Source organism: Bidens hawaiensis, unplaced genomic scaffold, assembly GCF_021521415.1.
Source record: "Bidens hawaiensis isolate Kalapana, Puna unplaced genomic scaffold, B.hawaiensis_p1.1 tig00016203_1, whole genome shotgun sequence".
NCBI lineage: Eukaryota > Viridiplantae > Streptophyta > Magnoliopsida > Asterales > Asteraceae > Bidens > Bidens hawaiensis.
In genome coordinates, this window is record NW_027492477.1 from 250,505 (window position 1) to 322,593 (window position 72,089).

Genomic DNA, 72,089 nt, shown 5'->3' on the forward strand with positions numbered 1-72,089 from the left:
TATATAAGTAAGTTGTACAAATGCTTAAACAAGTACATTGTTATTTTGTTCAATTAGACTCACTCAAGGGTGTAAACAAGCCAAACCAAGCCCACCCGACTCATTTATTATTTATTAATTAATAATAAAGTTTGAGTCTGACTCGTGAGTCTTTTTTTTCAAGTTAGGGCTCTGCTTGACTTGTTTGTTATTAATTAATTAATTTATATATATATATATATATATATATATTTTTAATTATTTTATATATTTAGAAATAAAACCCTTAAACAAGCCTAAGCTCGGATCAAGCTCGGCTGTACAGTATGAAATAACACATAGAACTATAGGAAGTCCAAAGGAAGAAAAACTTAAAAATCAAGACTGACGAGCCTAAACGATCCGATCTTTTTATCGATTGGCCTTGGCTAGATTCAAGGTTTTTATCGATACGATCTCAAGTAGCTCGCGAGCAGATCGGGTCATTTGCACCCCTAGGGTTCCAATCCGATGAAACTAAAATCGGCATAACCGATTCGGATTACACACACCGAATCGATCGGCCTCATCTAGTTTCAAGTTTTTTATCGATCCGATCTCAAGTAACTCGCGAGCAGATCGGCTCATTTGCACCCCTAGGGTTTCAATCCAATGAAACATAAAATCGGCATAACCAATTCGGATTACACTCACCGACAAAAAACCAAACCAAATTTAAGAACACAAAAAAAAACACAAGGCCTCGGCTAATTTCAAGTTTTTTTGTCGATCCGATCTCAAGTAACTCGTGAGCAGATCGGCTCGTTTGCACCCCTAGGTTTCAATCCAATGAAACATAAAATCGGCATAACCGATTCGGATTACACTCACCGACAAAAAACGAAACCAAATTTAAGAACACGAAAAAAAACGCAAGGCCTCAGCTAATTTCAAATTTTTTATCGATCCGAGTTCAAGTAACTCACATCAGATCTGCTCGTTTGCACCCATAGGTTTCAATTCAATGAAACATAAAATCCACATAATTGATTTAGAATTTCATATTACACTCACCGACAAAAACGAAACAAAATTTAAGAGCACAAAAAAAACGCGAATCAACAAAGAAAACTGAATAATCAATCAATCAATAAATTAGTCAATTGATTCAAATTAAAACGTCAATTCTTAATAATTAAAAACTAACAAGCAGATGATATAATTAATAACTTAATTAAACAAACAAACATTAGAATAATTAAATCCTTACATAAATTAGGATTGAATTGAAAGGTGAATAAAATTGTTTTGAGACAAGTATATATGTGTGTAGAGTGTGATGTAATATGGTGCATGCACTTATATAATGTGTTCACTTAATAATTTACTACTTGCCATGTCATACACGACACTAGGCAGGATATCCAGGTGTTTGATGGATGGCTAAGATTTAAGGTTACTATATGGTCTCTAAATTGACGGTGGATCTTTGACAATTCTCTGGTCAAATGTGGTCAAATGTAATAAAGTCATTATGTAATTAGTTTACTAAAAGTAAAGATGTAATATGGTATAATAGGACGTTATATTAATATCATATGATTTGTTGTGATATGACTTGATATGGTATAATATATAATTTAATACATAGATATAAAAGTAAAAAAAGTTGATTGAAATTAATGCTTATTTATCTCACTCAATCTATTTTTGTGTCAATCTATTTTTGTGTATAATCTTTGTATTAAATGGTTAGGCTAACGGTATCCTCTCATCTACTTGTCATATCATTTCTTTTAAACTTTTATTTTATTTAACAATTGTATTTTTACATATTATTCTCCTGCCACATTTTATTTTATTTTTTGTATTTAATTGTCTCTCTTTAAAATATTAAATCAGAAGCTATAAAGTTTTTGTTTTTATTTTCTAATTTTTTCTCTCTTGTTGTGTTTATTGTCCTTGATCGAGATAATAATACTTGTTATTATCAGTGTTGATACGTTATTATATTTTTAAAACTACATATATATACATATTGATACTATTATAATTTAAAATACATTATAAATATTTACAATATTAATACTAAAATAATAATGATAAAATTAATAATATCTTAATGATTTTTAATTTGATATATTTAGTGAAGACTATTAAGTAAAAACAATGTTGGAGAGATTAATATTTATGCAAATAATGATTAAGGGTTAATAGTATTCGATTTGATAAGTTCAAGAGGTGATATATTTAGTAAAAATAGTATGGATGTGGCATGTTTAGCAACATCATTAATAAAAAGTTACAAGTTTTGTCACTTTCACATTAAACCTCATTATTTTTTTAATATTGTTAATTTAATATTACTTTCTATTTTTCTTTTTTGCAACTATTTGAAATTTATAATCATCTCTTTTTTATAAAAATACGTTGTTCAATATATATTTACATTTACTGAAATTTAAAATTAAAGTTTGAATATTACGTTTGTACGTTCATCAAGTTTTGCTATATATTAAAAATATTCATGATACTGTTTCGTATCTCCCATACCAGCTAATACTAATACTGATAATAATTCAAATTGAAAAGATTTTTATTCTGCAAACAGTTAATATTTAGAGTGTGATATACAAATTCTTGAACTTTCATTGCTACCATTTTGCACAGTTAGATTTTTGATTGTGTAATTAGTGTTTTATAGGTTTATTGTTTATTGTATATCGACTATTTATTAAATATTATATTTTCATGAATTATCCGTGTATAACATGGGTCACAAACTAGTCTAATAGACACACATGCACTAGGTTAGGTGCCCGCGTAGAACAATTTAAATTATATAAATCATAACACTGTATACCGATCTCTTTAGATTCAGTACAATTTTATTTCAATGGTTTAAAACCAGTCTTAAAATCGGGCACATTAATTAAAGGGTCATGATATCTGAAAGAGTTACAATCACATATAACAAAGTACAAGTTCAATAATCAATAACAAAATAGTAAGTTCTATTATTGACCCGTGTATGTGCACGGGTTGTATAAAGAACATATTATCATTGGATTGTGAACTTGGATAGTTAGATCGTCAATCTAAACCTAACTCAAATCTTAAATAATCAAAACAAATGGGATAGAAAAGTTAATATTAGTTCCAGTTAGTGTTTCAGTTGAATTCGATCGAAGATCCGAATCACACATTGTAGGATTTGAACATACGACATCAGATTTTGGAGACCTAACAAATTTCATACACATATTATCTCCTAGAGAGGTGTCGATACTTAGGGGTTTTAGAATCTACGCGTCGATATTTAGATAAAGCCATCATAGATCCTACACCAACACCCAAATCCGTTTATGAATTACGCAACGAAACAAAAAAATTATATAAAGTGATTAAAATCAAAGCAAAACAAATAAGAATTAATTTTTATTTTACTAGGGTGTACAAACGGGCTTTATTTCACATTCTACCATGTAAAAAAAACGAAACGTGTTCTATAAAAGCAAGCATGATTAACGATGCACAACCCTAAACAACTAAGAAATCGGAGTTCGATGATGAACATGAAGATACCGCATACTATTGTTTTTATATTTTAGAAACTGAGAACAATGATCACTTACCAATAAGAGATGATAAAGTACGTACTAATTAACGATTATGGTGATCTCATGCAAACGCGTTACTTAGGGATGATATTCAAAATCTACGCATCGATACTTAGGGGTGATATTCAGAATCTACGCGTTGATACTTAGGGGTGATATTCAGAATCTACGTGTCGCTACTTAGGGGTGATATTCAAAATCTACACGTCGATACTTTGGAGTGGTATTCAGAATCTATGCAATAATTTTTTTATTGATATTTCATAACTAAGTTGAAAAAGTGGTATACGCAACAAGCTAAATTATGCGTTTTAAAAATGAAATCTTCTACAACTATTTCAAGAATGCATTGTATTATAAATTCTAATTAATAACGACTTTTTTATATGACAAATCCGACCCGAACCAATCAACCGACCTGAAATTTTTTTTTGTATCGTTTCATGAAATTATAGTATATAAAAAGTTACTCAACAGGATTTTAGGAGTAAGCATTTTGCGATACACACCTTTATACACGTATATACTTGTATAGTTCAGGTTAGGGATGTTCATCGGATCGGATAATGGATTATTACGTTTAGGTTCGGATTTGAAATTTTTACACAAAGAAAAGTCAAGCTTTAAACAAAAGTAGAATTAAATCCATGATTATCATAATTCTAAAAGTTAAAACAGATATGAATAGACTCAAACTTCAAAATAATTAAAACACATGTTATTTATTCGGATTATTAATTAATAATCCGAATAAATAACATGTGTTTTAATTATTTTAAGTATTATTATAAAAGTTTGAAAACTATTTTAAGTAATAGACTTTTAAGACAACATAAAATGTAATCATTTTTAAATTTGAAGTTACTTCGGTCGTTCAGATTCTGAAATGGGGTAGATTATTCTCTTGGTGTACAGTGAACGACATACACGTTTCTAGCTAGAAACGAAGAACCAAATCCGAAACGTTAAGCAATGTAACAAAAAACGACTAAACATAACATGTTTCTCGCTAGAACCGGAGAACCAAATACATATACTCGTACAACCTTAACGACAAAAAATAAATAACATTTGTAATCGTAACATCTATTTAATCTATGAATTTGTAGTAACATGCTAAAAATACTGTCCCCTGCACGATACAACAATATCATCTACGATCAAGAAATTCTAATGCTTTGGCCGAAGGTGTTAAACCGTGTTGAGAAAGGTACTCGGGATTACAGAACTTGCTTAAGTGCCTCATCCCGCTATCACACAAAATTGTAACGATAGTATGACCCGGGCCTAATAACCGGGCTAATCTTACGGCTCCAACACAGTTCATTGATGAAGAACTTCCAACAAAAAGCCCATCATTCTTTAGAAGGAATCTGATCAATAGAAGAAGCATAAGATTTGTTAAAAAAAATAATAATGACATAGTTTTAGAGTTTTTCAGTGCGGGCAAACGGGTCAGGTGGGCCCACCGAAACTTTTTATCAGAGTTTTATTAGTTTCAAATAACTATGTATCGAGTATGGTCAAAATGACCCAAGACAGGTTGACCCGTAAACTTATAAATGTTTTTTTGCGTTAAATTATGATTGCAAAAACAATATTATTACAATAGTAATGAAAAATTCCAAACCTTTAAACGATAAGATTTAGGAGATGGTATTTATTAAACAAAAACTTTGTTCTACTTTCAATTACGGGTGTAAACGAGCCAAGCCGCTCACGGGCTACTTGATATCAGCTCATGAAAAAGCTCGAATCGAGTCGAGCTTAAATGAGCCCGAGCCCGAGCCTATAAATAATTTAGCGTAACTGAACGAGCCCAAGCTTCACTTATTGAGCTTGAGCCTACTTATTCATAAATAGCCTAAACGAGCCTATTGTTTATATAATTTTTATTTGATGATGTTACTATTATTATTATATAATAATGAGAAAAATAACTAAAGAATATATACTATGTTATATATAAAAACATTAAATGAAAATATATAAAAAAACAATTATAAATATATATATATATATATAAAATAATAATTGATAAATTGTAAACGAGCCGCGCCTGAGCCGAGCTTAAAAGCTACTCAAAAGCTGAGCTTGAACTTTAGAAATAAAACTCGAGCTCTCTATAAGTTAAGCGAGCCTAGCCCTGCTTTCAATCTATTAGACAGTTCCCACATTAGAACTACTTTGACGCATTATAGAGAAAACATGACCTGATCAACCCCTATAAAGTAAATGGGTCAAAAATGTCACTCTACTGCAAACTCATACGAGTAAGACGCAAAAAATGCAGCATGGGATGATTACATAAATATATATTTTCTTGTGAACATAAAGATGGATTTTGTACCTAGACATTTCCACAGCTTCAATATCAGTGCCTTTAAAAGCTCCATCAAGTTGAGCCATTTTAAAATTTTCCGTTAATCTGTTAATCCCGATGCCTTCGGTTATGGTATCAAACGGATTCTTTAATCTCTTTCCTTCAGCCTCTTCTTTAGTGTACATCACTCCCCTTGTAACCTTGTTATACAAACCAGATCCAGGTGGGTCCACCAGATAACACTTTATTCCCGGGTCATTTTCCTTTAGAAGAATGTAAAAGTTGGATTAGTCGTTGCTAGAAATCAGAGTGGTAAAAATTTGACCCGTTTACTTACGTGGGTTGTGTTTTAACTCAAACGAGTCATATAAAAAAGTTAAGTTAAAATGAATAAAACGGTTGGAAGTCGCTTAAAAGTCTATTTTTAATGTATACAGTCGCTAAACCTTTGTACTCAAAACATTCAAATCATCCTGTAGTACTGAACTTAGTGACAAAATCACATTTAATTACCATTAGCAAGTAGCCTTTTTTGCAGATTTATCAAACACTGCTGAAGTGTCATCTTATTTATCATTTTAGTGTATACACTCTGATTTGATATTTGATGATTATTTTCAATGAAAATATTCATAAAAAAATAAGATTGTTTTTTCAAACATGTAAATTAGTCTATGTTTAATGATCACATAAGCCTTTTTCGAATATGTAGCATCTTGAATGCCATCAGCCATTGCCACATCAGCATTATACAGATAAAACCTGTAAAGTTGAGACTGGTTGCAAAAATCGATTATTAAACGTTGGTCGGTTTCTATTTTGCACCTAAATTAATATTAGTTACTAAAAACAAATCTCAAACTATTAAATGGCTGACCTTTAGATAACGAGAAACACCAGCCACTGTGCCACCAGTACCGGCAGCTGCAACAAAAGCATGCAATTTGCCACCGGTCTGCTCCCAAATCTCAGGTCCCGTTCCTTCGTAATGAGCTCTGTAGTTTGCCAAATTCTCAAATTGATCTGCAAAGAATCCGCCTTTATACTCTTTTTCTAACAAATATCCATTTGTATTTGTAACATTTTTGGTTTCTGTTTGATTCATGCTCTGCAATGTGAGTTTATTTGCTTCTAACGCCCTTCTTCTTGCAATATTAACAAAATGATCTTTGTGAGTTATTGACACCGGCCGAACCCTCTCAACTGTTGCTCCAAGGGCCTCTAATATTTCAGACTGAAAATATAAATTAAAATAAAAATAAAACAAAACATATTACTGGTGTCACTGGAAGCTATAAAAAAACTTGAAAAACATATTACTATTATGTAATTGATTCACAAATTAGAAAAAAAGCAGATGATGTTTGTTTAATGCAATGTAATTAGGTTGGTGGTCCTGTTTGGTAATTATACTCGATAATGCACCGACCTGGTACTCGTAAATTTGGAATGAGCTAACTTGATAATTTGATCATTTTTTGTTTATTTAGTATTTTTTTCAGATGTGGTGGCATACATATCACTAAATTACCAAACTAGTCCCTGTCGAATATGTAAAATAACTAATCTAGTCCCTGTCATGTCAAAAAAGTAAAACTACCAAAACAGGACATCAATCTAACCTTGTAATTATACTTTTCTGTTTTTTGCTTATTTAGCATTTTATAGAATATAGACTAGGTAACTTGTCTCAGAATTTCAACCTAGTCCATTTAAGAAAAAGTATAACCCCCAAAGCAGCCTATTTTTAAAAATTATAACCACCAAACTAGTCCATTTTCTAATGAAATGGCTTTGGTGTGCAAACGAATGGAGCCGCTCGCGAGCTACTCAAAATTGGATCGATAAGAAGCTCGAGTCGAGCCTTATCGAGCCTGAGTGAGTGAGTCTCAAATAAAACTCGTTTAGTTATTGAGCCCAAGCTCGAACCTTGTATGGGAAGATCGTTTAGGCTTATTGAGCCTTAACAGGCCTAGTGTATTTTCAAGTTTCTTTTGTACTTCTATCTATTATTTACACACTGCACAGCCGAGCTCGAGCCGAGCTTTGGCTCGTTTAAAGTTTAAACACCAAACACGAGCTCAATCCGAGCTTAGGCTTGTTAAGGTTTTTCTCAAAACATATACAATAATTAAAAATATATATAAATTATTAATAAATAATAAGCGAGCCAAGCTCGAGTTTGAAAAATAAAAACTCACGAGCCGAGCTCGGGCTCGGCTCGTTTACACCCCTGAGCATAAGTAGATGTTATTTATGCATCAGAGCTAAAAGTATTAAGTAACTAAAAACAAACCACGAAAAGATACTTTTTTCATTAAATTAGTGATTACAGTATAATACCAATTGAGCAAGCCTAGCTAGTTAATCAAAACTTGATAACTCAAAAAGATTACATGTGAAGGACTTTAAACACATAATCATCAACTATGGTAGTACATACGATTTGAGTTATCCTAACCAAATACAACAGCAAAAAAGAAATGAAAATATTATAGACAAACACAACTGCAAAGACAAATCATTACATATACAGAGGTTCTAATTTATAAATTTAAACCATCCGTACCTTTTCAATAGCAGCGTCATCTGGGATAACCACATGACATTTGCATCCATAAGCAGGAGCAACTGTTGCAAGACTAATTGCTGTGCTCCCAGCACTACCCTCTGTAACTACACCGCCTTTAAGTAGTTGTCCAGATTCCAAAGCCTATGGATTTGTGAAAGCTCAACATAAACGTCTCATAATATGAATAAAAAGAAACACATGTATGCTCAGCTTCACACATGGACCAACATATCCTCATACTCAGTTTATTGAATACTTTGCTTTTAATTTCAAGGTCTTTACTTATGCTAACTTTATTTATTTGATAAAATATATAAGAAAAACTTATAGTACATTAACTATTATCTTGAAGAATTGAATTTAAAATATATGGACTTATAGAAGTACATTATCTGTTAGAAGTACATTACCTCTTCGATTATTTTAACAGCAACTCTATCTTTAACACTTCCTCCCGGATTCAAAAACTCTGCTTTCGCAAGAATCTGATTAACAATAAGAAAAAAAACAAAGCATTAACCAAAACCACAAATTTATGTACGTGTAATTTAAAAAAAAAATAAAAACACAATAAATCTGCTCGTTTTGACTTCCGAGAGCTCAAACTCGGCTCGTTTCAAGCTCTTTCACTAAAGCGAGCTCGAGAGTTGTTTTTTCAAGCTCAAGCTCGGCTTATTTATTACTTATGAATTAACTTATACAAAGTTTTTAATTATTTTAATATATATTGAGAAAACCAACTCACGAGTCTAAGCTCGGCTCAAGCTCATGTGCAATACCTTAAACGAGCCCAAGCTCGGCTGTGCAGTATGAAACTAACACATACATGTCCAAAAAAGCTCAAATTTAAAAATACACAAGGCTCGACGAGCCAAAACGATTCTCATTCAAGGCTCGGCTCAATAACTAAACAAGCCGCAATTGAGGCCCTGGTTTGGCTCGTACCGAGCATTTTATCGATCCTATCTCGATAAACAAGTGCAAACGAGCCGATCTACTCGCAAGCTAATTGAGCTCGGATCGGAAAAAAGCCTTGTATGGAAGCTCGTTTATGTATTTTTTAAGTTTGACCTCTTTCGGATCGAACCGAGCTTTGGCTCGTTTAAGGTACTAAACAAGATCGAGCCAAGCTTAGGCTCATTAAGGGTTTTCTTAAAATAAATGAAAATAATAAGAACCGTAAATAAATAATAAACTAGACAAGCCCAAGTTTGAAAAAGTGACTCACGAGTCAGCCACTAGTTTTAAAAAAGGAGCTCGAAACGACCGAGCTCAAGCTCTCGTAAATCAAAACCTAAGCTCGAGCTCAGCTTATTTACACGCTACAGCCGACAAAAACCAGCTCGAGCAGAGCTTAACCTACCTACCATTTATACCAAAATATATAAAAATTTAATTAATAACGTATATAAAAAATTTAAATAGAAAACTAGCTAAGCCCGAGCTTATAAAAGCAACTCACGAGTCAACCTCGAGCTTTAAAAAAAGAGTTTCAAACGAACTGAGCTCAAGTTCTCGTAATTAAAAAAAAATTATTAATAATAACAATAATAATAATAATAACAATAATAATAATAATTACTTCACAGCCAGTGGCATCTGAGAGGCTATTGATCCTAATAAGCGGAGTGTTTCCAATGGCGCCAACGACGCCGTTACTCTTTCGTTTGTTGCCCGTTAGGGTTTTGACTTTCGTTGACCGACGGCGGCTGCTTGTTATTATGTATAGAGAACATAAGGATACTGAGATAGAGGCTATGATTGTGATTATATTCGCCGGTGGAAGCATCTTCCGGTGGCCGGAAGTTAACTCCGGTGACGGTTACGGCGGCGTTATAATAATAATGATCGGACGGTTTGTTTGGTAGACTTTGGGCCTAAATAATAATAATAATAATAATAATAATAATATGGTAATGGGTTTGGCCTACCGGGTTTTTTTAAGTAAAAAACCCGACTTAGAGTCGTCGTGGGCTACTTAAGATCAAATTGATAAAAAAAATAGTATGAAAATACAATACAAATTATTTATCTACTGTAGAGTAAACTGCGGTTTCGGCCATTTAGTTTCTCTAAATATACGGTTTGTAGTCCAATAGTTTCAAATTTGCGATTTTCGTCCACACGATGTCATTTCACTTGCAATTAAACCCGACCTCACTAACGCAGTTAGTCTGGTCGTTAAACATTCAGTGTGCCCCTCACGTGAGGGACAATTTTGTTCTTGTTTCCCCCAAATACACCCCAGCCTCTCACGTGATGGGCTTGCGAATTAGGGTTGAGGTTTATTTTTTTTTTGGGGGGGGGTAAAGGACAAAAATGCTCCTTATGTGAGGGGCATGCTTATGGGTTTAACGACCAGACTTAACGGGATTTGTGAGGTCGCGTGCAATTGCAAGTGAAATGAAACCACATGGACAAAAATCATAAATTTGAAACTATTGGACTAAACCGTAAATTTAGACAAACCACCAAGACAAAAACCGCAATTCACTCTTTGATGTAGTAAGCTTAAATCATTCTTATATGCTTTATAAACAAATTAAAAGTTGCATGTTTCATTAAAGAAAAAAAAAAGTTATCTTTTTAGAATGCTTAAATCTTCACGTGACATCTAGAGAATCAATGTTTAGCTGATTGTCACGCATCTTGGCGGTACTTCACCCGATTCTGAAATTGGATAATTTCCAAAATGATCCAAAACAAGAGAGACAGAAAAAAATGATCCTAAATGGGTTTAAGTTCCCAAACTAACCCATCAAATATGCACTGAGGAGACGATTTGGTAAAATAAACGACGGGATTTTAAAACCAATCAAAAGGTGACATGTGTAAAGGATCTGACACACCAAACGGGATTTTTAAAAACCTCGTCTGTTCCGACCATATTTTTAAGTTAAATCACTTTTTAAAAAACAGCCTATCCAGACAGTTTTTTTATGTTTGTTGTCTGGTCAGTTCAAATTATTATTATTATCATAACTTCATCTTCTTTATTTTCTTCATCTTCTTCATCTTCATCTTCATCTTCTTCGGCACCCTCAACCTCACCACCGTCTGACACCACCTCACCGCCACCCGACACCACCTCACCGCCACCCGCTGCCGCCGCATCACCACCGCCAACCACCAATCTTTATCTCACCATGTGAATTCAATGCTTCTTCCATGTTCCAATTATTCAGATATATCTATCTATTTTATGTGTTTCAACTTCATTTAATCTCATCATTCATATTTCATAGTAGTTGTTTTTATTAATTCTACTTTTTAAGTTTCTTACCCAAAACCCACTTGATATATATGAACACCAGTAGATTATGTACATTTTTAGGCACAAGTGTTTCTACTTTTAGATCAAAACCAAAATAAACATGAAATCATGTCGGATAACAATATTTAATATTTGATCTAATTACATATCACATGAACAATGAGCATTTGAACATGAAGAGAGCAGTTGAAAGAAAGCTCTCGTTTTATTTAACATGACGGGATCCAATGTAATAAAGATTGGTGGTTGGCGGTGGTGATGCGGCGGCAGCGGGTGGCGGTGAGGTGGTGTCGGGTGGCAGTGAGGTGGCGTTGAGGGTGTCGGAGAAGACGAAGATGAAGAAGAACTAGTTAGGATTAATAATAAATTGAACAGACTAGACAACAAACATAAAAAAAACCGTCTGGATAGACTGTTTTTTAAAAAGTGATTTAACTAAAAAATATGGTCGGAACAGACGAGATTTTTAAAAATCCCGTCTGGTCTGTCAGATCCTTTACACATGTCACATTTTGATTGGTTTTAAAATGTCGTTCGTTTATTTTACCAAATCGTCTCCTCGGTACATATTTGATGAGTTAGTTTGGGAACTTAGACCCATTTAGGATCAATTTTTTCTCTCTCTCTTGTTTTGGATCATTTTGAGAATTATCCCTTCTGAAATTTCTTAAAGGTCTTCAACGATTCTTGGCGGTCCTCCAAGATTCCTGGTCTCATAATAAGAATTCTCATTTGTAACCTTGGATTTTACATTGACTGAATTACAAATGCCTCTCTCAACTTCTAAACTAGCCAAAATTGACATGAATTTTTTGGTGTCAAATGGATATTAGGCTTGATGCCTTTATTCGTAATTTCATTTTAATATAGAATGCATTTATTCGCCAATGCCACTAGCACGTACATAATCATCAAAATCAAATGAAAACTCGTAAAAAACACTTTTAAACACTAATTTTTTTTCATATTTTTTTTCATTCCTTATATGTGTTACTAAGTTTTGTCAAAACCAAAAAGAAGTTAAAAAACTGTAGATTTTTGTAGTGCATATATGTATCTCATACAAGGTAAATATGTAGATTTACAAGTTATGTGTGTGTGTTTAATTTCTCGTGAATTCCATATGTTTATCAAATTCTTTTTGTTTTGGTAAAGATTAATAACATATAAAAATGAAAAAAAAAAAAGTAGTGTTTAAAAGTGATTTTTATGAGTTTTCAAGTATCTTAGTGGTTTTATCTTTTTATCTTAACATTCCCCAGTATATATCCGACTTTCCGTAAACCGTTGTTGTACCGTTTTGTATAAATGCAAACAAAGGGATCGTGCGGTTATTAAAACCCTAACGTATGCATAATATTGTGGAATTGCATCAGAATTTTCTTTTTTCTTTCAAGGCAAGCACGCAAAACATTCGATCTAGCTTATGGAATTCGTAATCGCTTACCACTTCTAACGTTTTTAATGATTTATGGTCACGCATGCATATAACATTTTACATGAGAATGCTAGCTTTTTAAAATAACGTTACGTGAAAACTTGTTATTATTTGATAAATAAGCGTGTTTTGATGTTAGCTAATGATTTTCTTATATGTTACTTCGACTAAGCTTTCTTTTGTACTACTTGCTTTAGCATTCTTTTTTGACAATACCATTCATAAAGTTTTGATAATACGTGTAAAAAAATGAAAAAAAAAACTGAAACACAATAAATAGTCCTATATTTCAGAATATAAATTAAACATATTATTTAAATTATTTAATTTAAATCTACTTAAAAATTGGGGCATCCTGGTCCAAAGGAGCAACAAACGCAAGCAGTACCACGACAAAATCCACTATATATGTGTTGCGTTTTCGGCACATATTTAAGGCATTCCTGTGCACATATGGAAAAATCACAAGGTTTTGGTGCATGATCAACAGAATAACCACAAAACTGAGCATCTGCTTGTCAACAAAAAAGGTAAAAATTATTAATAAACAAATAAAACAACATTATCATTTGAAAAACAATATGTTAACAAAGAAATACCAATTGCCTTGCACGCTGCTTCTACCGGGGGGAAGCCATACAAGTCATAAGATTTGAACAAAGCATGTAAAGAATAATTAAAAACATGATATTTTTCTCCATTTCAGACTCTTAAGTAAAATATAGTGTGAGATAAGTGAACAAAACTATGACCCCGGTGATAAATGAGTACATGTATTTATAATGTTTTTTATCACAAAATATTTAATGAATAAGATATTGCAATTAATCTCTCAAAAATATTGAACATTAAATAGATTAATATATTTTATACACAAGTAGATTCTTATATTTTACCGGTTTACTTAAGTTATTGATTTGCATTTACACCCAGTATGGGGTCGAAGATATCGCTTAAACTAATCCATGAGATTTTTTGATATTTTTTGGGGCCCGTATTTATAAAAACAACTTTTAACATAATGGGAAAAACTGAAACAAGTAAACACGGTAAACGACGATTCATTAATCAACCAATTTTGTATCATGTAAATTCAATGTTCATTTATTTCATTTTTTGTAATTGACTAATTTCCTATACAAAGTACAAACTTTATATCTGACGCAACCATTGTTCGTGTATGATAATTGGTTCAGGTGTGATGTTTATTAATGTAGTTTTGAGTTATTTTTCAAGTTAAAATTGTATTTATATGGAATTACAAGGTAAACTATTCAACCCAGTTGAACCTCCCGATACATTCCAGTTCAACCGGTTATACTATTTTTAAACTAAATCCGGTAAGAGTAAAATATCGGTTTTTAAAACATTGGTTAGGAGTGTATAGTGTATCACTTTAGTTTTCCTTGAATGACATACTTATACTATAGAGTTCCAATCTCAAAAACCAATAAGTGGTTAGTGGTCACAACAAAGTTGTTTTTTTAATAGCAACAATCCAAAATTCAAAGGACTAAACATGCAAACATCATAAGTATAATGTAATAAATAGTTTTCTTTTTATAGTTAGAATAATGTTAAAACATACGCATTAAATACAAATTAATTTCTAATTAATGCCTAGGTTTGGAAAAATTAATTTCACATTTGTTTTAGGAATAACTTTACATTTATCATTTATTAAATACATGGCATTATATAGAAACTAATTTCTCCTAACCTTCAATAAATATATAAAATATGAAATTAATTTATATGAACCTTAACAATAAATTAGCACAATGATGATTACACATTACGCAATGACCTGAAACATGAAATACAATAGTGAATACATACAATAATTTGAACGTAATACACAATGAACATAATACTATTTTTCTCAAATTAAGTAATTGCCATGTGTCAATTCCGAACGAAATACAATGAACGCAATACACAATGACTAAATTACAATTATGAGCAAAGTGAAAAATTTACGAACAAAAGACAAACTGAGGAGCTTAATGACATTATGCCGAACAAAAAACACGGTGACGACGAACACCCACTAAAAAACATACTTTAAAAAAAAACTTTTATATAAAATAGTCATTTTCATATAAAAAATTAAAGTCTTTAGATATTTCGAACACTTGGTTCACCTGGTAACTCACGTCGAACACTTAAAACTTGTAATCTTTCTCATAAACTCTTCTCGAACACTTTCTTAAACTCATGAGTAGTTATACTTAATCAAATATAACTTTCTTAGACACTTGGGCTTAAATACTCGTGAACAAGTCTTCACGAGTAGTTACACTTAGTCACATCATCTTATCTTCATATGTACTCGTGACTAACATAAGTACTCAGAGTATCACTTAGTCATATCAGCAACTCCCTAATAAGTTAAGTACTAGTGTAGTGTAACCCAACTACTCGTAGTTTATACTTAGTCTTGATCTTGATCATCTTTATGTGTTCTACTCTTTTTATAGACTTCAACATGTCATAATTTTCATCAAAGTCATCTAATTCTATGACAACAAATTATAATTTTTCTTAACTTGCATACACTAGCAACATCAACTTAATTTTCGAGACAAAAATTCCTTCAACAAGGAGATGATGTGACACCTCACATTTTCAGGTTAACTCTGTTAACACATACTTCGTTATCTTACACGTCATGTGTAACATTTACACGAGTCATTAACAAGTCACATACATAAGTCTGTCAGTACGCGTTGGTGATTAATGTCGGACGTGTTATGTTATATTGTTAATAGCTTGTATGATTTAGTTGTGGTGTGATATATAATTATGCGTTACATGCCTTGCTATATTATAATTATGTATTATAATATTAGAATAAAAAATAAAAATATTTAAACCCGTCGTGCTACACGACGGGGAGAGGGCACGATCGTCGTTATAAGCGACGAACGTACAGATCGTGTTTTTGTTTTAAAACGCTTTTTCAAACCCTAATCTCACAAAAACACCCGCAACCGTCTCCAAGCGATTCTTGCACTCCCTTTGGCCAATTTTTGGTGTTCTTGGTGGGATTAGGAATGCTTTTGATCATTCTTCTATTGTTGAGGAATCATGAGTACAATGTTATATGTTTGTTATATGATGGATTAAAACGTTAGGGTTTGTCATATAATAATGTATTTAAGAAAATAATTAATAACACACGACTAATAATTTATTTAAAAAATAAAACATTGCAAATTAATCATTTGTTAAACCATCTTCTTTATCAATGGTTTGAAAAACATTCCATCCCGGCCGGTGAGTGTGCGAATCAATTCGTCACACTTGACGTTTTTGCAAAAAGCACTGCGTAGCATGTCTCTGCTTATCCTGCCAATGTTCAGGCTTTCGTCATTGAATCTGGTGATGAAATCTTCTATGGACTCATGATCCCGGCGGATAACATCCAGAATTTCTGATTGGTCACGCGTATGCTTCTTTTGTTGGCTGAACTGTTGTGAGAACTTTTTCACCAGATCATCTCAACTAGAGATTTGACCATCAAGGAGTTTTTCGAACCACTCCCTCGCTGCCCCTGGTAGTGTCAATGCGAACATGACACCAATAAGGGAGCGTCCATCCGCTCACTCCGCCTACCGCCACAAAGTTCTGCAGATGATCACTTGGATCAGTCATGCCATTGTATCTGCCTACCGTTGTAGGTATCTTAGCATTGACAGGAAAGGGTGTTGTCGCAATGCTAACTATAAATTTCGACTTTTCGGCAAAGGCTGCCGGACGGTATGCCTTGGTGAAATCTTCCTCAGCATCGCTGTGATATTCGGTATGGCGGACGACGTCACGCGGACGACTGCTTCTTGCCCTTGAACTCATCCTGCTATTACCCGTATAGAAGCTATCTTCCGGGCGATAGGTTGAGTCGTAACTGTCATATTCGTCCAAATAGAAAGGCATCCACATGTCTATGCGAGGACAAGGGCGTAGCCTTCGTGGTTCAATGAACTCTTGGTCAGTTTGTTGGTTGTAACGAATTTGACTTCCTCTCACCGTTGGAGGAGGAGAAAGAGATCTCTGAGGAGACTCTTCGTAAGTCAAAGCACGGGCATGATAACGTTCATTACGTACCTTGCGTTCGTATTCAACCACCAAACTTTCCTGTTGCACGCGGAGCCATTCATCCGGAGACAACAGTCCTCTAGATCTGGACTCATAACGATGAGATCTCGCTAGTTCAGAATCTCTGGAATCACCTTCCAGATCCATGACTGATCTAGTACGGCGAGTCTCTCTCGTAATTCGTCCTTGACCTGCCAAATTGGAACCCTCCGGAGCCGTAACACGTCCCAAATCAGTGGGAGTTGGTCCGGCTGGTGCAACAACACGCTCAAGGGTACGACCTTCCGGCGTTGCACCGGTGGCACGTGAGCCCGAAGCTAAGCCACGTGCAAAAATACTGGAAGCAAAACCCTCAGGTGCATCAGTATTATCAACACGTGGTGTTTGTACAGGAGTTCCCGTCGGCCCCTCAGGAAGTTTACTCATATTTTAAACGAACCAAAAAACCAACGGAGAAAAAATTGTGCAGTTCTAACACCAAAACGGATGGCGCCAATGAAGAAACACGGATCCAATCCCCTAGTACGGGTCCTGGATCCGATGAGTCCACAGGGTAAAATACGGATAACTATTAGTACGGTATGAGTATAACTTCCCGAAGTCCAATGACCGGAACCTGTAAAACAGACACCGTGCGTCTCGTTACAGGAAGGACAAGATGGGGGGTCTTCCTGTAACCACCATCCGGCGTGAGAATCAGTAACGTTTGTAAAGGAGAAAGTACCGAAGGACCACAGATTAAGAGTTGTCAGAGTACATGTAAGTAAGAGTAGCGGTGAGTGAATGAATACCTCATGTAGGTTGACAAGGTATTTATAGCCAAAGGATGTAGGAAGGTGATTGGGCCAGCTGTCCTCTTCTAGAATATCTCGATAACCGCCTGGACGCGTGTCCTCTTGTGATAGGTTGAGCTATACGTCCCATGTGCATGGGTATAACAACCTGAACACGTGTCACCTAATGATAGGACGGATTGCACCCTGGCCAGGTGCACGGTTATAACAACCTGGCCAGGTGTCCCTCATTCATTGGTAGGCAAGTCATGTATTCTTCAAGTAACAATCGTGAGCGTTCTTCTAGAGGGTAGTTAGTTATTGACAGCTGTCCAGTTGGCATTGCCCCTGGTCATTTTGGCGGACCGATGTCTTGTCCTGCGGATGACTTCTGAGGGTGCCAGGATGTTTCCGCGCGTGGTATGAGGACGTTCTTCCTCTACCGTGATATGCGGGTGATTCATATGTCCCGTGGGTGATATGTGAGAGGTTCCTCTACGACCCGCGGGTGGTACTTAAGGGTATTTGGGTCTTTATGGTACCCTACCTCTATACAAGCTTTACTGATCGATGTCAAATGTCAATCAAAAACATTTATAAAATATATTTACTAGCTAGGGCAAGTAAGATGTCGAATCTACATGGAATCAGTGGAACGTGCTAATCAAAGTTAATGCTTTTTAATATTTATACTAGGCGGACAAACGAAGTCAAGCAAGCTTTTGAAAAATGGTTTGATTGTGAAATACTCACAAGTTTTACAGTCGGTCATGGGTGGCAAAACTTTCTTGGATTTCCAGACAAAAGAGAAGAAATGAAAAGATTGTTGAAGTTAATTTTGGTGTTTGATAGAAGAATTGTTTGCCTTCAAACAATTAGCATTGATACTTGAATTCAACATTTCAACTTACTTTGTCATATTTGCTAAAAGTGTGTATTCTTTTATTTATATACACATAAAAGTGTTCTTAAAATTGTTATAATTATATGTATGAAAAATTGGATTTAAAAATGAAAAATTGGATGTTAAAAATTTCAACTTAATGTTGTTGCCTGGTAATAAGCCCAAGTGAGAATACTCCCGTTGGTGGTCCGAACTTTTAAAAATTTACTCTCACTGAACCTTCGTCAAAAAAACTTAACGGCGTAAAGTTTTGTCCGAATTTCAAATTTATGTTTTAGGGCTTTTGATCCGAATGAGGATATCGATTGATGCAAAACTTATCTCGAAACAGTGCTCCAAACAGGTTACTTTTTGTGAACCGCAAATTCAAACACCCAAATTGAAGCATCGTTTTGCATCAATCGACTCATATCCTCATTCTAATTAGAAACCTTAAAACATCAATTTGAAATTCAGATAAAACTTAACGCCGTTAAGTTTTTTAACAGGGGTCCAATGAAAGTAAATTTATTAAATGTTCAGACCATCAACACAGATACATTAAGTTGGGATTATTAAAATCCAATTTTTCTAAAAGTAACTATAATAACAAAATATTAAAATTATTAAAACAAAAGTTATGAAAAAAATTAAACAGTGTCATTGGTGGAGACCAACTTGCCTTTTAGACAATAAGTCACTTGTTTACAACTCTTTTGTATAGACAAATGATAAGTTCCAAAACTACTCATTAAAGTACTACTACACCAAAAATGCAAGTGATTATAAAATTGTTTTTACAAAAGTATATAATATATATGTTTTTTCTTTTATAAGTTTTAATATAATTAGTTTTTTTCACAAATATAAATTCGAATGTGCGCATCGCAATTAGGTGTGCAATATGTTCGGAATCTAGTGGCGGTATTAAGACCTCGGTCTACTAAAATGCCAACCGAACAAGGCGAGTTAGCTGAAACATGCTAATTAACCAACCGAGGAGCAAAGTTAGTAGCTTCCGTTTCAAAATTAACCCAACCAACCAAGTTTGCGTAGTTTGTTGCATGTTTGCGTTCGATTTCAACGTGACAAAAAATAACATTTCGACCCAAAAAAATATTAACAATAAACAAAAACATTATAAACCGCCCCATAAACACCCCTACCTATAACATAAAACAAGAGCAAAAACATAATAAACAATATTCATAATTCATAACCTAAAAAGGTCTCGCCTTTTTCCATACGACTAACGTACATCTTTCAATGCACAATGTACAGGTCATCGAAGCATTCCGACTCAAGAAGTAGTAGTTACTTTTTTACTAAAAAAAACCTTACAAATTTGGAGACACCCACCCCACCATAGGGTCTCTCTTTCTCCTAGTTAGGTGTTCCCTAAAACAAATCAGTAAAAAAAATTACAAATCTACCCTCACTTATTTACATAAACCGCCATTCAGTTTTTCGGTAATCAAGCTTCCATGTTTTCGCTTGTATGCTCGCCTTTTTCAACGATTTGTAAATCATTGTCGCGGGCTGAACTCGGGTCGTCTTCTTTTTCATGGCCCGGGTCGTTGTAACCGTTAACGGGGTCAACGGGTTCAGGGTTTTCTTTGGATAAAAATGGGAAAGTTCCGGGCTTTATTTCGTTAATATTGGCGGGAATCAACGAGAGAATGTTGGGTTTTGTTTCTAGATCAACCCAATGGTCTCCAACCCATTCTCTTGAAACCCTAATGTTCTTTTTGTCTAGTTCAAGATACAAATTTTCACCTGTTTAAAAAAAAAAACTCGTCAAGCGAAAATACAATATTAACAGGGTTTTTGGATGACCGGTTGAAACGGGTCATTTTATTTTTATAAATTTAATCAAGAAACGTACCGGGAATATAGACTTGAAGATCTCCATCGGATGCGCCAATGCCGGTCACAACCCCTTCCCACCACCCGTCGCTCCACCATCCGTCCACCGGGGACCCGACCTCGAAAGCATCGTTTGTTTCACTTTCCACGCGAGCGGGCCTTGCGGTGGGCCTGCCCGAGCATCTTATCCCAAGTTTATCAGGCATGGCTAATCTAAAAGCTGGTATCCATTCCTTTAAAGAAGAAAAAAGTCAAAAAAAACGTCAAATCTTTTCTGTTGTTTAGTGTTTACAAATATGCAACTAAAAATTAGACACAAAACCGTAGAGGTGGGCAAATAAACCGGTTAAACGAACCGAACCGAACCGAAATTCGAACTGAAACCGAAACGGTTTGAAACCGATTATGCAGAAACCGGGATTGGAACCGATTGAAACCGTAGGTTCGGAACCGGTTTGTAGTTTTCTCCACCAAAACCAGTTAACCGAACCAAAACCAGCCAAAACCGAGCAAAAACCAGTCAAAACCCGAACCGAAACCGATCAAAACCTGAACCAAACCCAATCGTACATAGTCAAGAAACCAGTTTCAACCCGAACCAAAACCAGTTATAAACCGGTTTTGACTTTTGTGGACCAAACCGAACCGGTTTTGAGTTTTAAACCGATTTGTGCACCTATACAAAACCGCAGTAACAACGATTTTAACTAAATTATAAGAAAACGGTATGGCCCAAAAAATTTAGTTTCAAATGTGTAATAATCAAATATTAATTTAAAAAAAAATCAGGCCCAAACTCACTATTTTGAACAAAAAAATTTCGGCCCGAGCTTTTCAAGCCCAAATGGTAAAACCGAAAAAAAAACAAACAATTTTCAAAAACAAAAAAAAATTAAATTCTTGGTTTTGTTTCGTCTTGGACCCAAAACAGACTTAAAAGAATAAATTTATCGACAATCACATACCTCAAGATTACCACTTCCACCTTCCTCCTTCAAATCATCATATTGTACTTTTAACCGTCTCTTGGTAACTTGCAGTACGGTACACCGAAACCAACATCCACGAATACCACTATCCAAACACAATAATTCTATCTTCTCATTAACCTTTAAAAACACGGCATCCGAATCCCGATTCTTCACGTACTTTGGAATAAGCTTTCTTCTCAAAATCTCATATTTCGCATCCACGCTAGACGAATCACACAACGCCACCTGTCGCCCTCTAGAACTCCTAGGTCGTTTACCTCCCGGGCTATTCTCTTCATCATCAAGAATATCGGTATCAAAAACCGAAAAAACAGGCTGATCATAATAACCATTTAATTTACTCGTTTTAAACGGTTTCACACGATTGTTTTTAAATTGTCTCCAACAAAGATGGACCCGGTTCAATAAATCTTCCGGGAGCGTGAACACGCATTTCTCGTAATGTTCACGGGCCAAAACAAGGGCCAGACCGTCCACGCACTCGGCACTGATGACCTGTGCGTAAGGTGTGATGAAAACCTCTTTTAGGTGAGGACTTTTAAGGGTAATGACAGCTTGTACTTCTTGACTGTGATGAAACCATCTGACTTTGACTTTCTTTTGACCTTTTCGGTCTTCATACATATCTTCGAGATATGCAAGGTGAGATTTTTCCTCTTCGGCCATAACATAAACAAATGATTGCACCTGAAAATTTTACACGGGGTAAAGTTAAAATACAAAGGGAGACAAAAATGAGAAGGATTTGTGACCATACAAAAAAACCCTTAAAAATAAATTCAAAAAAAATAATAAAAAATCATAACTCAAAATATAAATAAAAAACAAAAAAAATTAAAACTAAAATGTTTCCGACATCAATCCCGTTCACAATAAAAAAAAATTGACGAAGAGACACAATGCAAAGATCAAAGACACAATGGCGAAGATGAACAAAAGACACAATAGAGCGCAAAATATAACACAATGCCAAACAAAATATAGCACAATGTTGAGTAATATAACACAATATAAAGAAAAAAAGACACAATGTCAATTAAAAAAGACACAATCAATGACGAAAATAAACACAAAACACAATGATAAACAAAAAGACACGACGACTTTTCACTTACCATTGTGTTTTTTTTTATGAGAATGAGAAAGAAGGTGGAAACATTTTTGTGTTTTTACTTTTTTCGGTTTTTTTATTAAAATTTAAGTTATGATTTTTTTATTTATTTTTTTAATGGGTTTTTTGTGTGGCTACAAATCCTTCTCATCCTTCTCATTTTTGTCCCCCTTCGTAGAATAACTTGACCCATTTAATTATGCATAGAAATTTAAAATATTAAAAACAAGAACTGGCATATTTGTTTCTCTACGCACAACCTAACAAGCCCTATGTGGAAAACTATATATTATTATTAAAAAAAAAAAACTTCCCGTTTTATTGTTTTACGTCTCTGTTTTCACATTTGTCCACTTTTAGAATAAAACATATATGATTCATATATGTTAACTATGACTGATATAGTATAATCACAACAATAATGTAAATATAGACACCAATTACTTATTTAAGGAAATGCATTTATATCAAAAGTGAATACATAGTGTAAACCAAAAGTAACAAGCTTACCGCAATTGTAATCCCGTTTCTGCAAAATGCTGGGAAATGTTTGAGTTGTTTACCGCAGATCCACGATGCACCTGACCACACTATATCCGGTACTCGTGTGTTTAAATTTCTTGCAAGCCGATTCTGAAATGAAGCACCAACTCCCGAAATGTGATCACTTTTAGGGGACACTGCATAATTAAAATAACAGAAACTTTGTTACCACTTTAGAAACTTCACGAAGATAACACAATGCACAACATTTAAGGACACCGATAAAAAAAATTACCACATGTTTATGGAAATTGGTAGATTTTATTATATTTGTGAAAGACCGCCCCAATATTGGGAAAAATCATACGACACAAAAACACGACAAAAAAACGTCATCTCAAATCTTTATGATACTTTGTAGAGATTTATGATCCAAAACAAGCTTTCCAACCAACAAAATTTCAAAAAATGTTACCGAAAATAAGACATTTTAAGACCTACCATTGAAAGACAGTAACCAACAGAAAAATGTGATATTCTAAGTATTCTAATTGCAACTTGAAGTTGATCAATTATGAGTTTCAGATCACAAAAATCAGACTTTGAGAGCATGTAAAAAACCGATCGTTGCGATAAATGTAGAATGACATATATACCCTTTCACACCACAACTTGTTAATATATTATTAAAAGTTACAAAACAAGCTTCTCAACATGAACATGACAACATAGATAAAGTTTCAAGTATAAAGAAAAAACAATGGCGGAACATTTATAAACATCTCAAGGTACAATGTATGCAACCGATTAGTATGATTGTATGAATTCAAGAAACTTACTCAAATGTTCACCTTGCACATTCTGTTTTGATAACATAGAAGTCAGCCAATTCACAACCTCTCTCCTTGACCTCCATCTGTACCCTGCCATGACCGAACTCTCGGCCTCGTTGGCTTTCAAGAACTCCTCAGCAACCACATAAAGCATATGCCTAACACTCCTTTCGGTTCCCACAACCGCTAAAACCGACTCACCCAAAGCGTCTTTCAAGAAATAGTGAACTACCCTTTTACCCCTTTCTTTCGAAACATATTGTTCTTTCCATTCCACAAAACATTGACTATTCACAGCCATGCTTTTATAAATAATAATAATCTAAATATGCCCACTTCACTAACAGGACATATTAGAAGTTTAGAACCAAAAACATAACAAAAAAATTTAAAAAATAAAAATAAAAAACCCTAATTTACTAAAGTAGCATTGTAACTACTAACAGGACATATTAGAAGTTTAGAACCAAAAACATAATAAAAAAAATTTAAAAAAACAAAAAAACCCTAATTTACTAAAGTAGCATTGTAACCAACACTCAACCCATTATAAACATCTAACAATTCTTGAAACCCTAATATGTATATTTAAGCCAAAAGGAATAATCTTGCACAACTTTAAGCTAGAAAACACCAAATCCTTAACAAATACATACCAAAAATCTTGAATAAAACCCTAAAAATCAAGAAAAAAAATCAAGAAAAAAATTCTTGAAACCTTAAGATGAATATTTAGGTCAAAAGGAACAATCTGCACAACTTTAAGCTAGAAAACACCAAATCCTTAACAAATACATACCAAAAATCATGAAATAAACCCTAAAAATCAATAAAAAATCAAGAAAAATCAAGAAATAAGAAGTGGGTATGTTGTAAAACTAAAAAAGATCCAAACTTAAACTAATTCTTGAAGATCTGACTGTAATAAGTCAAAAGAATTCTGACCCAGGTTACAAAAAGGTCAAAACTTTGAAAACCCTTGTGAGAATCATGTGTAGGTGTCTTGATAAGACTAAAGGTCAAAGCTTTATGGTAGTTTGATGGTGGGTTTAGGTTCAAGAAACAGTTTAAGAAGCTTCGTGGTGTGTGCAACTGTGCATATATGGGTATAAAGATAGTGGTGGGCAGGAAGGGTAAAATTGGAAATTTGCAGTGGTGGTGATGGTGAAGGGTAAATTCGGAAAATTTGCAGAGATGATGATGATGATATTGGAAGGTGAGGGTTTACATTGATGTTATGTTATGATATGTGAATGGTGAAGAGGTAGCAGGTTTATTGAGTATAACCCTGTGGGCCCATTAAATGACACAAAGCATGATGATAAACTAGTTAGAGGTGCATAGAAATTCGATCGGTTCGGTTTGATTAATAAAAGTCAAAACAGGTTTATGTTGAAACTGGTTTGTTGATCAAGTTTTGAATGGTGGTGATTCGGGTTTCGGTTTGAAACCAGTTTTGGTGGAGAAAAAATTACAAACCGGTTTCGGACATAAGGTTTCAATCGGTTCTAAACTGGTTTCTACATAATTGGTTTCAAACCAGTTCGGTTTTGGTTAGATTTCCAATTGGTTCAGTTAAGCGGTTTTTTTGCCCACCTCTAAAACTAGTGAAACCGGGTTGGATTGAAGCCGGTTCGGTTTGATCAATAAAAGTCAAAACGGGTTTATGACTGGTTTCGATTTAGGTTGAAACCGGTTTCTTGATCAAGTTATGGACGGTTGCGATTCGGGTTTTGCCTGGCTATTGTTCGTCTAGCTAGTTTGAACCAGTTTTGATGGAGAAATTACAAACCGGTTCCGAACATAAGGTTTCAATCAGTTCCAAACCGGTATCTACATTATTGATTTCAAACCGGTTTCTAAGTTAACTGATGACCAACATGTTATGACAGCGTCGTTAAAAGGGAAAATAGACATAAAAGTGTTGAACCACATACGCTCGTCGCAGCGTGCACTCACAAAAATTAAAACCGAATCGTTAGACGTAAATTTGTAAAAGATGATAATTTATTGAGGACCAAAGTTGAAAGCGAAAAAGTGTTGGGATTAAAAATAAAAATACTTTATGACAAACTTGTAAAATATAAAAAGTATAGGAGTCAAAAGTAAAAAATAAAAAGTATAAGGTTAAAAGTAAAAAATAAAAAGATTGAAAGCACAATGTACAACTCTAACACCAAAGTTCATAAATGTATCATAAATAAGCACATTAAACCGAAAATGTAACAAGAGTTGTAACTTGTAAGTACTAAATAGCTTGGAAAACTAAAGTATCATGTTGGTTTAAGCCCAAACAAAGACAAGAGATTTGGTCGTGTAAACAACCTTAGATAAATGTTTATGAAGAAAGACGATGTTGACATCGACTTTCCAAATATCTCATCCACAGGCACCGATAAAACCAACTCAATAGTGGTAAGTTTGACAACCAGAATAAGTTTCTTATTATAGTCGATACCCTTTGTTAAAAGACGTTATATATACCGGCAAATCCATCAGAACGTCTCTTAATCCTATATACCAACTTAAGACCAACAATGTTGGCCTAAGTGAGCCAACAACAATACATAAATTTGACTAAAGTGTAAACTATAAAGCATTAACTTTAATGCTCAAAACATCCTACAACATCCGACATTTCTAAGCCTCGATGAAGGTAGAGGCTCAGAAAGTAGGAGTGGACAATACATGAAACGGTAAAGATAAACATGAAAATGTATGAGTTGACTGGTTGTTCATGAGAACGAGTAACTATTAAATGTGATGACAAGAAAGTGGAGGGGTAGAGGTCCGTTACAACTAGATGTGGGCAAATAAACCGGTTAATCGAACCGGCCAATTTGAAACCGATTATGTAGAAACTAGCTCGGAACTGACTGAAACCGTAGGTTTAGACTCGGTTTTAATTTTCTTCACCAAAACCAATTCCAAACCAGCTAACCGAACCGAAACGAGGCAAAAATCGGTTAAACCCTGAACCGAAACTAATCATAACCTGGTCAAGAAACCAGTTCCTACCAGAAACGAAACCGATCATAAACTGGTTTTGACTTTTGTTAACCAGACTAAGCTGGTTTCAATCCAAATAGGTTTTGACTTTTAAACCGATTTGTATACTTCTAGTTACAACTTGCAACTCGACTACTTCTACAACTAAATAACATAAAGTAACAAAATTTTATTTTATTTTATTTTTACATTTGCTTTTGTTTTTGCTAGTTTTACTTTCTATAAATGGAAGCCACAAAATAATAATAATAATAATAATAATAATAAAAATAATAATAATAAAAAAAAAACGTACGATGGTTACAAATGCACGTGGTTATCGTGATCAAACTTATCTTTCATGTGCTATTCATGGTAACATGACGTTTATGATGGTTACACAACTTACATGATATATACATTAAGAAACCATGACTTGTTATATTAAACTTACAACATAAATTGATTTTAAGAATAAAAATTGAAAATTGAAACCAAACGGTTGAATATTGAAACCAAACTGAACCGTTATTAAAAGTCTAGTTTCGGTTTGATTTCACGGTTTGAGCTTCAATAATGAATTGAATTTATCATAAAAAACCAACGAATTAACTATACCTCAATATGTAATAGATATAATAATTGTACCTTTCTTGATTTATCAAATATATATGCATACTTCATGTACATGCTTACAAAATAGTTTGAAAAAGTTAAATATTTGAACATACATTAAGAAAAAAGAAAGTTTTCATTTCCATTCAATTCTTTTCCATTTCTTCTTATTTCCCTCTTTCCTTTCTTTTCTTTTCAATTTTTTTCAAAATGAAAAAAAAGATTTTTCCTTATTTTTCATCTTTCTTTCTCCCATTTTCCTTTCCTTTCCATCTTTAAATAAATCTTGGTAACACAAATTGATGTTTCTTTCCTTCAAAAAAAAAAAAAACTTGGGAACACACAAATTCCTGTTTTCCTTTCATTTCTTTTCCTTTCTTCCTTTTAATGAGACTTGGAAACACAGCGGAAAAGTATGTATGCATACAAATTAAAATCCAAATATGTATTATAGTTACGTGTGGGACTCCGTCGGCGTCTAGGGCACTTTTCCGGCGAGGGGCACGAAGATGGAGGTGCTACTATGGGTATATAAGGTCTTCATATTTCTTTAATTTTAAACCATATAGAGATGTGAGTAGAGACATGTAAGAAGACAAGAAAAATAGTGATTTTTTACTATACATAATGTTTTCCGGCTAGAAATATGAGCGTAGAAGTAGTCGTGTGTTCCTTGAATAAATGAAGAAGATGGCATGACTTTTATTCAATATTTCAATTGATTTTTTTATTTAAAAGTAAGATAGAAGACTGCCATACATCAACATTTGGTAGACCTTTAAATAAATTTAGTTATTATTTTTCTATTACCTAATTTAATTGTATAAAACTTTTTATTCTGTTTTATTTAATTTTTCATTTGTTTATTTATCCTACTTTTATGGATTTTTTCTTTTACTTAGTTCTTGGTTTATTATTTCCTATTCTTTTTATAACATTGTGTGTGTGTATTTGTGTGTAAAGTAATCTAAATATACTTTAGTTAAAAAAATTATACAAGGTCCAATTTTTATACTTGTCTTGGGTATTATAATACTCGGAGACGGCCCTGCGTGTGGCTCTAATAAGAATTGGATATATCTAATATGAAATATTTTTAAAAATATAAATAAATCTTCTAGTCCGGTCTGGTTTCATACAACCGATTTTTCAACATAAACCGTAAACCAAACTGATAATCAATTTAAATGGTTTCACAGTTTTAAACCGAACTGTGAACATCCTGAGCCTAACATATAGCCTAACAAACATACCAACTCCGTCGTTGATCTCAACAGCTTCTTCTGACTATTATTATTATTATTATTATTATTATTATTATTATTGTGAAGAATAAGAATGGCGGGAATAGGTATACTACTAATGGATCTATTGAAGAATAACCCCAGCCTCAATGGCCATACCTTACATTCCACCGGCTTATACTCCGCCGCCACTGCTTACGTCACACCATTCGCAGCATCTACAGCTTTGTTCGGGTAACATCTACAGTTTATTATTATTATTATTATTATTGTTGTTGTTGTTGTTGAATGCCTAACTTTTAGTGATTTGAAGAAATAACCGAATAAACCGAACGTAACTGAATTAACTAAAACCGATTGGTTATGGTTTTATGATAACCGAAGTGTTCGGTTATGGTTTCGGTTATTGCTATTAACTGAATTATCAAAACTAAAAGGTTACGGCTTTTTGATAGCCGAAGTGGAAGTGTTCATGGTTTCGGTTATTGTCATTAACTAAACAATACCTGAATTAACCGAAACTGATCGGTTCTGGTTTTTTGATAGCCAAAGTGTTCGGTTATCGCCATTAACCAAATTAACTGAAACCGCTCGTGTTTTGATAACCGGAGTGTTTGGTTATGGTTTTGGTTATTGACATTAACCGAACTTAACTTGAAGAGGTAGGTCCCAGCAGGGACCAGTTGGTCCCGCAAGACTCACCTTGAACAGGTACGTCTGCGCAAAGGCCATCTGCTCCCGCAGGACCCACCATGCTCATAGAATCTTACGCGCAGTACGCAAGCTGTACACGCAGGGAAAGCCTCCCAATAGTGAAGTACCCCGCCTGTTCCCGCAGTTGCGGATACAAGCCATCAGGGAAGGCTACCCGCAGACAGCAGAGCTACACGCACAAGACACTAGCTACTTCAGCAGTCACGTGAAGGAATGAGCAAGGCGGGAACAATCCCGCCCAAATGAGCCAGTCTGATTCTGAAAGATCTTTTGTACCATACCTACCAAGGTATGGATAGGACAGACGATCTGACCAGAACAGCCCATGAGCCAATCACAGGGTGACAGCTCACCGACAACAGTACGAGGAGGAGCACCCTCTAGTACTGTTTGTCACTATTAGCCGCTGCCTACTCACCAACTCTTACTGAGGGGCGTGCGCAGCCTACAGTTGGTGGAATAGTGTTACTGTTGGCCGTAACCTATTCACCAACCAGCATGGCCTGTGTATAATCCACAGTAGGTGGGACGTGCATAATCTACAGTTGGTGGAATAGTGCAGCCGACTTTGTTACTGTTGGCCGTAACCTATCCACCAACCAGTATGGCCTGTGCATAGTCCACTGTTGGTAGAACAGGAATACTATTCAGCCGGCTGTACCTTCTAGAAAACCTACCTTCGGCTATAAATACTCCAACATCTTGGAATGGTAAGATCATCTGCTATCCAGTTATCTAGCAATCTCTTAATATACACTTATATTCAGAGCAACCTAGTCTGATTCTCACGCCGGAGGGTGGTCACAAGGAGGAACCCCCCCCTTCTCAGTGACGAGCTTACGGTGTTTGTTTTGCAGGTCTCCTGAAGAACAGCCTTCTCAGCTAGACCTCATTCGTGGGAAACATTACTTAACCCCCAGATTATCTATAATCTGTACCGGGTCACTTAGTGTTTCTTCATTGGCGCCATCCGTGGGAAACATTACTTAACCCCCAGATTATCTATAATCTGTACCGGGTCACTTAGTGTTTCTCCAAACGCAGAGGCTCAGCAACGGCTTCAGCCTGGGCAGCCCTCTCGGTTGCGTTTCGCGCAGTTTCCCTGGCCAGCCGAAGCTGTTCATTCACAGCTTGAGCAGCCTTGGAACGGGCCTCGAGTCGCGCCTGAACTTCAACCTCGAGGGCCTTGAAGGCCTTCTCCTTGGCGGCGGCAGCTGCCGCCAGCTGTTGGTTCTCCTCCCGGAGAGCACGCGCTTCAGATACGTCTTTGGCGCGAGCTGCTTTCAACTTGTCGTTTTCACGACAAAGCAGCTCGATGCGCGGCTGCATCCGGGCCTGGAGAACCCGAAGCTCATTGGTTAGCCTACCCTCCTGGTAGCTAGCCATGGCTTCCCCCAACGCACCATGAGGAGCAGCGTGGCGGGCCCAGTCCACGCACTCCACAGGGGTACGAAGGGTTGTTCCTCGGCGTATGTTCCATCGTGGAACATACACTTCATTGGAATCCGACACTGCAAAAGAAACAAAGACAGTAAGGAAAAGATGATAAAAAAAAAAAAAAGGGGAAAAACAAAGGAACCCTACGCACCTGTAGGGTCAATGACAGGCCGATATCCGCCAAACCCATCACCTGAACCTAAAGGAAATCCATCCAACAGGTCAGGCAGATGGGAAGGTGGCAAAGATCGGCAGGAAGCCCTGCGCGTACCTGATGGTCCGGCTGTCGGTGCCGGTGGCGCGGGCATGGTGGCAGCCGCCGTGGTCGCCGTCGTGGTCTCCGCCGCGGTCGCCGCCTCCTCAAAAGCAGCAGTAACCGCCGGTTCCGTGAAGGATGCTGTAAAAATCGCACTCACGGCCGGCGGTGACGTCATCTCGGCCGGAACAGTTGGCTCGACGGAATGAGCAACTGGACCAGCGGATGCAGGCGCAGGCGACTGGGTCGACGCCTCAGGAAGGCTGACCGAGCCTACCGTCATGGGCGAGGAGGTACTCCCCTGCATTTCGCCACGGATTGCGTCAACATCCACGCCTGCACAAACAAAGTGTTAAAAGAAAATTATGAAGTGACAAATCTACAAAGGCTTTATGATTATACTTACGGGTTTTCTTGACCCTGAACGTACGGACGGGCGGGGAGGAACCCGATGGAGCCGGCCTCTTGGTACCGGTCACCGTCTTCGTTGGTTCTCCGGAGGTAACGATCGTAGCCTCCGGAGCAGTGGTCTTCTCACCAACGGGCTTCCCCGCCACCTCTTCACTATCTGACTCCGTGTCAGATAGAACCACTGGATCAGCTCCGGAGCAGCAGTCTTCTTCTTCCGCACAAGGGGAGGACCATCTGCGGATTCCTCAGAAGAAGATAGGATGTAAGGATTTCCAACAGCGGGTACAGCATTGAGGGGTTCGGGATAAAATATCTCCTTACCTGGCCGCCGGTGGCTCAGGATCTCTTGGCCCGGCGGATAGACCTCCACAAACCTATCCGCCGTTTGCTCCAGGATGGGCAACTCATTGTCGTCCAGAGCACGAGTGCCCACCCGCACGGGACTGTCAGCTTCCCGCGGGAACAGGAGCGACTCCAAATTATTCCCCTCTGAAAGAAAAGAGTTAGAAAATAAACTAATATCAGCAAGAAAGACAAGACATACCATAAGGAATAGAGTTCAAACCGTATTCGAGAAGGATAGGAAACCGAGACGCATCCTTCCATACCCGGCTCATCCCCAGCAGCACCATCCCGGACTCCGCAAACCGGTAAACCGGAGATTGGACCCGGGATATCTTCGCGAACCATTCCGCCTCCTGGTAGCTGGAAGCGTGAAGGATCGGAAGCGCTTGACCCTTCTTGAACTTCATAGCAATGGGGATGGCGCGGGCAGAGATGTAGAAGAACTCCCGCTTCCACGATCGGAGACTGCGCTCGGTCACGCAGATCTTTAAACCCTTAATACGGGTTGTCAGGGTGTACCACCCTTGGACGCACCTCCAAGTATAGAAGGTCATCAGGCGGTCCACGTAGGGCTCAATACCCAGAATCCGGCACACCCACTCGAAGTGCCGGACCTTGGCAATCGCCATCGGATGCACCTCGGTCAGGTGCACCCCGTGCCTCTCCAGGACACGGTACATAAACTTTGTCAATGGGAACCTAAGGTTTCCATACACAAAGAATGCAGCATATACCCCGATCTTGCCACTGGGGGCGTCGTACACAGTCTGGTGAGATTCAGGAAACTCAGGCTCGAGGGACTCGAGCATGAACTTCCTGACGATGTACTGGTACTGATCGATAGGTAGAGCACACTGGCACTCGCCAGCAGTACTCCTATCGTCGGCTACAGCTTCAGCATCATGAGAAGACATTTTTGCAGAAAGAAGAGTGATTTCGGGAAAATGCTTGCCTGAAAAAGGGGAGTATTTGCCGGAAATCACTAAGAAGAAGAAGAGAGGTGAAAGTGTGAATTGCAAATAACCCTCTTCCCCCTTTATATAGTAATCGCAATTAATGCGGTGAATTTAATGCGGAGGAGAGAGAAATCGACAGTGCAATGAAACTATGACACGTGACAAAAAGCAAGCTGGCAACAGCTGTTGAAAGGACGTGCCAGTAACTTCGCGGCCACGCGCCCGAAAAAACACGCCCACGCGCCTGAAAAAGCGACTGGAATGACCATGTTCTGTCACGTCACCATAACTTCCTGCACGTCCTGACACAGTCAGAAGAAACTGTCGCACGACGTTTCAGATGTTTGGATTGTTCTTATCCTTACCAACCTTTTGAATTTCAAAATTCAAAAAGATTCAAAAGTAAGCGGGAAAACACCCCTTACCTTGGCAACCAAGTAACCATAAGACGGACGCGGGTACAGTGTTAAGGCAAAACCCTTCACATACCTTGCACCCGCAGGGAATTGAAGCCAAGAATACCCCGGCAACAAAGTAACTATAAGACGGGTGCGGGTACAGTGTTAAGGCAAAACCCTTCACATACCTAGCACCCGCAGGGAATTGATGCCAGAGGCACCTTGAAAGTAAAGTAACCGTAAGACGAGCGCGGGTACAGTGTTCAGTCAACCCTTTACGTACCTAGCGCCCCGCAGGGAATTGAAACCAAGAAGGATCTTCTGGGCAATGCTTGCGGAAACGGAAATAACATCCCCGCATAGCGGGAACGTCGAGAACTACATTGTTTGAGGCTCCAGGATGGAATTGGTGGTTTAACATAATTGATCACTATGTTCAAAACCACTAAAACCTCAAGGAGAATCCACACAAGTGAGACTCAACGCTCCTGACTTGCGAGAAGGTTACATACCTACCCGCATCATACCCAAAGATCAAGCAAAAAAATCGGGAATTTTTGCAAGTGACATTAGGAAACCCGCGGGAAGAATCCCCACGGAGAACCTTAAAACTAAACCCTTTTCAAAACCCCTTGCTTAAAGTCCAAAAGTTCACCTCACTTTATTAAACATTCGTGACAAGAACATTGGACTGGGGGGACTTGAAGAGGTAGGTCCCAGCAGGGACCAGTTGGTCCCGCAAGACTCACCTTGAACAGGTACGTCTGCGCAAAGGCCATCTGCTCCCGCAGGACCCACCATGCTCATAGAATCTTACGCGCAGTACGCAAGCTGTACACGCAGGGAAAGCCTCCCAATAGTGAAGTACCCCGCCTGTTCCCGCAGTTGCGGATACAAGCCATCAGGGAAGTCTACCCGCAGACAGCAGAGCTACACGCACAAGACACTAGCTACTTCAGCAGTCACGTGAAGGAATGAGCAAGGCGGGAACAATCCCGCCCAAATGAGCCAGTCTGATTCTGAAAGATCTTTTGTACCATACCTACCAAGGTATGGATAGGACAGACGATCTGACCAGAACAGCCCATGAGCCAATCACAGGGTGACAGCTCACCGACAACAGTACGAGGAGGAGCACCCTCTAGTACTGTTTGTCACTATTAGCCGCTGCCTACTCACCAACTCTTACTGAGGGGCGTGCGCAGCCTACAGTTGGTGGAATAGTGTTACTGTTGGCCGTAACCTATTCACCAACCAGCATGGCCTGTGTATAATCCACAGTAGGTGGGACGTGCATAATCTACAGTTGGTGGAATAGTGCAGCCGACTTTGTTACTGTTGGCCGTAACCTATCCACCAACCAGTATGGCCTGTGCATAGTCCACTGTTGGTAGAACAGGAATACTATTCAGCCGGCTGTACCTTCTAGAAAACCTACCTTCGGCTATAAATACTCCAACATCTTGGAATGGTAAGATCATCTGCTATCCAGTTATCTAGCAATCTCTTAATATACACTTATATTCAGAGCAACCTAGTCTAGGGATGGCAAAAATCCCCGAATCCGACGGGGAAACCCGAAAACCGGCTTATTTCGGGTCGGGTCGGGTTTTGTTTTTTCGGTTTCGGGTCGGGTTTCGGAGATTGTTTCGGGGATTGTTTCGGGTTCGGGTTCGGGTTCGGGTTTGGGTACCCCCGCCCCGACCCGCCCCGATATAATATATATAAATATAAATAAAAATAATATATATATACATATATTAAAAACCTAAACCTAACCTAACAATCTCAAATCATCGCCGTCTCTGTCTCAGTCCTAATAACCACCAATCCACCGTGCACCACCAATCCACCACCAATCCACCATCAATCTGCAGTCCGCAGTGCACCACCAATCGGCCAATCCGCAGCACCATCAATCTGCACCACCAATCGGCAGTCCGCAGCACCACCAATCCACCACCAATCCACCACCAATCCACCATCAATCGCCCCGTCTGCACCACCGGACCACCCTCCTCCTCCTCGTTCTCATCCTACCACTCTACCAGGCTACCACCTGTAATGTAAGATCCCTAATTGTCAGTTGTATTATTTTGCATTCGGTTTTGTACATGTGTTAAGGATTCATTCCTATACTAAATTCATTCCTATATTTAGCATGAATTTGTGGTACATGAAATTGATATAAACCCTTTGGTGGTGTTATGAAGAAACCTTTTATTTTAGAGTTTTTTATGTGTTTGGACAATGGATCAGAAGATATAAACCTTTTTATGTGTTTGGATCAGAAGTTAGAGTTTTTATTACTTTATATTTTAAGGCAATAAATGTAAAGTAGTAATCTGTTTTGATCCAAACACATAAAACGGAAAATAAAACGAAATCAGGGCGGCTTAAATTAGACAATGGATCAAAGTAGGTTTATTCGAATCATTATAACATCTGTGACTTAAAATTAATTTAAATGAATTAACACTACGGTTGTTGCAGCCCGCCTCACACTACGGTTCAATCCGAGTTCAATTTAGAAACATCCGTTTTGACCCAAATAAATGTAACCATTTTCTGAAACAGCTTGATTCGACCTGAACTGTTTTGACCTGTGAGTCCGACCAAACCCACACGTTTTGCCAAGCTTACAACATACCCAGTCTTATCACCTCCACCATCTGATAAAGCAATACATGCATTAACAACTAGAATACAATCAAATGGGTGGTTCAAGATTAGGCTAACCCAAAATAACATTTTGATCCAAACAGATTACTACTTTACATTTAGCATGAAATTGTCAGTTAGTTTATCAGTTAGTTTATTTAGCATGAAATTGTCAGTTGTATTATTTTGCATTCGGTTTTGTACATGCATTAAAACTGACTTTTATGTGCCATTCTATTTCAGTTGCATCTACAACTATATGGCATCACAAGGTGATAAATTTGCTTCAGACACTTGTACTCCTACTCCCGTTGCTTCAAACACTCCTACTTATTCTACTCCTCAAGGAAGCAGTGAAGGGGTACATGATTCTAATGAACCACCACCAACTAACTTTACTACCCACGATGAGTCTAACCTTGATGATACTTTTGAAGATGGTCAAAATGTCGGTGGTAAAAGGAAAAGATCTGCCGTGTGGAACCATTTTAAATTAATGAAAGTGAACGGTGAAGATAAGGCGGAATGTAACTATTGTAAGAAAAAGCTAGGAGGTTCAAGCAAAAACGGCACATCGCATTTACGAGATCATTTTGAACGTTGTCCAAGACGAACTGTTAAAGATATACGACAAAGCATCTTGATTATGGAGCAAAAGAAAGTTGATGGTAGTTCATCATATCTCTCCAACTACACGTTTAATCCAGACAACTCAAGGAGAGATCTCGCGGAGATGATTATTGTGCACGAGTATCCTCTTACAACGGTGGACCATCATGGTTTTAGAAAGTTTGTTCAAGGTCTTCAACCTTTGTTTAAGGTTCCGAGTCGAAATACCATCAAGAGCGACATTTTAAAAATTTATGAATATGAAAGGGTGAAAACTAAGAAACTATTAGGGAGGATCACAAGTAGAGTGGCAATAACTACTGATATGTGGACAGCTAACCATCAAAGAAAAGGGTTTATGGCCGTCACTGCACACTTTATAGATGACTCTTGGAACTTGCAAAGCCGAATCATGAGGTAAAGCTGTACAAGTCTAATATAAAGTTAGTTTAAAACTTTAAATGTATTTTACACTTATATTGATGCATAAATTTTATATAGGTTTATTTATGTGCCTGCACCACATACAGCTGATGTTCTTGCAGATACGCTATATGATTGTCTATGTGATTGGAATATTGATAGAAAAGTGTCTACTCTTACCGTTGATAATTGTACCACAAATGATGCAATTATCAACAAGTTACTACAGAAGCTTCCATTGAGATCACTCATGAGGAAAGGAGAGTTGTTTCATATGCGTTGTTGCGCGCACATTCTCAATTTGATTGTTCAAGATGGTTTGTCTGTTATTGAGGATGGGATTGAAAGAATTAGAGATAGTGTTTTATTTTGGTCTGCATCAGGAAAAAGAGAGCAAAAATTTGAGGAAGCAGCCAATCAACTTGAAATGGAATACACAAAGAAACTGATCGTTGATTGCAAGACTCGCTGGAACTCTACTTATTTGATGCTTAGTGTTGCTATACCTTATAGACATGTTTTCACGCGATTAAAGCAAAGAGAGCCCAGGTATACTAGTTTGCCTACGGACCTTGATTGGGACTTAGCAACTGAGATATGTAACAAGCTACAACTATTCTATCGGGTAACTCTTTTGTTTTCTGGTAACAAGTATCCTACTGCTAATGTCTTTTTCCCTTTGATATGTGAGATTCGTTTTTCTATGCGGGAGTGGACTAAGTCTTCTATTGTTGACATTAGTCTAATGGCGTATAAAATGAGTAGCAAGTTTGATAAATATTGGTCTGTAATTCATGGGATTATGGGGATGGCTGCGGTTTTAGATCCACGTTACAAGCTAAAATACGTAGAGTTGCTTATGCCTGCCTTATACGGTGAAGAAATGGCAAAGGAAGAGTTTAAATCTCTTGAGGATTTTGTCCGAGCTTTTTTTAAAGAATATGAATCTACCAACTCACGTGGTAAAAACTACTATGAAGGTATAATCATATTAATATTTAATGAGTATAAATATAAATTGCTAATATTTGATTTATCTTGATTCACATTAATTTATAGGTGGTGGTTCTAGTTCATCTTTATTCAGTTCGGGGTTGTCAGAGTGTTCTTCTGGTGGATTCCAAAAATTCCTATCTGACATTAAATCCAAAGCTAAGGTGAATGATGACTTGAATGATATGGCAGAGTTAGATAACTACTTGAAAGAAAATCTTTTGCCTGATGAAGTAGAACTGGATTTGTTGCTTTGGTGGAAGACAAATGGAGGTAAGTATCCGACACTTCAAAGGATGGCAAAAGATGTATTGGCAATTCCAGTTTCCACCGTTGCCTCTGAATCTGCGTTCAGTACAAGTGGAAGATTAATAAGTCCTCACCGAAGTCGACTTCACCCAAAAACTTTGGAGGCTTTAATGTGTGCTCAAAGTTGGTTGTTGAATGAGATTCGAGGTAACGCTATATTGAATATTACATTATTACTCATGTTATTTATCTTCATAATCATGAATATATGTTTATGTTATTACTATTAAATATAGAAACTTGTTCGGAAGAGACCGAGGCATACTGCCGCACCATTGAATATGAAATGGATGTGGAAGAGGTAATAATATTTATAAAATTTACTATTTTTGTAACATAGCTTTTATTCTTTTAACTTGGTTGATTTATTGATAAATATTCTTAATGTAGGTAGGTACTAAAGAAAGTGGCACGACGACTTTGGATGATTTGGTTTGATTTGGTATTTAGATTTGGTCGCAATTTTGTAGTTTGTGTATTTGGCATGATTTTTCGGCCATGTAGACTTGGTTTTATTTCCTTTGTAACACATTGTTTCAGCTTTTATGTGTGTGATGCAGAAGTTTATTTCGATAAATGTTCAGTTTCGGGTTTTCGGGTTCGGGTTTTCGGGTTCGGGTTCGGGGACGGGTCGGGTCGGTTTCGGGTTTTCGGGTTCGGGGACGGGGCGGGTCGGGGGGGTACAAAAAACCAAACGGGGAATCCCCGAATTAAACCCGACGGGTAATGGGGCGGGTACGGGGATGGTTTTTGGTTTCGGGTTCGGGTTCGGGTTAAGCCAAACCCGCCCCAAACCCGCCCCGTTGCCATTCCTAACCTAGTCTGATTCTCACGCCGGAGGGTGGTCACAAGGAGGAACCCCCCCCTTCTCAGTGACGAGCTTACGGTGTTTGTTTTGCAGGTCTCCTGAAGAACAGCCTTCTCAGCTAGACCTCATTCGTGGGAAACATTACTTAACCCCCAGATTATCTATAATCTGTACCGGGTCACTTAGTGTTTCTTCATAACTGAACTGTAAAAACTTGTAGTAGCGTTTGGGATTGCTCATATAAACAGTAACCGGTTTGAAATATGCAATCTTTAACTACTTATTGAGAACACCTTATCTCACGAAACCGAACTAGGGGTGTTCAATGATTCTAATTTCAAATACTTGAATTATTCGAATTTTAATATTTTAAAGCTGATTCGATTCGAAATTTGATTACTGAATTCGAATTTGATTTGAAACTTTGAAGCTGGATTCGAATTTGATTAATAACGTCGAATCAAATTTTGAGTTTTTCGAGTCTGATTCGAATACGAGCACCCCTAGCTGACAAGCTACTCTAGAAATGAAAATCCATCAAACGGAGTTACAAACTAAACTGATTTATCAAGATTTAGGGGGTGTTTGGTAGGGGTGAGCAATTAACCGAAACTGATGAATTATGGTTTTTTGATAACCAAAGTGTTTGGTTATGGTTTTTGTTCAATCCGATACCCAAAATCTGAGAGATTGGATCTGGGAAACTAACTTGAATAACAATTAAAACAGTTGAAACACGTATTCCAGGCCAGACAGGACTGGAAGAAACAAAAGTAAATAATAATTAATGCTCGTATCAAGTAATAGGTAGATTTTATTTAATGCCTCTCTCTCTCATCTTAGGGGAATTCCTTTTATATGAGACGGAGGTGATGCGCGTTAAATGCATTACATAATGTGGTTGCAACAGACCCTCTAATTCATGATCTTGTGCAATAAATGCCCAACGATGCTCGTCCCGGATCACACGTATCCAGAACGGGCCTTTGGCTCCAGATACAACAATATGCTTATATAAGTTTAAATTATAAATGATTTATCATATCAATGAAACAGTTTCAGTGGAAAAAGATTTGCATATTGTGATGCTGGTGCGACACCGCCTCTTTTGACTGAAGATTACCTTTCGAGTTTAAGGACTGCATCCGAAACAATCTTTAGACATGATACACTCAACTACAGAACAAAAGATTATTACATTGAGCTAAAGCCGTTGTTTTCAGCTTTCCAACCGAGATCCTTCGCATTAACATCGTTGAGGTCTTTCTTATTGTTTTATTTGCACATTTTGGTACCTAAAGTAGAAGATGACGACGACGATTTCTCACCGGATTCTTCTAAAAACCATCATGTTGACTTTGTTGTACCCTTCAAGAGATCAGTAAAGCAAATTCTTCGTGAAGTATTAGTTTCTTTTCTACATGTTAATGTGTTTGTAAAGGCTGCATTTTTTTTAATCGAGTATAATAACTGTTTGAACAATAATACTTGACCTGGCCGTTAAACCATGAACTAAATTCATATGTATATCAATATAAAAGTTTGAATATTCATATGTATTCTTCAGAGTTCTATGATATTGTATTTACTCTTGCAAAACGCTATTACTTTCGTTACTTTTCATTCTGTAATAATAAATAAAATAAAATCAGTTACTTATAACAGTCTACTTTACTGAACAAACGTATAAGAAGACGTTAACGTTCTTTTTTTGTTCTATCATAAGGAATTTAGTTATAAGCAATTGGTTTACTTTGTTTATCATGAAATGGAAATATTTGATATTTTAGTGTTATGAAAGGGTAAATATGGTATTTATAAAATTTAAAAAGTTTTGAACTCTTGGATGGATATTTAATATGAAATTGCTTTTTTAACTGTTTTCATATGGTTAAGCATTAGGATGATATTTTATACTTCATTTCAGACTAGTGTTGTTACTACTAGACATGTTCTAGAACGACTTGCGGTTCACCATTTTTCACAGCGTGCTGCATGGAAGCTTCTTAAAGGTACATACATACTTTCTTGTTACTGTCACAAGCTAATTTTTATATAATATAATAAAAAAATGTAATTTTTTTGTTTATGCTAGATATCCCAAAGTCTGCCATGCGCAAAGCTAACAGGGGAATGCCATTTTATACTTATTTTTTCTGTGTCAGCAAAACAACATTTAGAGGTCAGTGATGTACTACTCTGTTTCAGTACAATGTAATTTTTATTATTTGATCATACTTTATATATTATTTTATATTCCGAAAACTACATATATGCTTATTTATTTAACTTCATATTGTTTTGGAATATATCATTCTAGTATGTTTTTGTGTTTTATATATGCATTTAGGCAAATGCAATGATTGTGTACAACGTAAATACTTTTTTGCTAAATGTAGTTTTTGGAATTTACATACGCTGTTGACTTCATTTCTTCGTATTCTATCAATCTGTATTGAGTTCATATAGCCATCAGTTTAGTTTCTTTATTCACATTTATATATAACAATGATGTTTTTATAATATATGATAAATATGTTGCAGTTGGCAATACATGAACTAGTGCCACATCTAGTATGCATTTTTATATATATGTTAGTGAGATTGGCTGCTAAAATCGGTTAAAATCTTAAGTTGGCTCAAATTGGTGCCTAGATTAAAACTGGAAGTTCGAAAATTTTAATATTCTACACGTGGAAAAAATATTTTATTTACTTGCAATGACGCCACGTATCTCAAAACACTAAAGGCGATGAATTTGTTTGAGCAGGTCACCTTTTAGGAGTTGCAGCATCATGGCTCTTGTTCAGGTTGGGATTGAATGTTATCGTTTTGTTCGCGGCATTTTGAAATCCAACCATGTGGAAGATGTTGATGTTGACTTTGACCAGTCGGAACGAGTCAAAGTTCTTGGCAAAAAGGTGTATGGTGTCACGGTTAGATGTGGTGCTTCACTGGTTTTCGCTTCCATGGGAGCCGGGATTGGTGCTACCCTTTTCCGCCCAGCATCTGGCCAGTCAGTTGGTAAGAACTTAAAAATATATTGTTTGAACGGCTGCATAGTTTTTATCTATTTACGCTTTGTGAAACACTTAAGTATGACCATCTATTATCACTAATCTAAACATTAGAATCACATTTTTATATAGTTTCCTTAAAAATAGAAGATGAATATTTGATCACAAGGCCATTTCCGAGAATTTATGTACCTCGGCCGAGCCGAAATAAAAAGATCTGTAGGCCCTAACGAGTAACGAAATATATAAGCTAATTTTTAAACGGCATTAACGTTATAACATAAATATAGCAAAAATATAGTAATAAAATCAATTAAATTAATAACTAATGGTCCCATAGATTTTTCTTGATGTTTGACATGGCTGCATTGTTTTTCATTAAATCGACCCTGTTTATAAACCACAGGAACGCAAATTGCATTTTACTCTTTTTCTTACTTTTATGTGTTTACTCTTTTTCTTACTTTTATGTGTTTTCACCTACACACTCATCTCTCTCTCTCTCTCTCTCTCTCTCATGTTTGTTGTTACACGTAATTTCAGTCAAATCTTATATCAAAATATTGTTTTATAATTTCTAAATTTTCATTACTAATTATTTAGTACTTTTTGCATACATGAACCCAATTAAACGTGTCTCGGTGTCTCACTCCTGATTCGATATTTTTAATGAGTTATCTCCAGCATAAATACTAATAACACTAATATTCGTCTATACATACATGCTACGTAATATTTTTATCGAAATATAATAATATCGCGATATGAGAAGCAAATCTGAATTGACGGGTTAAACATAAAAGTTGTGTCTCGCATAATTATTTCAAATAATTTGCCTCATTTTACACATAATAGACGGGAAAGTACATGTGAACTAGTAAAGAAATACAATTAATCTGTAAGAGAAATCAGAAACTTCATGAGTGGTTTAAGTCCTTACAACATTCATAATGAATGGCAAACTCACACTCGACACACTTATATATCATCGTGTACTGAAGTTGCGTATGACACATACTGCATTCACCATCGGTTGCAATCCCTTGAGCAAACGACACAGGATGTGGGTGACCATCGATATTATGAATGCCCCCAAACTTCACATTTAAGAACCTATAAATGGAGCCTCCAAAGGAGGAATAGGTTTCCGTTTCACAACGAAGTATTAAAGGAGCACACGCAGAATGCATTGATTGAGCACACTCCTCACAATGATAGAAACCATAATGAGGATTCAATTTTTGTTCACAAACTTCACAAAAGTATTCACTTTTGTGGTTTTCGACTGGGAGGTAATTCAAGTACATGGGATGTTTGTCATAAGCGTGTCTAATTGTCTCAGGCAACAACAAAGCGCACCTTAGATGTATATATACATCACAAATTCACAACCGAAACCCGTCAGATTTGGTAAATAAATATGATTTTTAAGATCTATAATATAACTTGAATGACAAATGACACGAATATTTTGTGGGAATCGTCTTAACTCGTGAAAGGAGATGACCCGGGTGAGCTTTATGTGTAATTTTTTCAGGGATAAACGCACAACTAACATCAACATAGTACTTACATTTGAGGCAAACATAAGCATATCCGTTGCAAGGTAAGCCACAAGCGTCACAAACATATATTTTGAAAGAAACACACGAGATGTTTGGCGTTAAAACAAGTGTATGTTCTGGGTTTCCTGGGTGGTTTTCGACTGTTTTTGGCAACCGCATACACCACTCATGAAGAACAAAGTTGCAACTCTCATGTTCATGGGCCCCACACTTGTAAAATGGCATCTCCATGATTGGTTTTAAACATACATTGCATAATAGTTCTATCTTTTTCATTGGGTTATGACACATGATCAACGAGTCGATGTTTGATGAGCTTGACCCTCCTAAACTATCATTGCAGTTTGTATAAACTAAAATGAGATCATGTAGATGATTGAAACGTTTTAGGCTTACCTCACCGGTTGTTGGCCCGGTTTCTTTAAAAAATAAATGCTTAGGTATGCTGTAAGTTTGATCAGATAATGGTAGATGGAGAATACGAGGATAGTCGCCATCTTTAAAATTTTTAACAGTCGGTGCACCTTTGTCTAAAATATTGGAAACAATATAACACGGTTATTGTTATAATATTTCAAATAGCGAACTAAGTAAAGGAATAAGTTATATAAGAAGGAATTATTAATTACCAATAGATAATATGGACATGAATGACTCTCTTCTTGATGTTGCACAATCCACATGGGTGTAGTAAATACACTTCTCGCATTTGTAAATCCAAAGATTCTCATGGTTAAAAAAATGACCACCGCATACTCTGCAGTTTGGGTAGTATTTAGCTTCATTTTCCGCGCTAGGGAAGGAATAAGAAAGGGTGAGTGGATGAGTATGGTGATAAATGTCATTTGTAGTTTGAATTAACGAAGTTTTCGGTAGCTTAACACAATCATTGTGTAACGCGAAGTCTAAACATGTGGTACATTGAAAGAAGACTCCTTTATGTTCCTTCCCACACGCATTACATTCACATAAAATGGGTTTGGATTGGAGAGACACTAGTGGGTGTGGGTGACTCGGGTGATAGATCCTTCTTATGTCCTCTTCCACGATACATTTAACATTAAGGGTGAACAAGCAAGAATCCGAACACATGTAACATATTTTACATACATAATATACTTCAGCAATCTTCTTCCGTCTTCGACAAGCAGCGCAAAATGGAGGGAAATTAGATTGGCAGACAAGGGTAAAAGGGTGTGGGTGTGATGTGTGTTCTAACGTTGTTGGAATCCCTGCACAAAATTTATGAAGATGGAAAACACATGCATCTACGCTACATTTGTAGTAGTACCTATGGTATTCGTTGATTTCTTCTTCGCACCTCTTACAAGTGCATAAAAACTCTTCTGTAACAAAAACCTCCTCTTCATCGTCAGATTCTTCTCGTTTTTCCTGTAAATCAATGAGCTTCAATGAATGCTTGTGTTCTAATATATTCATCATAGTTAATTAGATATCTCTCACAAGACTCTTATGACTCTTATAGCAAAGGAATAATATGATTCTTAAGGGAAATCCAAGAAATGAAATAAATCTTTTTTTACTTATTCTTTTAAATATTATACTATTACTTTTTCATCTAATTAAGTTTCTTAAATGGGTTTTATAGTTTTATTTAAGTTGCTTGATATTTGAGTAAAGAATGTTGAGAGATTAATTAAATAGATACACAAATAAAGTTAAACTAAAGCTACTATTAAATTGAAGTATAAATTAAAGTTATAGCATAAACTTATTAGCAAGAACTCTAGATGATACTTTTCTTTCAAATAATCAGTGAAGCATCAATTAAAGCTCATTGATGTGTAAACTCATTCAAAGTCACTTAGCATATAAACATAAACCAAAGTTATTGTTAAATTAAAGCATGAACCAACGTTAAAATACCGATTAAAGAACAAATTAAAGAAACTGTGAATATTGGATAATAATATAGTATTATAGTATTTAGGGTTCATTAGTATCAGACCCACGAAACCGGTTCAAAAATTTAGTGTAAATTTAGTCATTTTTGGTCGAGATTTTTTATACGTAGTGTAAAATTTAGCCATTTTCGGTCGAATTTTTTTTACGCAGTGTAAAATTTAGCGGTTTTCGGATGAAATTTTTTATATGTAGTGTAAAATTTAGCCATTTTCGGTTGAAATTTTTTACACACGGTGTAAAATTTAGCTGTTTTTGGACGAAATTTTTTATACGTAGTGTAATTTTAGCCGTTTTCAGCCAAAATATTTGAGCCCCCCCCCCCCCCCCGGGTGTTTTAGTCCAAGATTCGCCACTGTTCGTGAACCGTCCGTTTATTCGACAAAAGCTTAACGAACAAACACGATCCACCAGCAGCCATACCTATTACAACAACTACTTACACACACCTCAACTTTCAATACTCAAACAAAATCACCCTCATTGGATAAAAACATGATACAATACATCCTCCTTTGTTTTCATATATTCATATATATATATATATTAATTATTATTATTATTATTATTAGTATACCGTACGAAAATTTTTTTGTCCATTTTCCGGTTTATTTATTAAACGAAGAAACACAAACGAACTTCTTACCGAACAGATTATTATTATTATTATTATTATTATTATTATTATTATTATTATTATTATTATTATTATTATTATTATTACAACAACAACTACTTACACACCCCTCAACTTCCAATACTCAAACAAAATCACCCTCATTGGATAAAAACATGATACAACACATCCTCCTTTGTTTTCATATATTCATATATATATATTAATTATTATTATTATTATTATTAGTATGCCGTACGAATTTTTTTTTGTCCATTTTCCGGTTTATTTATTAAATGAAGAAACACAAACGAACTTCTTACCGAACAGATTATTATTATTATTATTATTATTATTATTATTATTATTATTATTACAACAACAACTACTTACACACCCCTCAACTTCCAATGCTCAAACAAAATCACCCTCATTGGATAAAAACATGATACAACACATCCTCCTCTGTTTTCATATATTCATATATATATATTAATATTATTATTATATGTTTTCTAGATCTTCTTCTTCTTCATCGTGTTAATCTCAAACCCACCTTCCATTAATGGTGAGTTCTTACCCACATCAAATTCATCTTTAATTCTTTCAATTTTGTTCAATTCAAACCCATCTGAATCAATCAACCCAGTTGGATCTTGATTCAAGATTATTAAATTTATTATGAATTTAATAAATTTAAGTTCAAATTTTGATGTGGGTGTTGATTGGTTACTGTTAATGTTAGTAATCGGATTAGTATTTGTTGTTTAATTGCATCAAGATATTATTTAACTAATTATTATTATTATTATTATTATTATTATTATTATTATTGTTTGTTTAAAGTAATTATATGACTTGATGAGTAATGTTTATGTTTATGCATATGTTTTCGCTTTATTATTGAAATTGTGTTCAGATTCATGAATTTGTTTAGTAGTTGCAAGATGAGCTGATTGATTAACTGATTATTATTATTATTATTATTGTTATTATTATTATTATTGTTTAGTGTTTTTGTTAGTAATTAGATGATTTGATGAGTAATGTTTATGTATATGTTTCTGCTTTATTATTGAAATTGTGTTCAGATTCACGAAATTGTTTAGTAATTGCATCAAGATAAGCTGATTGATTAACTGATTATTATTATTATTATTATTATTATTATTATTATTATTTAGTGTTTTTTATTTTTTTAGTAATTAGATGATTTGATGAGTAATGTTAATGTATATGTTTTTGCTTTATTATTAAAATTGTGTTCAGATTCATGAAATTGTTTAGTAATTGTTGTGTAATTGCATCAAAATAAGCTGATTGATTAACTGATTATGATTATGATTATTATTATTGTTGTTGTTGTTGTTTAGTATTTTTTATATTTTTTTATATTTTGGATTAGTAATTAGATCTGTTGAACTAGGGTTTATGATGAGTAATGTTTGTGTTCATGATTGTTAATGAAATCAATGTTTTAAAAGCCGGTTTTTAACTTGTACTGGATTGGGCTAAAAAATGGTACAACATGTTTGAATAGTTTACCTACCTGTAATTCCATATAAATGCAATTTCAACTCCAAAAATAACCCAAAAGTACATAATATCGTAATAAAAATACTCCTAAAGTTAATCCATAAAAATTATAAATAATAAAAAAGCACTTAGTTTTCAAAGAATAATCATAAACTTTACACAATGTTAATCGCTAGGTTAAAAGTAATTTTAAAAAAATATGGGTCGCAAATATCAAAAGAGGTGAAAATAAAAAAAAAGACACAAACGAGCTTCCCATACAAGGCTTGAGGTCGAGCTCGATGACTAAATGAGCTTTATATGAGGCCCAGAGTCAGCTCGAGCTTGAAAAAACTCGTCTTGTTTCTTCACACGCAAACTCTCATATGCATTAGATCCAACGTCTATATTTACATTACTGTTTGTTTATTTTTTTTGAAATGTAGTTGAAATTGAGATAACAGTAGCAACAGCAATAGCACACAAATTGCTAGTTGAGAGTAAGATTATAGTAAAGTTATGGCGATTCAACATGGGATTGTGGAGAAGATCGAACCGGATAATGGTAAGTTGTTTATTGGTGGGATTTCTTGGGATACCGATGAAGATCGTTTGAAAGAGTATTTTAGTAGTTACGGTGAGGTTATTGAGGCTGTTATTATGAGAGATCGCTTGACCGGTCGTGCACGAGGATTTGGTTTCGTAGTGTTCGTTGATCCGGCTGTTGCTGAGAGAGTTGTGAAGGAAAAACATATGATCGATGGCCGAACCGTAAGTTTCTCGTGTCCAAAAACCTATGCAACACAATGCAGTCAATAATAAGTTACACTAATGGTAAATTTGTAATTTTGAATCCGCAAGAATAATCAGTTTGATATAAGCAATCTTAAATAGCTTAATTCAAACACTCAAAAATGTATCTTGTATAATATTGAAAATAAAGATCGACAAATACATAACACTGTCGAAACTTATTATTAATGTTTAAGCATTATAAGCGCATACTTAAAATCCCATGCACCATGTTTTTTACAATTATATGATTCTGGTCAAATTCATAGCTTTTCAAACACTATAAAACATTTTTACATCCAATTTTTTTTTTTTGATCAACCTCATGTAATCACATAGAAAATGCACATCGAACCGGCCTCTAAATCTTGAAAAGTATCTTAAAATATTAAAAAAGAATTCAGTTTTAGGTTTGCATTGTTTCTTTCATAGTTTTTCAAACACTATAAAACTAATTTTTACATCCAATTTTTTTTTTTTTTTTTTTAATTTTGATCAACCTCATGTAATCACATAGAAAGTGCACATCGAACCGGCTCCTAAATCTTGAAAAGTATCTTAAAATATTATAAAAGATGCCAGTTTTAGGTTTGCATTGTTTCTTTCATAGTTCATATTACATTATTATTTTGGTCTCATGTTTTATTACAATTATGTGATTCGGCTCACGGCCAGAATTTTCAAACACTCGACACTATAAACTGATTTTTACAACTAATCTTTATATTCTGATCGACTCATGTAATCACTTAAAAAGATACACATCGAACCGGCCCCTAAATCTTGAAAGTATCACTAAGATTGAAAAAATAAAACCTTTTTTCTGGTGTTATATTATTATTTTGGTTTTAAATTTTCAGGTTGAAGCGAAAAAGGCGGTTCCAAGGGAAGACCACCACGGTCTCAACCGAACCTTTAGTAGCATACAAGGATCTCCGGTGGGGCCCATGGGGCGCACAAAGAAGATCTTTGTAGGTGGTTTACCATCAAACATAACCGAAACCGACTTCAAAGCTTACTTTGATCAGTTTGGTACAATCACAGATGTGGTGGTAATGTATGACCACAACACTCAAAGGCCAAGAGGTTTCGGTTTCATTACATATGATTCAGAGGAATCTGTCGATCGAGTATTATACAAAACATTCCATGAACTTAATGGAAAAATGGTCAAAGTCAAATGGGCCGTCCCTAAAGAGTTATCTCCAAGCCCGGCCCGTAGTCCGTTACTCGGATATAGTTACGGGTTAAACAGACCGAACACATTTCTCACTAGTTACAATATGAGCCCAATTGGCGGTTATGGAGTTAGAATGGACGCTCGGTTCAGCCTGGTTGTCGGTAATCGAACCGGGTTCCCGCAGTTTGGTTCACCTGGTTTCGGTCCACCCAACGTGGACCCATCTTTAAGCCTGACTGGATTTAGTGGGTCGTTGGGCTACGGGCGGGTTTTGAGCCCGTATTTGAGTGGAAATCCAAATACAAATAGATACAATACTCCTATTGGATATAATCAAGGTAGTGGGAGGACCGAGGGGCCTATTGGGCCATCGACCCGAAGCGTGTGGGGGAATGGCTGGCTCACGAGCCCGGGTGGGTCAGGCTCGTATTTGGGCTCGGGAATTGGCGGATTTGGGTTGTTTGCGAACAACGAGGCGAGTTGGGGCCTAAATTCTCAAAATGGAGGGAATGGTCCGGGTTATAATAATGGAAATATAAATGGGTTTAGGGGCAAAAATGGTAATTATGGGCTGGTTGGTAGAAACAGTGTTGCGGGTGCGAGTACTATATCTAATGGGTCAAACAATGGTCATCAGGGGTTGTATGGTAATTTGTACCGTGAGGGTTCGTTGTATGGAGATGCTGCTTGGCAGTCTTCGGTTAATGAGGTTGATGGGCCGGGCTCGTTTGGGCTTGGTCTTGACGATGAAGAAGATGTGGTGGGCCGGAGTTCTGAAGGGTATGTTGGGAATTATAGTATTGCAAATAGACAAACAAGTAGAGGTATGTTTATGTTTATGTTTATTATATCCCTTTAATGGTCTTTTTGTTTTGTTTATTTGATTCTTATTATGTATAAGTACTGTATGATAATTATAGATATGAAATTTTTTAAAAACATATATATATATATATAGAGAGAGAGAGAGAGAGAGAAGATAGAATACAAAAATACCTTAACGTACAATAGGTACGTGAATTCCCTATATTCACGAAATCGATCCATGAAATCACATCCCAACATCTCGGAATAGTAAATACATATCCGATTAATCATTGGTTCATAAAAAAAACAGTTTTGGATCGTTAATCGATCAATTTTTTACCTTTTTTCATGAAAACCGTTTTTGAGCGTTTAGGTCTTTGGCTGAGCGTTTTAGAATTTTTTTGCCTTTGAGCATTTTTGTTTTTGCCTTTGAGCGCTTACCTATCGTACGTTAAGCAATTATTGTACAGTAATCTCACCATATATATATATATATATATGTATATATATATATATATGCAAGTCGACTTCTTACATATCCGTTAAGTGTAACCGTGCTTGCAAAAAATGTGGGTCCGATGATTGCAAATGTAACTTTGACTGTTCACACATTTTTGCAACTACGGTTACACATATGTAAGAAGTTAAATTACGCATGTTTTTTTTCGTATGTATAATTAGCATATAATACCCTATGAAACAGAAAAGAAAAAAAAAGTTAACGGGTTGGGCGAGTTCCTTGCAGTTCTTAAAACTCACCCTAGTTCTCAAAATATCTTGATCCTATACATATATGCGTGTGTGTGTGTATTATTAACGGATATATTAATTAATAAGAAGAATGAGTATTAACTTTTTTTTTTAAATTTCTTGACAGAAATTGCTGCATAGAAGTTTTCATGTTTTGCATACGGTAACACGACTTTAGCACGAGGAGCATTTCAGTTGAACTGGACTGTGATTTTGGTACATATCCCTGTTAGCATACGCCACGCCAGCATCTTTGTTGGTGCAGTTTGATCTGAGGATTCTTGATAAGGTACATTTATACATATCAAGAAAGGAAATTTAAAAAATGAGATTTTGTTCGCGTTTATGAATTTTGAGTTTTCTAATTCACATTTAGGTTTTGATCAAAGTTGTAAAATCGGAAACGAGTAATATATTGTGCATCCCTTTAATAAGGGCAGTATAATAGAGCAATAATATCTGTTTTTTTTTGTCATTAGAAGATGTAATTCTTGGCAATGTTGCCAGTACTATTTTTCCGGTATTTTTGTTAGCAAATTATTTGAGTTTCTTGATTTACTGACTGTATCGCGGATAACAGTTTATTATTATTATTATTATTATTATTATTATTATTATTATTTTAACCATATTTTTGCTTCATGTTCATGCTGCAAGAACCCTAGTAGAGTATTAGAAAGTTGATAATTGGGAGATTTATAAATATTGCATGTGTCTTTGAATTTGATCAACTCAATATCTAGTTATCTTATTCAGTTTATTTTGATCATAACTCGTTAGTTTGGAATAAGCGTTCCGTTAAGGCGCATCCAAACATCCCGTTATATTCATCAGTAGGCACTAGTTGAGTGAAAGAATGACAGAAAATTTATGTGTTCATGAAGTGTCATAAAGGTTTTGTGTTAGTTTTTTTTATACATATTTCAAATCACCAAAGACTTCTTAAAAGTTAGTTGTGACTTATTAGTCACTTGAACCGCTGCAGATGTACTAAATGAGAACTGCGGTTTTTGTCCTTGTGGTTTGACCATCTGCGGTTTTAGTCTAATAGTTTCAAATTTACGGTTTTCGTCCAATAGTTATGTTTTCACTTGCAGTTAAACCCGACGTTACTAACCCTGATAGATAACTCTGGTCATTAATCCTATCAGCGTGCTTCTCCAATGAGGGGCAATTTTGTCCTTTTTTTCCCAAATAAACGTCAACCCTAATTCCCAAATACCATTTTCATCTTCATCGTGGGAGAAAAGGGACGAAATTGCCCCTCACGTGAGGAGCACGTTGATGAGTTTAACGACCAGAGTTAACATGATTAGTGGAGTCGGGTTTAATTGCAAGTAAAAAAAAACTCTCGGATGAAAACCGTAAATTTGAAACTATTGGACTAAAACCGCAGTTCTCTCTTTTTGACCCAACATCATGAATGACTCGAGTCCACATCTCCATGTAGAGCTTGACAACTCAGATCGCATTGTCCATATTCATTCTCGCACCATCTCTTGGCTTGGTGAGTCGGTTCATTTTTTTCTGACACTGATGATCTTGTATTTTGTGTTTGTACAAGTCTCGGTTAAAAAGTTAACACTTTTAAATTATACAAGTCTCAAATAACACGGTATTACTAGTGTAAAAGGAAATGAGAAATGAATGATAGGCTCAGAATTTTATACAAGCCAAACAGGTTAGTTGCCTACGATCCGTACTTGGCCGCCAGCCAGCTCAAACTAAATCAACCAAGGACGTTTATGCCTTAAGAGCATTCACAATGGTTGCGAACCGTTTGCCAATTCAAACAACTCAACATCACCACCACTCCGCGCTCTCTCATCTTCTCTCTTTCTCTCTCCCCTCGCATGTTTCTCCCACTCACAATAGAGTTTGTAACGGTTTGTGGATTCAAACAGTTTGCTCTCTCTCTCTCTCTCTCTCTCTCTCTCCATGTTAGAGGTGTACAAAACCGGTTTTTTCTAAACCGAACCGGTTTGGTCAAACCATGGTTCAAACTAGTTTGACTCAAACCGGTTCGGTTTAGGAGCTTGAATGGTTGAACTGGTCCAAGTCGGTTTTGTTTGATTTAGAACTGGTATTCCTTCAATCCGATTTGGTTTGCATTGAACTGGTCCCAACCCGTTTTTTTTTTTTTTTTACCATTTCTACTCCATGTGACCACCTCCAATGGTAGACATCGGTTTAAGGGTTTCGTTGTGGAATGCTCTAAACCATAATCCATCATTATCATCATCGTACTCAGTAAATCCCACCAATAGCAAAGCTATGGTAGGGTAAGATGTAGACAGCCTTACCTCTACCCCTAGGAATAGAGATGCTGCTTCCAGTGAGACCCCCGACTCGATAGTAGTTTTGCATCAAGCCTTGGACACAAGGAACATAACACTCAACCATCGGGACATCGGCTGATTGATGCACGTACCCTTGTCTTTCGGCTATCAACGGCACCACATGATGCCTAATTAACCTTCCGTCGCTTTTAACGTTATTTTCACGAGATTAGTAAAATGACGTCAAAATTAATGCAATTTCACTTTAACCCACCTGAGGGTTCACACATATATACATTATATGCGCGCATCGCAAGCACAACGTCTCTAAACCATAATCCCTAAACCATTAATCTTGAACTTTTAAGACTCTTTTTAAGTATTAAGTTTAATTCTTTTGATATTGACATAAAGTAATGATTTGATGGATATATTGTTTATCATCACCTTTTTTACCTACCCGTTAATTAATTTTAGCCAATGGTTGGTCCATGAAGTCAAAATCATATAATCAATTGGCAACAAGATATGTCTAGTGATAGTGAAAATCAGACATGTCTCCCTTAACTTGATTAAAAGAGATTTGTCCTTGAAAGATGGATATTTTGTCTGGTAATCATTCCACTTTATTCCAACTTTATAACATGAAGATAACATTATTATTATACTATTAACTATTTCTTTCAATAAAACAATATTATCCTAAAATTAGGTATTTTCATTGCTCTTAGTTATAACTTTATGTAGCCTAAACTATTCATTTTTTCGTCGAGTGAACTGCGGTTTTCGTCCATGTAATTTGTTCAAATATGCGATTTTAGTCCAATAGTTTCAAATTTACGATTTTCGTCTCTCTGGTTTCATTTCACTTGCAATTAAACCCGAAATCACTAATCTCGTTAAGTCCGGTCGTTAAACCCATCAGCGTTCCCTTCACTTGAGGGTCCTTTTTTTTCTTTTTCCCCAAATAAACCCAAGCCCCTCACGTGAGGGGGCTTGCGAATTAGGACTGGCGATTATTTGGGGAGAAAAGGGACAAAACTGCCAATCACGCGACGGGCACGCATGTAAGTTTAACGACCAGACTTAACGAGGTTGATGAATTCGGGCTTAATTGCAAGTGAAATGAAACCACATAGACGAAAATCACAAATTTAAAACTATTGGACTAATACAACAGATTTAGACAAAACACATGGACAAAAATCGCTGTTTACTCTTTTTTGTCTTAGTTAAATTTATGTGACATAAATCATATGATTATTGAAAGTGGTTAATCTAAATTAAGCCGGGTTACATAGATTAATCGTAAATTAGTGACATTAGGATTATCGATAGATGTTCAATACTAAAACCGAAGTTTTGGTTTTAGCCAAAAACCGCACTGAACCGCACCACGCACACCCCTACCATTAAGTTACACAGATTGCAAACAACCCCACAAGTTTTTAATATAGTACGAACCAATATCATAACAAACCAACCCAATACCGTCTGAGTTCCCACCACGTTCCCGCATTATATATATGCTAACATGACATTATTTAAGAATCTTAAATTAACAAGATGCTGAGATATATGCTAAAACAACAACAAATGAAATGATAACATAACTTTCATCCAACGGTCCAAAATAACCAGACCTTTATAGTATTTTTTTTTCCTAATAAGTTTCTTGAAATAGAAACATTTCAAATCTACACTAGGACTTATCTTCATCAGACTGTGAACATGGTGGTCCGGGAATAGAATCAACGAAGAACTCGTCCACTGAAAATATAAGTAAAAAATATTATTAATATATAAAATAGCGAAAAGAACGGTTTAAACGAGCCGTGTTATTGGGGGGGGGGGCATTTTAATCCTATGCATATGAATCTTGATAGCCGCATATATACATCTTTTGCTTAAACTGTAATACATAAGACGGCTACAGCAGCACGTACAAGTGCATTATGTAGTTTCCGCAATTCTCTTTAAATTAAAGGTATATTGGTTTTTATTTAATCCCAACTATCGTCTTTTGGTCGCTGCCGGTCCCAACTAAAGAATTGGCTTCTGACATTCCCAACTTTTAACGTATTAGTTCCTGACGGTCTGTGACTAACATAATCTTAACGCCGTTAGTTGCAGGTCGTCGGAAAAACGTTGTTTGCCAGAAAACTCAACATTTTCGTCCCAAACATCTTTGTAACTTTGTATCGGACCTTTAGGAATCTTTTTCTAGTAAAAGTCACAATTATTGAGATCACCCGAACCCTAGAACCATTGTCGGAATCGGTTGGTGGTGGTGGTAGTGTTCATGTGGTGTTTTCCGGCAAAAATGAAACTTTTCCGGCCAGAAATGTTTTTCCGGCGACCTTCAACTAACGTCGTTAGGATTCTGTTAGTCGCGGACCGTTGGGAACAAATTCTTTAAAAGCTGGGACCGTCAGAAGTCAATTCGTTAGCTGGGACCGGCAGCGACCAAAAGTCGATAGTTATGATTAATAAAGACCAATATACCTAAATTAAAATTGGCTTTGTATTAAAAGTGTCCTACATGGGTATTAAAAAAAATTGTATTATGGGCGGGTCAAAGTCAACATTGCAATTTAAAAGGATGGAGTAAAACTGAAGAAAGAAACAGTGTTCTTAGTTCTTACCAATGTCATCTTGCTCAGGAGAATCAAGCAATATATCGGAATCCGAAGGCAGAAATGGTGAACTGGGATAGTTTCCGAGAGCTCCTAGATCTGAAAACAGCATAATAGAAAAAAATGTGTGTGTATATATATAATAATTTATATAAAAATAAAGAGATAAATACATACAACATTACTATGCACAAATAATCAGTTGGATAAAACATTTTAGGCGCAAAATAAAAACCGGATTAAAACTTATTATTGAAGAATTTAGCAACCACCGTTACTTTAACTGACTTTAAATGTGAAATGTGGATATGATGCAATGCAAACCGCCATGTCAGATTAACATATGCTAAAAATCTTACGTGAACAAAAACTTTTCATGATTGTAATTCTAAATGAATTCCAATAGAGCTATGTGATTTATACAATAAACAAGATTGTAATCATGAATATGACATGTTTAAATTATTTACCTCCGAGGTTTGACAAGTCTGCAGTTAGATCCGAGAGGCTGAAATTCCACGGGATTTGACCTAAAGATCTAGAATTTCCATTATCTGGTAGCAGTTGCAATCCTACTGAAGTTGCCACATCAGATGTGAATGCCGTGTCAAGTGCTGATGTGTCAACTCCCATTCCCGATAGTTCAGATGCATTAAAAGGAAAATGACCACTTGATGCCACTGATGTAGGACTCATTGGCAAATCTGACATAGGTGAAATTGCGTCGTTAGCTGGAACACGTGTCACACCGGGGGCATTGTTGTCCATTACCATACTTCAGTTAACAGATAAAACAAACATCAGCACATGTAAGAAAAAGTTAATAAAATAAAATTCATTATATTTATCCTTCTGAAAAAAGAAAATCCCTCTACATATTAATTTCGTATATGTTTCCGAAAACACGAAAAATAATATATTTAACCGTCTAGTAGATAAAAATTAAAATAGTTATTTATAACAGTATGGTTCAATAAACAAGCAAATAAGAAAACAATGTTATTATTATCAATCATCCTAGCACTAATATTCTATTCATATTTTGCATGAAACAGACTGTTATGTATGTTTATGTAACTGGTTTTATTTAAAAATAAAATAAAAATTGAAATGAGTAATTATGAAATTTTTAAGTGTGTTGAAAGGGTATATGTGATATAGAATATGGAAAAATATATTTGAAATTTTAAACATGTAGAAGGATTTTCATATATAAAATTGCACCCTTCTACATATTAAATGGAAACTATATAATTGCAAAACTATGCTCAACAGTGAAATTAAAATTTTAAAGGTACATAAGATAAACATTTTTTTATTAGAACTCACTCGTTTCCAGAGTTCATATGCATGGGTTGGAAGTTACTGTGAGCAGGCACTCCATTGACCACATGACAGCTGGACATACCCATGGAATCCATATGATGTTGACCCGCAGCTGCCATTTGAGGTTGTGGTAGAACAGGGTATCCCATTGGCATATTGTTAACTGCACTGCAAAGAGTAGTATTAATAATAGTAAAAATAATTCAAAGTAGCAATTTCATATAAAATCATTCTAAAATAAATGTCATATTCACAGATTTAACAGTAAACTAAATAAGATCATTTATAACGATATAATCAGGTTACCTGGCATGGGATGGATCCCGTTGTGTATGGGGGCCACAGGTAACTTCGGAGCCATGGGATACTTTGTAAGGTGATATTGACGCTCAAGTAAATGATTGAAAAGAATGATCTGTTTTTTCAGCTTTAACCGTATGTAATAAGCTCTGAAAAAATCCGCATTCTCTTCTTCCAGTTTCTGCCAAACTATCCACCAAAAAAAAGAACATAAAAATAATTAATATAAGTATATCACAGAAACTGTATTATGCTACAACTTTTTACCTAGAGTTGTAAAACCAGGATCAATCCTTGCACGATTAAGTAAAGTTTTCACCACCTCATCTCTGTTCATGTACAGCTGCAAACAGCGTTCTATCAAGTTTTGAACCTACGACATCCAATAACAGTATCAACAAAGACAGAACTTGACTTTTTATAAAATTCTACGAGAGAATAATATGTGAAACAAAATATAAAACTTCCATACAAGTTCAATATCTTCACGGGAAACTTTTCTGTTGTCATTGCTTGAAATGGAAACCGACCCGGAATCGGGAACAGGAGCTTCTGTTGCATTATTATGAAGATCACTTTGAGACTCGTGTGAAGCTTTTGTTTCCGGTGTATCCAGGGACTCCTGCATATGTTAAAACTTTCAGTCACTAACTTTATAATAACTTCTATACTTAAATAAAATGGGAAACTAGAAAACCAAATAGACGACTTTGACTGAAACAATTTTAATCAGGTAACAGCTACACAACCCATCCATACTTGCTTGCACATAAATATTAAATACATACTAAACATTATAAACAAATAGCTTTGAAGTGAAAAACGTAAATGTCATAACCTGATTGTTCTTCATCTCAGCTAAATGCTACCTGAAGACATCTCTTCAACGAAGATAGACTTTGTGTCGACAAATTTAACCTAAAAGTATGCATAAGACATTTAGTTCAACTAAATTATCAATTTACCCAAACAATATCTATCAAATTACTCCCTCCTTTCCCCCAAAACAAAACTTGTACTCCACACATAAAATAGGTACTTTTCATTATAGGGCTGAAAATTTCTAACACAGACCTGTTAAACGACGCGAAACAGCACGGAGTTAAACATGTTTGGGTTTGGTCTTAACAGGTTTCGTGTTATAAACAGGTCTACACGTTTAAGGCTTGTTTAAATTCATGTCTAAACAGGCTAAACACCAGTTAACCTGTTAATGACCTGTTTATATGTTTTAATCTTTTTAAAAAAATAAAATATACGCCCTACTTAGTTTTACGCACACTTAACCTTACTGCCTTAGGCCCTTATGGCCTTTAACTTCAGTCAATACTCGATTAACAATATATAGACATGTCCCTAAACAGGTCTCTTATCTATTAAAACAGGTCCATTGGCATTACTGCCTTAGCCCCTTATTTATCGTTTCCTTAAACAGGTCGTGCCGTTTAACCTATTTCTGAACAGTTTCGGGTTTGGAAAAAATGACATGATTAGTTGTCTTGTCATGTTCGTGTCTGGCCCCACAGATACATGTCTTGTCGTGTTATGTCAGCCCTACTTTTCAATAGCAAAATTTGACACATGTACTGAACATTTTGAACAATTAAAGCCAATAAATAAACTAAGTTCTTATTTTTAACATTGATTAATGTCCGGATAGCTAGGGACTGCAAAGAAGCCGAGCCGCTAACGACCTACTCAAGATCAAACCGATAAACAGCTCGAAACGAGCTAAGCTTTTTTGAGTTCAATCCGAGCCCGAGCCTCAAACAAAGCCCGTTTAGTTATCGATCCCGAGCTCGAGCCTTGTATGGGAAAGTTTGTTTAAGCTCGTCGAGCTTGAGCTTCACTAAGCCTTATGTATATTTAGATTTGCATCTTTTAGACTTTTATGTATTAACCGAGCCACTCACAAGCTACTCAATATCGGATCGAAAAAAAACCTCGAAACGAGCTGAGCATCCGATCTCGAACCGAGCCCCAGCCTCATATAAAGCTCGTTTAGGCTCATCAAGCCTTATAAGCCTTCTGTATTTTTTTAGGTTTACCTCTTTTAGACATCTATATATTAATATCACACCGCACAACAGAGCTCGACCCAAGCTTTGGCTCATTTTAGGTACTGCACGAGTGCACAAGCTCGAGCCAAGCTTTTGACTCGTTTAACTCTTTTTTCTCAAAATATATAAAATAATTAAAAACATATATAATTCAATTAATAAATAGCAAACGAGCTCGAGCTGAGCTTAGGCTCATTTAAGGTTTTTCTCAAAATATATAAATTAATTATAAAAGTATATAGATTAATTATTAATTAACAAATAATAAACAGTGCTGCACGAGCTCGCTAAGCTTAGGCTCATTTAAGATTTTTCTTAAAATATATAAACTAATTATAAAAGTATATCGATTAATTATTAATTAATAATAAGCAGTACTGCACAGAGCTCACTTAAAATATAAACTAATTAATAAATAATAACAATTTCACATCAGTAAAGCATATTAGATCTGTAACAACCTATAGATTCGAAATTGAAGTGTTCGAAACGAATAACAAACTGTTAATTACGTATTATACAGATCGAACGACATTAACTAATTATTTAACCTAAACGAACGTTATATTACAAATGAAGTATAAGCAAACAAGCTATCGCCGAGCTTAGGCTCATTTAAAGTTCTTTCCAAAATATCTAAATAAATTAAAAACATATATATATATATACACATATATACATATACATATATATATATATATATATTATTAAATATTAATTAATATATAATAAACACTTAAACAATACTGCACGAGCTCGAGCTAAGCTTAGTCTCGCTTAATGTTTTTCTCAAAATATCTAAATAATTAAACCCGCATATAAACTAATTAATTAATAAATGATAACAGTTATACTAGATCTGTAACAACCTATAGAATCGAGATTGAAGTGTTCGAAACGAATAACAAACTGTAAATTACGTATTACACAGATCGAACGAAATTAACTAATAATTTAACCTAAACGAACGTTAAATTACAAACGAAGTATAAGAAAACAATCTAGAGCCGAGCTTAGCCTCATTTAAGGTTCTTTTCAAAATATCTAAATTAATTAAACACACATACACATATATATATATATTAATCATTAAATATTATTTAATATATAATATAATAAGCACTACTGCACGAGCTCGAGCAAAGTTAAGCTCACTTAAGTTTTTTCTTAAAATATATAAAATAATTAAAAAAGTATATAAATATAAACTAATTAATAACAATAATAATAAACATATATATATATATATATATATTAATATATAATAAACACTTAAACAGTTCGAGCTAAGCTTAGGCTCACTTAAGCTATCTCTCAAAATATATAAAATAATTAAAACCGTATATAAACTAATTAATTAATAAATATGGTAACCGTTATACTGGATCTGTAACAACCTATAGATTCGAAATTGAAGTATACGAAGCGAATAACAAGCTGTAAATTACGTATTGTAAATACAGATCGATGAAATTGAGTAAATATTTAACCTAAATGAACGGTAAAATATGAACGAAGTATATATATGTATAATAATTATGATAATAATATACCGGAGCTGTGGTTTTCCGGTGAAGTAAACGGCGTCGTACGGTAGTGGCTCTGTAACTGTTTGTCTATTCGTTGGAGAATGAAGGCGCTTGCTTTATTTTATATTAATTAAATAATATATATACTATAGGAATATTATTATTATTATTATTATTATTATTATTATTATATGCAAGGACCGGTACGAACAGAATAAACAAGAACAATGGCATGTTCGTGTTTGTATATTTATTAACGTTAAATGAACACGAACAAATATTTTGGGTTCATGTTGGTTTATTTAAAAAGGAGTATGTTCGTTTTCGTTTGTTTAACTTCTAAACGAACAATTCACAAGCATAACTAAGCAAACAAAAATGAACATATAAAAATAAATGTAGGGTAGAGACTGTACGATAATGGCTTAACGTACAAGAGGTATGTGAGACGCTCAAAGGCAAAATACAAGGCAAAAATACTAAAATGCTCAAAAAACGGTTTTCGTGAAAAAAAAAGTGAAAAAAATGATTGATTAACCATCCAAAACTGTTTTTTCGGTGAACCAATGATTAATTGGATATGTATTGACGATTCCGAGATGTTATGATGTGATTTCATGGATCGATTTGTGACAAACGGGATTCGCGTACGTAATATACGTTAAGGTATTATTGTATTGGATCTTTTCCCAATAAATGTAAATGAACAAAAACAAACATAAATGGATATAACTGAACATGAATGAAGAAATAAAATTATTAAATAGACAACTATTCAAGATAAGAAAATATTCAATTATTTTATATTAATTTGTAAACGAACATATATGAACATACATAAACAAGCGTTCACAAACATATGTTAACGAACGAAACATGTGTTCATGTTCGTTCGTTAAATTAAACGAACACAAAATTTTGTTCATGTTCGTTCATTTATTAAATAAACGAACTTCCCGTCGAACGGTTCACGAACAGTTCACCGAACGTTCGGTTTGTTTACAGGCCTAATTGTAATAGTAAAATTTGTTGAGGGGCATTTTCGACTAGGCTCGAGCTTGGCTCGTGAGAAGGTTTTTTAACGCTCGGTCTCGGCTTGTTTATTAGTTATTATTTAAATTACATGCATTTTTAATTAGGTTTTATATATTTTGAGAAGAACCTTAATGAGCCTAATGCATTGGCCAACTATCTGATAGGCGGATGGCTTTTGGCTAGTCCCAAACTTCATTAGGCAAGACCTTAGCGGGATAACTATCGTGTACATGCCTAGTTACACTTGCACAACGAACGCATCGCTGGTCACGAGCTGTTGCCGCCCGCCTTATGAATCGCACGCAAGACGAAACCGGTGGATCCATTCATAAGTGAGAAAGATTGGCTAGCATTCAAGCACCACACTAGGCTTAACCTGGACTTGGGCTTATATGCAATGCTTAAACATGCCGAATATCGGCTCAAGCTCGATTTCTTGTGTGTGATAAATATAAAGAAGTACAAAGAGATAAATAAGAAAATATACTAGCCTTATTAAACCTTGACGAGCGAGCTAAACGATCTTTCCATACGAAACTCTTAACTAAACCCGTTTTTTAGGGTCACGTTCTATAAGGCTCAGTTTGTATCGTGCTTTGTATAGATCTAGATCTCGAACAGCTAGTGAACAACTCAGCCTGTTTGCACCCCAAATATGAACGCACAAAATCTTTAAATGACTAAAAGACTTTGTCTCTATCATTAGGCGATCAAATACCGAGTTAGACAACGATATGGTCATCTTATTATACTAGTTGATAATTAATAAAATTGTTTATTTCAAAAAGAAAAAAAAGGACATTACTATTTTAGTAGTACTTATGTATATATTTTAGGGTTGTTCACGAGTCGAGCCCGAGTCGAGCCAGGGTGGTTTCGAGCTCGGGCTTGAAATTAAATGAGGCATCTCAGCTAAGGCTCTGGCTTGATTTTGAAGCTAAACGAGATTTAAATCGAGCCAACGAGCCGAGCCATGATCGAGCCGAGCTTGATTACAAAAATGAGCCAACTTAACTCAGAATGTTTCAAATTAAGTTTTTTTAGCTAGTTTTATTCAAGCTTTTATCGAGCGAGCCAAGAGTCCGAGCTTCGAGTCTCGAGCTTTTTGAACTGCCCTAATATATTTAAGTCATAATAATTCAAGTAAATCTTTTTGTTACAGGTGGTCCCGGGGTCCCGGGGTCCGTGACAGACATACGACCGCCCATCAACTTCGGTGTCATTTAACAATTTTTGTACTTACTTTTTCGTTAGTTATGTACTTATGTTAAAAAACTAGAAAACAAGAAAATAAATAACTAAAACCATGAAATAAGAAGTAACAAAATGACATGGTTAATTTTTTTAATGACGAATTTCCTTTAACCCGCTTTCTAAAAACTATGTGAGGGGGATTTGTAGATTATATGTTATAGTTATGAGTGGTTGTGACTTGTGAGTAAATGCAAGAGAAAATGTTATATGAGAAAATTAAATTTAGGGTTTCACTGTTTATACCGTATAATTTTTTAATATTTTCTGAAAGAGATGTGTGTGGAGGAGTGAGAAAATATAATGATAAAGGTATAAAAAGTATATATGATATCTTAAATATATATATAAACGAAACATCCTTATATTTCCGCTCAAGCTACTAGATTGTTTTATTTGTAAATGGAAACTTCTCATGAATTTGACCCGAATTCACGGGTTCTGGTCTCACAAAATCAGATACTTAAATGAGTTATAACATCTCATTAAATTAAAAATTAATCTCACCAAATATTTGAAATGAAAACCCTATAAAATAGGGATATACTAAAAATTGTGTCCGATTTTTTTAAAAATATATTATTTATAATTAAGAAACAATTTTATAATAAAAAAACTAAGTGGGTCATGAGTCTAATCAAACCCAAATAATTTTTAAACCGGGTTATAACATCTCATTTATTTGTGAAACTCTTTCATCATTAAATCCTAATGATATACGTCTATTTATACATCTTGGATCCCTTGTAAAGTTATGTTTATTTAATATTTTGAGTTCGTTTTAGTTCGTGTTTTGGTTTATCTTTTATTAATTTAGGTTTTGAGTCAAGTATTTCATATATTTACATGTTTTATATCGTTTGGTGTCTTGAATGTTAAGCCTTAATTCTTTCTATCTTTTCATGCGAAGTTTGAGTTCGTTTTGTTCGTTAATGACTACATGATTATTCCACTTAGCGTTTCGATTTGTTTTCATGTAGATGGTGGTTTGAAAGTCAAGGAAAAGATGATCTAGAAGGTTCTTAACGTTACTTTATGTTCAAGAAAGAGATCTAAGATGATTTTATAACAAATAACAAGCAAAAATTCGTAGGCTACTCATATGGGCGTCGCGCGGGCGCCAAAAACTTGAAGTGCTAAAAGTAGTTATATAAAAACACGCTAATCTAGACACTAAGTAATAATTCTAGACTCTTAACTTAACTAAAACTACTAACCGGCAAGTGAACCGGTCGACTCTAGTACAGCTAAGTAAGTCCGGATATCGAACCTACGAGACTCTTTTAATTACGTAAACTAGCTAAATTAGACTCAACTACAGACGCGACTATATATTTATTCTTAAAAGGGGGATTTTACTAAAACTAATATTAAACTAATTAATAAAACTAAAGGCGACTTAAATCTAGATTTAATTCAAATGATGACGAACAACACCTAGGCTAGAATCCCTAATGCATCAATTATCAAATGGTTGGAAAATGCTAAGTTATGGAACCGGGATTAGGGGTGCAAATGAGCCGAGCTGCTCGCGAGCTACTCGGGATCGGCTCGTTAAAAAGCTCATTCGAGCCTAACTTTATCGAGCCCGAGCCCGAGCTTAAGCCTAAAAATAAGCTCGTTTAATAAACGAGCCTAAGCCCGAGCTTTAGTTATCGAGCTCGAGCCGGCTCGCGAGCCTAAACGAGCCTGCCATTTATATAATTTTTTTAAATCATATATTTAATAATTATTAATTAATAAATATAATGTTATGAAAAAATATATAAAAGTAACTTAATAATATATATTCTTTTATACATAAAATTATAATAGAATAAATATATAAATTAATTATAATTATATAAAAAATAATTGATAAATAGTAAACGAGCCGAGATCGAGCTTCAAAATTCATTCACGAGCCGAGCTCGAGCTTTAAAAATAGAGCTCGAAACGAGCCGAGCTCGAGCTCGAGCTCTGTGTAAGTTAAACGAGCCGAGCTCGAGCCTAGTCGAGCTTGGGCTCGGATAGGCTCGTTTGCACACCTAACCAGGATCTTAAACTATTCACTTAATGGGAAACCGAACAGAACCCTTGACCCTTCTCAAGAAGACACCTATGGAATCCTAATAAGCTATTAAAATTACCGGTATTAATTAGACTCACTTACGATCACTAATTTATTTTATGACAAATACCTCTATAAGAAATCCTACCTTACAGCGCAGAAATCAAAGGTAATTTAAAGAACTCACTTGACTCGCTAGACAACGTTAATTAATCAAACTTAGACGGACTCATTACGAAGAACTAAATCTAGCAATCTTAATCAACAAAGATCTAACAATAACCTATCACCTTACAGCTTTTTAGGTTAGCAACACACTTTTATTAGATTGACTAATAATATTATTCCTATGATCTTATTGCAAATCAATCATAAACTAGTCAATAACACACAATTAATGACCTAACAAAATCCTATTATATGACATACAATCACCAAGGATAATGTGGAATAATAAAATTCATCAAACAAAAACCAAGTACATATATGCATCAATTAAATAACAATAAACCTCTTACTTAATCATAAACAATAAATGAAAAAAAAATCCAAACCAAATCCAACGTCAACAAAAGTTCATCATAACCTAGGCGGTCTAAGGGTTTAGCCAACAACCATACTCAAGAACAAAAGAAAATAACTTGGTTCAGATAATGAATTCATAATGATAATAATAAATTCAAACCAAGAATAATGATATTTGGGTGAGTGGATGTCGAACCCAAACGCTCTCCGCTCGAACCAAGGTGCTCTTCTCTTTCTCTCTTTTTGCGCCTCCCTCCTGGTTCGTCCGTAGGGCTGTGGGGTTTTTTCCTTCTGGTCAGCAAAAAAAAGCAAGTCGCGCCGCGCTAAGGCAAAAGGCAATATGCCTTCGCGCGGCACCTAGGGCTCCCTGGTCAGCCATCTTCGCAAGTCCAAGCCCGTTACTCGCTTATATAAACATCTCTTGCAAACCTAGCCGAGTTAAGCTTATTTGCAGCTGAAATTGAGAGGGTTTCCAAGGGTTTGAAGGTGATTTGAAGCTAGGAACCAAGGAGGATCGAGAGAGCTTTCATCCGGGTGTTCGAGGATCAATCGCAAAGGGTTTTATCGCTCTAACTTTCGTTCCTTGTTCATTATTCTTGATGTCTTTCCTCTTTGTTTTTAAGACTTGTTTAGGATTGTTTTTAATAATGATTCTAGGCTAGACTTCATATCTACCTAGGTTTGATGAACATGTTTGAGACTTGATTCTTGCTTTGGACTTATGTTTGATTATGGTTTTGTTGATTTAATAGTAAAAGACTTGATTTTGTTTACATGATGCATATGAATGTTTATTATCTTGGTTGATTATTAATTATTGCTTCACATGGATCTTGCTTTCTATTGATTGTGTTCTTTAGATATCAGGGTTCATGTTTAATCATTACTTGGTGTTTTGATTATTATGGTTGAATAGGCCTATTAGATCATAGAAGCTTATTAATCGTTAATTAGGATTTTGAATGTTTTGCTAAATTCCAATAGCTGTAAAGTGAGGAGTTGTTCATGTGTCTTGGTCAATTGCATGCTAGGATAGTAGTGACAATATTCTTGCTTATTGTGTTGATCCATGTTCATGATGTCATGTTAGTTTATCAAGTTATCTAGGGTTTAGTGTTTCGTGAGATTGCTTGCCTAAGATACTATTAATTAACCCTATTTGATAACCGTAAGGAAGTCAATATAACTGATTGCTTAATACTCTAATATTCATTCTTTGGGATTTCGTTTGATTCAGTCAATGGTTCTTAGGGTTTGTTAGATGAATACGTTTAGAAATCAATTTCCATAATCATGTTATTTGTCCATTGCTTGATGATTGTTGATTCATGGGATTCTTACCTAGGTAGATTCCTTCTCTGATTGGTTTCGATCCCGTGATTAATTGTTTGTTTTCTCAATCACTTGTTTATTTAATTTCTTGGCTTAATCTTAGTTTAAAAACCCCCCTTTAAATATTAATAATAAATAGTCGTGTCGTAAGTCGAGTCTAATTAGTTAATTAACGTAATTTATAGAGTCATGTGGGTTCGATATTCCGGACTTACTTAGCTTTAGTACAATTGACCGGTTCACTTGCCGGTGTTTTGTGTAGTTGAGTCTTAAGTCTAGTTTTTATTACTTGTTAATTTAGTTAATATTTAATTGACTGTTTTAAGCTCATCAAGTTTTTGGCGTCGTTGCCGGGGACTCTTGGCGATTGCGTTAATAGCTTTACTTGGACCTACTTTCTATATTCGTGTTGTTTGTTTATTTTTGTTTGAGTCGTAGGAGTCTAATTTAAGTTTTAGTTTATTTTTATTTATTTTTAAGTTTTTGAGTCTACTCACTTGGTCTTTTGCGTTTTTAGGTTTATGCCACATCTTCATTCGCAAGGACCACCGTCAGAAGCTAGTTCGTCACAAAAATCATCACCACACAGTTCACCACCAGAAAGCCCGAGAAGTCAGCCAGACGTTCAAATGGCCGACGATAGAACAATTGCTGCTCAAGTCTTCGATGGCTTAACCGGAAACCAGTCATGCATCGTCGTTCCCGCAATCAACAATCCCAACTCGTGGCAGATTCCGACGATAGAACAATTGCTGCTCAAGCCTTTGATTCATGGGATTCTTACCTAGGTAGATTCCTTCTCTGATTGGTTTCGATCTCGTGATTAATTGTTTGTTTTCTCGATCACTTGTTTATTTAATTTCTTAGCTTAATCTTAGTTTAAAAACCTCCTTTAAACATTAATAATAAATAGTCGTGTCGTAAGTCGAGTTTAATTAGTTAATTAACGTAATTTATAGAGTCATGTGGGTTCGATATTCCGGACTTACTTAGCTTTAGTATAATTGACCGGTTCACTTGCCGGCAGGGCCGTCTCCGAGAATTTAAATACCTCGACCGAGCAAAAATAAAAAGACCCGTATGCCTTAACGAAAATTTTTTATTCGTTAGCGTACATGAATAAAACTTTTATCGACCGGTTTATTATAAGCAGAAACCATCCTGAACATGTACTTATCTTATAAACCATCACAAATAACCTTATTTTTAACACAAAAAAACATATATATGTAACATGCATAAAAACGTTTGTGCCCCCGAACCTTATGTGCCCCGGCCGATGGTGCGGCTCGCACACCCTCCGAGCCTCCCCTGCTTGCCGGTGTTTTATGTAGTTGAGTCTTAAGTCTAGTTTTTATTACTTGTTAATTTAGTTAATATTTGATTGACTGTTTTAAGCACATCACGTAAGTATATTATTAACGTCCGTACAATAAATAAATACAAAAATTCAAAAAAATATATAATATTAGAAACGAATAATGTAAGATAACCCCGTAATACGGGGATAAAAACTAGTATATGAATATATGTTAGGGAATTGACTAAAATGTTTTCTTTATCTCTTAATCTAAAATTATCCTAAAAAACACTATTTTTTTCACATATTTTAGTTAAATATTACTTTTCTATACCTTTATTATTACATTTATAGGATTTTGATATGTAATAAAATAAGGGTTTTTATGTGAGTTGTGAATCGAAATTTTGTTTGTTCAATACTCAATACAGATTTACATGCTTAGATGTTTCATCTCCTATCGATTTTTATCAACATGATCAATTCAAGGTGAACTACTATAGATAATAATTAAAATGAATCTAAGCATGTGTTTGAGGTTGCATTTGATGTTGTGAGATAGAGACACGAGATAGAGAGGTGGAAAAATCTTTCTCTAAGAGTCAGATTGTTGATTAAAATATATGATTACGAGATTATATAAATACTCAAACCATTATTATAGTTGTCATACATAAGACAGTCATGTAATCATGTAATTGTTGTACATAATTTTTTTTGTCTCATTCATCTTATGTCTGGTTAAATTGTAACGTATAAGTATTTATACAATTATTATAGTTTTTTAAATTTGATACGCTTTATTTAACAATAAAGTATAAATATTAAATGGATATACTTTTTGTTATGTAATTATTTTTGAAAAGGTCAGTAGTAAAAACAAATATATCTCCATCAAACCATGTTCATCCATAACATTGTGCCTTCGCTAACTCCAATTTTTGCAATAGAGACATGAAGTTGATAACTGTAGTTGATATCATATGCCATTTGACACGTGGCATGTAGTAATTGGTTATTAAATTTAAACATAAATAAGATTTAAGTCTACACAAATTATGAAACTAAAAGTTCACACGTAAATGACAGAATTACAGAAATTGTTTTTTATGTGAAACCCAAATTTTATTTATGGTCCTTTATTTTCTAAATTGATTTTTATTGTCATTTACATTTCAGAATCTTATAGCGTTTGTCCTTTAAGCCTAACCCAGTTAAAAATCTTCGTTAAGTTTTGTCACATGGGAGTATAACCGTAATTTTTTTTGTTATAAATTATTGAACGATCGGGGTTGGATTGGGATTAAAATGGGGGTGGGGGGAATGTGAAGGGGGTCTGAAATTACGGTTATACCCCCCAAGTGAGCAGCACGTGACACAACTTAACGAAGATTTTTAACGGGGTTAGGCCTAAAGGACAAACGCTATAAGATTCTGAAACGTAAATGACAATAAACATCAATTTAGAAGATAAAGGTCCACGGGTGAAATTTGGGATAAACATAAAGGACAATTTTTTTAATTCTGTCTATTTATATTTTAGAAATGGAAAATGTTAAAGTTGGAAGTTAAATATTTTAATTTATTCTTTTGATTTGTAATAATGAAATGTAACATCCCGAAATTTCAAAGTGATATTAATTATATTACTTACTAATAGAGGGAAAGTTTACTCGGGTTGTCAGGAAATAAATAATAGAGTAGGAGGTGGTATGAGTCGGGCTAGTGTTGGATTAATGGAGACGGGTTAAATGAGAATGGGCCTTAGGTCCATAGGATTTCAGGGATATAAATATCCCCTAAACCCAAAAATATCTTCATTTCCTTACTTTCTACACACACTCCAAAAACACACACACCATCTACACCGCCGCCGGGCCGAGGAGAGGAACGGGCAGATCCGAGAGAGAGAGAGAGCGATTAGTGTGTTAACAAGTTAAACGAGATCCAAACAAGCTCAAAAAGGTATGATTCTTGATCTTTGAAGTTTAAAGATCCAAGCTTTTTAGTGTATAAGCGACCGAAAATGGTCGGGAAGCGTAGTGGGTGATATTGAACCATAGCAAGGGTGTTAAATGGCTCAAAATGCTGGACAGAAACCGAACAGCGGCTGATCTGGACAACTTCGCCTGCAACTGGGCAACTTCGCCTTCAAAGCGATGAACTTCGCCTGCAAGCTAAGTTCGCCTGATGAACTTCGCCTGCAAGCTAAGTTCGCCTGATGGCAACTTCGCTGTAAAGTTAAGTTCGCCTAACTGGTAACTTCGCCTGAGGCCAAGTTCGCCTGATGACAACTTCGCCTGAAGCCAAGTTCGCCTGATGGCAACTTCGCTGTAAAGCTAAGTTCGCCTAGCTGGTAACTTCGCCTAAAGCTAAGTTCGCCTAAGGTTAACTTCGCCTAGAGCTAAGTTCGCCCGAGGGTTAACTTCGCCTAAAGTCAAGTTCGTTTAGAAACTAAATTAAAAATCTAATGAAAAATGTGTTAAGACAGTTAATGGAAATAAAATTTTTCCAAGCTGACCTGGCAGCTCGACCCCAGCCAGGGGCTCTGCCCCTTGGACCCTGCTAGGGGCTGCCGCCCCTAGACCCCGCTGCCAGGGGCGCTGCCCCCGGACCCCCGTTCGTTGTGGGTAGTAGTTAAGACTGGAAAGATGATATGAGTAGTGATAGTTGTTTGATACGTGTACTTGTTATACAGTCAGCCGTGCACAGCTGAAGAAAGGGATTACGATTAACGGTGAACGTAACCGTGTTCAGGTGAGTTTCTAGCCCCATTCCTTGTTATGTTTTCGGGGCTGTGTGCATACTCGATGTGTTGTTAATACATTTATCCTAAGTGATAAGTGTATGCCATATGTGATATATGTGATGGATATGAATGATTACTTGTCGGTACGCGAACGATCTTCG

The 72,089-nt window shown here is 35.4% G+C and overlaps 5 protein-coding genes across 7 annotated transcripts; 2 read left to right on the forward strand and 3 right to left on the reverse strand.

Annotated features, from left to right (window-relative positions):
• Positions 1-4,538: 4,538 nt before the first annotated feature.
• LOC143550918 (cysteine synthase 2-like) lies at positions 4,539-10,336 on the reverse strand. Its single transcript, XM_077041467.1, has 6 exons — positions 10,056-10,336; positions 8,884-8,958; positions 8,471-8,614; positions 6,779-7,135; positions 5,929-6,164; positions 4,539-4,951 (listed from the first exon to the last, which is right to left on the reverse strand). The coding sequence occupies exons 1-6, from the start codon at positions 10,260-10,262 to the stop codon at positions 4,729-4,731; spliced, it is 1,242 nt and encodes a 413-aa protein (XP_076897582.1). The 5' UTR covers positions 10,263-10,336; the 3' UTR covers positions 4,539-4,728.
• A 10,077-nt stretch (positions 10,337-20,413) lies between these two features.
• Positions 20,414-25,534, reverse strand: LOC143550928 (uncharacterized). Its single transcript, XM_077041474.1, has 5 exons — positions 24,231-25,534; positions 23,419-23,588; positions 21,771-22,484; positions 20,825-21,038; positions 20,414-20,715 (listed from the first exon to the last, which is right to left on the reverse strand). The coding sequence occupies exons 1-5, from the start codon at positions 24,523-24,525 to the stop codon at positions 20,414-20,416; spliced, it is 1,695 nt and encodes a 564-aa protein (XP_076897589.1). The 5' UTR covers positions 24,526-25,534.
• Positions 25,535-29,158: 3,624 nt separating this feature from the next.
• On the forward strand, positions 29,159-42,241 carry LOC143550929 (uncharacterized). Its single transcript, XM_077041475.1, has 5 exons — positions 29,159-29,305; positions 40,448-40,793; positions 41,319-41,403; positions 41,487-41,573; positions 42,162-42,241. The coding sequence occupies exons 1-5, from the start codon at positions 29,166-29,168 to the stop codon at positions 42,239-42,241; spliced, it is 738 nt and encodes a 245-aa protein (XP_076897590.1). The 5' UTR covers positions 29,159-29,165.
• A 6,232-nt stretch (positions 42,242-48,473) lies between these two features.
• Positions 48,474-52,037, forward strand: LOC143550944 (heterogeneous nuclear ribonucleoprotein 1-like). Of its 2 annotated transcripts, XR_013138422.1 has the most exons (4): positions 48,474-48,798; positions 49,680-50,823; positions 51,684-51,845; positions 51,933-52,037. XR_013138422.1 is itself a non-coding variant. In XM_077041490.1 (3 exons), exons 1-3 carry the CDS (start codon positions 48,547-48,549, stop codon positions 51,695-51,697), a joined length of 1,410 nt encoding a protein of 469 aa, XP_076897605.1. In that variant the 5' UTR covers positions 48,474-48,546; the 3' UTR covers positions 51,698-52,037. The 2 variants fall into 2 exon arrangements, 1 of the variants encoding a protein (XP_076897605.1); XM_077041490.1 differs by having other exon boundaries at positions 51,684-52,037.
• Positions 52,038-55,353: 3,316 nt separating this feature from the next.
• Positions 55,354-59,187, reverse strand: LOC143550919 (uncharacterized). Of its 2 annotated transcripts, XR_013138420.1 has the most exons (9): positions 58,936-59,187; positions 58,570-58,719; positions 58,365-58,470; positions 58,104-58,286; positions 57,801-57,960; positions 56,942-57,246; positions 56,481-56,570; positions 55,479-55,605; positions 55,354-55,448 (listed from the first exon to the last, which is right to left on the reverse strand). XR_013138420.1 is itself a non-coding variant. In XM_077041468.1 (8 exons), exons 1-8 carry the CDS (start codon positions 58,948-58,950, stop codon positions 55,538-55,540), a joined length of 1,077 nt encoding a protein of 358 aa, XP_076897583.1. In that variant the 5' UTR covers positions 58,951-59,187; the 3' UTR covers positions 55,354-55,537. The 2 variants fall into 2 exon arrangements, 1 of the variants encoding a protein (XP_076897583.1); XM_077041468.1 differs by having other exon boundaries at positions 55,354-55,605.
• Positions 59,188-72,089: the final 12,902 nt, after the last annotated feature.

Coding starts and splice junctions, on each gene's coding strand:
- LOC143550918 (XM_077041467.1), bottom strand. CDS start 10,262: ATGCTTCCACCGGCGAATATAATCACAATCATAGCCTCTATCTCAGTA. Junction 7,136..8,470: donor ATGACGCTGCTATTGAAAAG/GTACGGATGGTT, acceptor TTATATTTTCAG/TCTGAAATATTAGAGGCCCT. Junction 4,952..5,928: donor GAAGCTGTGGAAATGTCTAG/GTACAAAATCCA, acceptor TCTATTGATCAG/ATTCCTTCTAAAGAATGATG.
- LOC143550928 (XM_077041474.1), bottom strand. CDS start 24,525: ATGGCTGTGAATAGTCAATGTTTTGTGGAATGGAAAGAACAATATGTT. Junction 22,485..23,418: donor GAAACGGGATTACAATTGCG/GTAAGCTTGTTA, acceptor TAAAATTTTCAG/GTGCAATCATTTGTTTATGT. Junction 21,039..21,770: donor GTGGAAGTGGTAATCTTGAG/GTATGTGATTGT, acceptor TCTTCTTTAAAG/GAATGGATACCAGCTTTTAG.
- LOC143550929 (XM_077041475.1), top strand. CDS start 29,166: ATGGCGGGAATAGGTATACTACTAATGGATCTATTGAAGAATAACCCC. Junction 29,306..40,447: donor GCATCTACAGCTTTGTTCGG/GTAACATCTACA, acceptor TCAATGAAACAG/TTTCAGTGGAAAAAGATTTG. Junction 41,574..42,161: donor CAGCAAAACAACATTTAGAG/GTCAGTGATGTA, acceptor TTGTTTGAGCAG/GTCACCTTTTAGGAGTTGCA.
- LOC143550944 (XM_077041490.1), top strand. CDS start 48,547: ATGGCGATTCAACATGGGATTGTGGAGAAGATCGAACCGGATAATGGT. Junction 48,799..49,679: donor ATATGATCGATGGCCGAACC/GTAAGTTTCTCG, acceptor TTAAATTTTCAG/GTTGAAGCGAAAAAGGCGGT.
- LOC143550919 (XM_077041468.1), bottom strand. Junction 58,287..58,364: donor TCCTGGTTTTACAACTCTAG/GTAAAAAGTTGT, acceptor TTTGGTGGATAG/TTTGGCAGAAACTGGAAGAA. Junction 57,961..58,103: donor CGGGATCCATCCCATGCCAG/GTAACCTGATTA, acceptor TTTGCAGTGCAG/TTAACAATATGCCAATGGGA.